This window comes from Oncorhynchus mykiss, chromosome 11 (genome assembly GCF_013265735.2).
Source record: "Oncorhynchus mykiss isolate Arlee chromosome 11, USDA_OmykA_1.1, whole genome shotgun sequence".
In the NCBI taxonomy this organism is placed as follows: Eukaryota; Metazoa; Chordata; class Actinopteri; order Salmoniformes; family Salmonidae; genus Oncorhynchus; species Oncorhynchus mykiss.
Window position 1 is genome coordinate 22,127,318 of NC_048575.1, and position 72,089 is coordinate 22,199,406.

The window sequence follows — 72,089 nt, forward strand, 5'->3', positions numbered from 1 at the left end:
GGTGGGGGGGCTATGATCCTCCCCCCAGGGCACGTCATGACACCTCTGACTGCATTCCTAATTAGTAAACAACACTTTCAAGAACTTTTTGCTTTGTCTGAAATTGTTATTCTTTTGTCTGTGAACTTGAGTGTGGGGTCGTAGAGGGGAGATGCTGCACAAGCACAAGAAAGTTGTAGTTTTGTCTGAGTTCAATCAGTAGCACACATAATCTCAATTTCTTATTGTGTGTGTGTGTTTGTTGTGTCTTTGTGGTTTTTCTGGTGTATAAATTATTTTATAACTGCCGGATCAAAAATGATCCTAAGACAATTGTTGTACCCTGGCGGTGTACAGCATTCATGAAAATATGAACAAAGGTGATGTCTCACTTTTCCTAATGTCGAGGTCACTCTAGGAAAAGCAATACAATTTTAAGTTGAAAAAATCTAATTTAAGGGGGTTTCTCTGCTGTTAAACATAGTGGCAGGTAATTTTTTACCCTTAAGACAACACAAGGGTTAAGACATCTGTGGCATTGTGTTGTGTGACAAAACTGCACATTCTAGAGTGGTCTTTTATTGTCCCCAGCACAAGGTTCACCTGTGTAAGGATCATGCTGGTTAATCAGCTTCTTGATATGCCACACCTGTCAGGTGGATGGATTATCTTGGCAAAGGAAAAATGCTCACTAACAGGGATATAAAACTTCTTTTTTTTGTTTCCATGGACCCATTGATATGGTAGTGTTGATTGTTTTTCTCACAGTATTTATTCCCTGATAGACAGCACAGTGTTTGGACCCAGAGGAAAGGGTTGTTGTGACAGGAAGACAGATCTACAGTTCTGGGTAGCCTGGTTACATCCGTCAGATGAGACCACATCCACTTTGGGGGCCCCAACTGTTTTAGTACTGAACATCTCAGACAGGTGTCAAGACTGAAGAGGATGAAGATACTTTGAGTCACCCGGTAACAGTGCCCCATGTTCCACTTCAGACTGTAAGGGTTGTCATACTCTTCAACAATTACATGGTGCTGTTGTGTGTCATCAATGCTGGGGAGATGACCAAACTCCTTCTCTTCACTCTCCTTCTTTCTCGCTGTGTCTCTCTCCGTCACGGTCTCTTTCTCCATCTTGATCTATCATCTTTGTACCTCTTCCTCACTTTCCCCTTCTCTCTCTGTCCATTGCTTTACCTCCCTCACTCTCTTTTCTCACCCCCTCTCTCTCCCTTCTCTCTCGTTCTCCCTCTTATTCCTCTCTCTCCTCTCGCAGTCTCAATTATTTGCATAATCCCTGTGACACTCAGATTAATAACTCCACAGTAATTTGCATATCTATGCCTGGAACTGAGAACAGACATTAACACCATAAACACAGTCCATCTTGAAATAAACTGTTTGCTGATGTAGGAATAGATGTGTTGAGTTATACTGGCAGAGTAGTAAGGGAAAGAAAGACAGCCGATGGTTCCCAGGCCCCCAGTACACACACACACTCCCTCACACTGTCCTTGCTTCTGCTCTCTTCAAGCCCTTCACCCCGACCAAACAAATGCAGGCCTGGGAAAAGGGAGACCTCGCCACTCTAATGGTTCTCAGTAACAAACTGCAGTTTAAGAAAGTGTAACCCCAAATTACAAACCCAGAGCTTTGGTTAAAACCATTGCCTTCTCCTGTTGGGGGCGAGGAACCACCAAGATCATATCTGCATCAACACTGTCCCCCAGTGGAGATAAGATGGTCAGCTCTATCACAGATGGTTGCCTGGGAAGCAATGGACTTTTAGTTCTAGGAAAAGAGATGGTCTTTCCTAGTATGAATAGGAGATCCAGGACTTGAGCTTCTAGGAAGGGATTCTCCCGTGTGTACAAAGCAATCCGGCGTCAAATATGAAATATGAATGAGACAGTTGAGAATTGAGAAGACTATAACGCAGTACCAAACCGTCAAACCCACGCGGGCCAAGCTGGTTCGAGTGATGTCATTACATCTCCTGCCTGGAAGAGATTGAGATTGTCTTCTCTAATAAAGGAATTGAGGGTGGAACTCTGTGAACGAGACATAATATGCAAGTTCTGTCTCCATACAGATGAACAGCAATGTATGTACAGCTTCCATAAGAGCTTTGAGCATCTATTATAGTTTATTTACCCTTGTAGCCATCAATAGACGAAACAACAAGAGTTTTCTGACATTTCAATCTCATATGTCAAGTCCTTTCAAATCAGTGGTCAGAAAGGAAAGGAAACATAGAAAGGAGGCCGATCGAGCCAGAGAGAGTGTGTGTGTGTGTGTGTGTGCGACTGTTAGTTACTGACAGAGAGTGGCAGGGTGATCTCACCCCAGGATCTGGTGATAAGAGTCTGTTTATACCTCAGAGTTTGTGAACGGGGTGCTCCTGCTCTGCGCAGTGGGGCCTAATGCAATGTTACTGTGCACTTAAACTACACACACACACACACACACACACACACACACACACACACACACACACACACACACACACACACACACACACACACACACACACACAGAGAGAGAGTGAGAGAGAGATGCACCACTGCGGAAATGACATGTGTACAATGAGGTAATGACATTTCCCCCATAATGTGGCCGAAGGCATCTTTCAGCAGAATGGCAGGTCTAAGAGTCTGACCTGCTCCAGTGACAAGCCAGGCTCTAATCGGTAGGTACAGCTTTCACTGTGGCTCAGGACCCAGCCACAGAGTGGCCGTTCAATTATTGAACAGGTGCAATATGTTCAGGCAGAGAGAGAGAGAGGTACTTCTCTAAAATGGCTGCAGTGTCCTTCCTCTGCTTGCTTGGTAGGAGTCATCAAATGTTAGACGGGAGAAAATGTCCAACTACTTTCCCCCTCGTTCCTTCGGTCCGGAAACATATTCCTCTCAATTCCCCGAAGGTGCAACGTCTTCGTCGGTTGTCAGCCGCGGCACTGATTTATTTTCTTCCTCTCCTATCTCCCTTTCAGACCTTTATTTTTTTATTTTTCTCCTAAGGATGTTTTATTGTTTTTCAGCTTTTCATCAGGGCCGGGGTTGCCATGACGACAAAGTGGAATGTCATGCTGAATTTCACCTTTGCTGTTTCACCTCATATGCAGCACAGCATCGTTGTGTGTGTGTGTGTGCACGCGTCTCATATGGAGCTTGCCACTCAGAGCAAACACTGCGGAACGACTCGGCCATACAGATGCCTGATTTCACGGCGACGGGCGATGAGAGAAGGAGGCGGAGGGGAGGAGGAAGAGGAGGTGGCATGGGAGAGTGACCTTGGGAGAGTGTCCCTCTTGAGGTTTGGGGGGGGGGGGGGGGGGGGGGGGGGGGGGTGTTTCACTCAGCAATCTGCTGGTTGTGAGCCCCAACACGGGGCCCAAATGGTGAGTGCCACAACTGCACTCAGGTGAAACCGACATGGCCTCCCACTGAAGGCTAAAGACTGGAGGAAAAGTTTAAATTAAAAAACAATAACACTACACCGTTACTGTAGGAGACCTACAGTAATATCTGAGGGGCTGTGTTATGGGACGGTAATTATACCGTTACTGTAGGAGACCTACAGTAATATCTGAGGGGCTGTGTTATGGGACGTTATTATACCGTTACTGTAGGAGACCTACAGTAATATCTGAGGGGCTGTGTTATGGGACGGTAATTATACCGTTACTGTAGGAGACCTACAGTAATATCTGAGGGGCTGTGTTATGGGACGGTATTATACCGTTAATGTAGGAGACCTACAGTAATATCTGAGGGGCTGTGTTATGGGACGGTATTATACCGTTAATGTAGGAGACCTACAGTAATATCTGAGGGGCTGTGTTATGGGACGTTATTATACCGTTACTGTAGGAGACCTACAGTAATACCTGAGGGGCTGTGTTATGGGACGGTAATTATACCGTTAATGTAGGAGACCTACAGTAATATCTGAGGGGCTGTGTTATGGGACGGTATTATACCGTTACTGTAGGAGACCTACAATATATTCAGAAAGTACTAAGACCCCTTGACTTCTTCCACATTCTGTTACGTTACAGCGTTATCCTAAAATTGATTAAATTGTTTTTTCCCCACATCAATCTACACACAATACCCCATACTGACAAAGCAAAAAATGTTTTTACACATTATTGCAAAAATATCAAATGAAATATTACATTTACATAAGTATTCAGACCCTTTACTTAGTACTTTGTTGAAGCACCTTTAGCATGGATTACAGCATTGAGTCTTCTTATGTGTGACGCTACAAGCTTGGCACACCTGTATTTGGGGAATTTCTCGCATTCCTCTCTGCAGATCCTTTCAAGCTCTGTCAGGTTGGATGGGGAGCATCACTGCACAGCTATTTTCAGGTCTCTCCAGAGATGTTCGATTGGGTTCAAGTCCGGGGCTCCGGCTGGGCCACTCAAGGAAACTTGTCTCGAAGCCACTCCTGCGTTGTCTTGGATGTGTGCTTAGGGTTATTGTCGTGATGGAAGGTGAACCTTCGCCCCAGTCTGAGGTCCTGAGCAGGTTTTCATCAAGGATCTCTCTGTACTTTGCTCTGTTCAGCTTTCCCTTTATCCTGACAAGTCTCCCAGTCCCTGCCACTGAACAACATCCCCACAGCATGATGCTGCCACCACTATGCTTCACCGTAGGTTTCCTCCAGACGTGGCGCTTGGCATTCAGGCCAAAGAGTTAAATATTGGTTTAATCCGACCACAGAATTTTGTTTTCATGGTCTAAGAGTCCTTTGGGTGCCTATTAGCAAACTCCAACTGGGCTGTCATTTACTGAGAAGTGGCTTCCGTCTGGCCACTCTTCCATAAAGGCCTGATTGGTGGAGTGCTGCAGAGATAGTTGTCCTTCTGGAAGGTTCTCCCATCTCCACAGAGGAACTCTGGAGCTCTGTGTGACCATCGGGTTCTTGGTCACCTCCCTGACTATATATATATATATATATATATATATATATATATATATATATATATATATATATATATATATAATCCATTTTAGAATAAGGCTGTAACAGTACAGAATGTGGAAAAGGGGAAGAGGTCTGAATACCTTCCAAATGCACTGTATATCTGAGGGGCTGTGTTATTGAACTTACAAGGCAGTATCACAGTAAACCGTATACATTATGTGATGTTTAATATTCGTAAACATCAGCTGTTTCTGAGATCGCACAGTAAAGTTTAGAGTATGGCCTACAAATAATAACTGTAAACTCCTACAACCAAAACCATCTATTGTAATGACAGATCATGCAGTGTGTTTTCAGGAGTCTAGTGTGTTTTCAGTGTGTTTTCAGGTCCCTATTAGACGAGTCATTGTTGTGAGAAGTGGCACGGTGCCACACAGGTGCCACAGCAAGCAGATGCTGTCGTAGACTGTCACCGTTGAGTGGTAGACCGCAGGAAGAATACTCCCCCCCCCCCCCCCCCCCCGAGAGAGAGAAAGAGAGAGGGGAGGGAAAGAGAGGGACATACAGAGATGGAGAGAGGGAGACTGAGAGATGGAGAGAGGGAGACAGAGAGATGGAGAGAGGGAGACTGAGAGATGGAGCGAGGGAGACAGCGACAAAGACAGGATTGGGCTCGGTTTCGACATTGTTGTGTATCATGGGACCTCCTGTCAATCCTCCAGACAATGCCTCTCCTCTCCATTCATTCTGGGGTTTAACTGACAATAATGGCTCTAACTGTCATGGCTGACGGCTATATTATTCACCATGACAAATGGGGTTGAGTGAAGAGAGGTGCGGATGCCAGAGATCACCTCCCCCCTCTCTAATCCATACGTGTCTCTTTAATCCCCCCTCCCGACACACACACACACACACATCCCACACCCCCTTACGTATGCTCGCCTCTAAAAAGTGACAACTTCATTATTGGACTGTAGAGGAATATTGAGAAATAATAGCTTTTCTGTGGTCGTCAGTGTGTGTGTGTGTGTGTGTGTGTTAGTGGTGTGTGAAAAGGCTTCTGACATGTCTGAGAGCTATTGTTAAACCGTATGACAGATGTCATTATGAAGACTTAGGAAAAAGGCACATAAAGCCATCAATGAGATTGACTGTCATCTGCCAAGAGTCAAACACTGTGACCAAGTCCTGAGTTATTACAGCGTAAGACTAGAGTGGAAAATTAAAATAGCTATGGTGTCATACTCTGCCCATACCGAAATGCATTACTTCCACAAACTGTTCCACAAACACCAACAACTATCACAGAATATTGTCAAAAAGCTGCATGTTCAAGGTGGGTCTTTTAGTGGGCCTATATTCCTGTCAGTTATGATACGAGAAGGGAGAATAGATTATAAGGCTGCTATCAGGGGCCTTGGGCCGTATAGTACTGTCTGCTGTTACAATTCATTAAGTGAGGATAGGCCCTATAGGATTATCTCTGTTCAGAGGCTGAGTTTAGACGCTGGCATCAGGCAGCCTTTCTGACAGGTCATTATGGCGCATCACACTGGGACCCACTGCAGAAAGAGGAGGCCCACCATGCCACTGTGTGTGTGTGTGTGTGTGTGTGTGTGTGCGTGCGTGCGTGCGTGCGTGCGTGTGTGTGTACCCCAACAGAGATGTGAGATGTGTGTGTGTGGGGGGGGGGGGGGGGGTGTTCCCTGCTACACTAATGACTTATAGTTGTACACACTAGGCTCTGGAAGGCTTCACAGCAGTAGAGATGCAGAGATGCATCAGGCATGCTTCAGACTGGGAGGGGAGGTCTGATACATCGTCTTAATGCAGATGTTTAACTAGTAGGGGGCACAATGTTAGAATCATAGGAGAGTGAGCCAATGTGTACTGGATAGCATAGATGAATACACACACACACACACACACACATATACATACATACAGTAGCATTCAAAAGTTTGGACACACCTACTCATTCAATGTTTTTTCTTTATTTGTACTATTTTCCCAATGTAGAATAATACTATGAAATAACACACATGGAATCACGTAGTTACCAAAAAATTGTTAATGAAATCAAAATAGATTTTATATTTGAGATTCTTCAAAGTAGCCATCCTTTGCCTTGACGACAGCTTTGCACACTCTTGGCATTCTCTCAATCTAGCGTCATGAGTTAGTCACCTGGAATGCATTTCAATTAACAGTTGTGCCTTGTTAATGTTAATTTGTGGAATTTCTTTCATTCTTAATGTGTTTGAGCCAATCAGTTCTGTTGTGACAAGGTAGGGGTGGTAAGCACAATACAAGCACGTAGCTGACAATTGACTATTTTTGACTGCCGTCGTATCGACACATTAATTATAATGCAATTATTACATTTGTGCCGAGTTTCACTATTTATCAAGGCCACTTTGCACTTATAGGCTATGAAATATATAAATTACACTGTTAGAATTCTGCAGTCAGAATGAGTGCTCATTAGCTTGAAGGTGGTCCATCGAGGCCCAGCGGTTTTGAATTAATGTACAATTGTTGTAAAAAAATAAAAATAAACGTTTTATTTTTTTATTTCACCTTTATTTAACCAGGTAGGCTAGTTGAGAACAAGTTCTCATTTGCAACTGCGACCTGGCCAAGATAAAGCAAAGCAGTATGACACAGACAACAACACAGAGGCAATAAAAATGCATGAGGAGGTAGGCAATAAATAGACAATAGGAGCGAATAGTTACAATTTAGCAGATTAACACTGGAGTGATATATGAGCAGATGACGATGTGCAAGTAGAGATACTGGTGTGCAAAAGAGCAGAAAAGTAAATAAATAAAAACAGTATGGGGATGAGGTAGATAGATTGGGTGGGCTATGTACAGATGGACTATGTACAGCTGCAGCGATCGGTTAGCTGCTGAGATAGTTGATATTTAAAGTTGGTGAGGGAAATAAAAGTCTCCAACTTTTCAGGCCTTCTTGGTCAAATTGCTGCAAAGAAACCACTACTAAAGGATACCAATAATAAGAAGAGACTTGCTTGGGCCAAGAAACACGAGTAATGGACATTAGACTTGTATAAATCTGTCCTTTGGCCTGATGAGTCCAAATTTGAGATTTTTGGTTCCAACCGCCTTTGTGAGATGCAGGGTAGATGAACGGATTATCTCCATGTGTGGTTGCAACCGTGAAGCATGGAGAAGGAGGTGTGATGGTGTGGGGTTCTTTTTCTGGTGTGACGACACTCCCACTCTGTCTGACGAATTCTTTCTCTTTGCTCTTGTTTTCCTTAATAGGATGTCGGTGGGTGGAGCCGGGAGGGTCGTCAGCGAAATGGGGCATACCTGGGCTCGGGTGTGTCGCAGGATAAACGCACCTCTTCCCCATTCATTGAGGAGACTCTCTCCATGCAGACACTGATAGATTTTGGTTGTGGCATTTTTGTGGCTGTTTTTGTTTGTTTACGTTGACACCTTTCAACACCCCTCATTCACACTCACTTACACTACTGATTACTGAATACACACACGATTGTTAATTGAATTTAGTTTACTTTAGTTACTAAATATATTTTGTTATTCCTTATCTCCACGTCGTCTCTCTTTTTGTTACGAGCTTCGAGCCGGTTCGTGACATTGGTGACACTGTCAGTGATTTATTTAGAATTCAAGGCACACATAACCAGTATGGCTACCACAGCATTCTGCAGCGATATGCCATCCCATCTGGTTTGCTCTTAGTGGGACTATCATTTGGTTTTCAACAGGACAATGACCCAACACACCTTGAGGCTGTGTAAAGTCTATTTGACTAAGAGAGTGATGGAGTGCTGTATCAGATGACCTGGCCTCCACAATCACCCAACCTCAACCCAATTGAGATGGTTTGGGATGAGTTGGACCGCAGAGTGAAGGAAAAGCAGCCTCAGCATATGTGGAAACTCCTTCAAGACTGTTGGAAAATCATTTGAGGTGAAGCTGGTTGAGAGAATGCCAAGTGTGCAAAGCTGTCATCAAGGCAAAGGGTGGCTACTTTGAAGAATCTCAAATATAAAACGTTGTTTAACACTTTTTTGGTTACTACATGATTCCATATATGTTATTTCATAGATTTGATGTCTAGACTATTATTCTACAAAGTAGAAAATATTAAAAATAAAGAAACACATGAAAAAGTTGTTGTGTCCAAACTTTTGACTCGTACTGTACATACAGTAGAAGTCGGAATTGTACATACACTTAGGTTGGAGTCATTAAAACGTGTTTTTTTCAAACACTCCACAAATTTCTTGTTAACAAACTATAGTTTTGGCAAGGCGGTTAGGGCATCTACTTTGTGCATGACACAAGTCATTTTTCCAACAATTGTTTACAGACAGAATATTTCACTTAGAATTCACTGTATCACAATTCCAGTGGACCATACACTAAGTTGACTGTGCCTTTAAACAGCTAGGAAAATACCAGAAAATGATGTCATAGCTTTAGAAAATACTGATAGGCTTATTGACATAATTTGAGTGAATTGGAGGTGTACCTGTGTATGTATATCAAGGCCTATCTTCAAACTCAGTGCCTCTTTGCTTGACAATATGGGAAAATCAAAAGAAATCAGCCAAGACCTCGGGAAGAAAAAATTGTAGACCTCCACAAGTCTGCTTCATCCTTGGGAGCAATTTCCAAATGCCTGAAGGTACCACATTCATCTGTACAAACAATAGTAAGCCAGTTTAAACACCATGGGACCACGCAGCCATCATACCGCTCAGGAAGGAGACGCGTTCAGTCTCCTAGAGATGAACGTACTTTGGTGTGAAAAGTGCAAATCAATCCCAGAACAACAGCAAAGAACCTTGTGAAGATGCTGGAGGAAACGGGTACAAAAGTACCTATTGGGAAGAAGCCACAGCTCCAAAACCGCCATAAAAAACACAGGCTACGTTTTGCAACCGCACATGGGGACAAAGATTGTACTTTTTGGAGAAATGTCCTCTGGTCCGATGAAACAAAAATAGAACTGTTTGGCCATAATGACCATTGTTGTGTTTGGAGGAAAAAGGGGGAGGCTTGCAAACCAAAGAACCTCATCCCAACCGTGAAGCACGGGGGTGGCAGCATCATGTTTTGGAAGTGGCAGCATCATGTTGTGGGGGTGCTTTGCTGCAGGAGGGATCTGGTGCACTTCACAAAATAGATGGCATCATGAGGAAAGGACAATGATGTGGATATTTTGAAGCAACATCTCCAGACATCAGTCAGGAAGTTAAAGCTTGGTCACCAATGGGTCTTCCAAATGGACAATGACCCCAACCATACTTCCAAAGTTGTGGCAAAATGGCTTATTAAGGACAACAATCCCATCAAAACTTTGTGGGCAGAACTGAAAAAACGTGTGTGAGCGAGGAGGCCTACAAACATGACTCAGTTACATCAGCTCTGTCAGGAGAAATGGGCCAAAATTCACCCAAGTTATTGTGGGAAGCTTGTGGAAGGCTACCCAAAACATTTGACCCAAGTTACAATGTAAAAGCAATGCTAACAAATACTAATTGAGTAAATGTAAACTTCTTACCCACTGGGAATGTGAAGAAATAAATAAAAGCTGAAATAAATCATTCTCTCTACTATTATTCTGATATTTCACATTCTTAAAATAAAGTGGTAATCCTAACTGATTTAAGACAGGGAATTGTTGCTAGGATTAAATGTCAGGAATTGTGAAAAACTGAGTTTAAATGTATTTGGCTGTGTATGCAAACTTCCGACATTAACTGTGCATACAGGCATGCACACACACGAACAAATACGCATGCATACAAACCCAGTAGTAATAACTCCTCTATGAGAATCCTTTCTTGATGGACATAATGTGTATGAGTTGTTCATATTGGCAGCAGAACAATTATCTACTGTGTCATGCTTGAGCTTAATACCCACTCATGTTTGATGTCAGTGACTCCCAGTTCAGCTAAATGTCTGCCTGATGCTATCTTCCCTTTCACAGAGAGTAGAGAGAGAGCGAGAGAGAGCGGGAGAGAGAGAAAGGAAGAGAAGCAGAGAGAGAGAGAGAGAGAGAGAGAGGAAGAGAAGCAGAGAGGGAGGGAGAGAGAAGGAGAGAGAGAGAGAACAAAAAAGAGAGAGTGACGGACAGAGAGAGAGAGAGAGAGAGAGAGATGGAGATGCTACAGTGGGATGTTCCATATGTGCAGCAGACCTGGATCAATACGCCTGGTTGCTATGGCAGACCAGAGAGAGAGAGAGAGACGGTCGGGATATCTGAAGGTAGATGGTATCGATTTGCTCCCGTTTAAACAAACCCCCGTAATGCAATTCTGAGGGTAACTGACACACACACTGACGACCACGGAAAAGCTATTATTTCTCAATATTGCAAAACAAATTGTACGTCTGTGACTTTGAGGCCACAGACGATTGAGAAACACAAGAGAGTGGAGCCCTTTAAATTGATCTGCCATTTTATTTAACTTGACCTCGAATAAACAGGGAAGATTATTAGAGGCTTAGATGATAAACCTGTTTGGCTGGGAAACTGCCTGACTTACAGACATGGACAGACAAACAGACAGGAAGGGGATACTAGATCTCATCAAAATGAAAGGGACAGCTCAGCTACCCGTCTCATATAAAGCTAAGAGCAGCTCAACTAGCCCTAATGTAATGTGTGATTGACTTCTCCCCTTCATATGTCTGAGGCCGAGTCTGGCCCAGCCAGCTCCTAAATAATAACAGAGCAAAGACCTAGGATTTATGGGGGTCTCATTGGAAGTGGGAGTGTGCACACACACACACGCGCACGCACACACACACACACACACACACACACACACACACACACACACACACACACAGTATACACAAAGCACACACACATACACTACACACACACACATATACAAAGTATGCACACACACACACACACACACACACACACACACACACACACAGCTTTCTCAATCACACAGTGGTAAATTAACAGGAATATGTAAATGCATTAGATGAGCATTAGATGAAATTACCCAAGCTGGGCTGCTCCCTCCCAGCTAATATTCATGGCTAATTACCAGGTGCTGGTCGACTGTCTATCAACATGGTTGGTGAGGCGAGCAGACTTTACAAAGACCTGTTGGCCTAGGAGATGAGTGCAGAGACTGGAGTAATGTTCATGACTGAGAAAACAGTGTTGAACTTCATACGGGTGCTGAGGTTAACACCATCAGGCTTGACAATGTAATGCACAGAAATGAAGTTGTGAGTTTGTAGGAACTCGATAGGATTTTTTTATACTTTGAGTGTTAACTGTAGCCTTTGCAACAGGCAAGCTCAATCAACAGCTAAAGAATTTGAAATAATTAAATATAGTATTTGAACCCATGTCCGAATCCTGTACATGCATTACGCGTAGAAACTTTACTCCCTCCAGAGAAATGAGTAGGACTTTCCTCAAACATCTCACTCTTCAAGGTCATTTCTCTCTCTGCGTTCCTGTTGCTTTAATTCATCTTTATTTAAGGATTCATATCTAATTCTACCAGTGGGCCTAGATTACCCTTTTGTTATTGACTCTGGCACGGTGAAAGAAAACCTGTTGGATTATTTCAATTGACATTTTAATTTTTTTAGGCTCACAGCCGATTGCACACTGTGCAGCGAAGGTTTACTCACCACATCGATCTCCTGGACAATATTGAGGGTGGAAATCCCAGGATACATCATCACCCTGCGATGGCTCCTACCCAACTTCTATAAGAAACCAGGCCGTACGGCTGCTCTCTCTACACATGCTGCGAGAGAGCCGAGCACAATGTTAAAAGTTTACCAAAGTTCTGTTGAGGTTTGAGGCCCCAAAGTAATTCATACCTGTCTGGAGCTTTGCATGCTGGGAGCTAGAAAGCTAGAAATCCCTCGCTTAAAGGTCCAATGCAGCCGTTTTTATCTCAATATCAAATCATCTCTGGGTAAAAAATTAAGTACCTTACTGTGATTGTTTTCAATTAAAATGGTCCAAAACAAAAATAGCTTCTTGGCAAAGAGCCATTTCTCAAGAAAGAATCGTCCTCCTCTCTTACGCGGTCTCCCTCTCCTTCTCCCATCCTCTCCCTCCCTTTCTCTCTTCATCAGTATGCTGTCAGGTCATCTTCATACATCCCCTATGAGGAATCCCCCTTTAGGTGGGAGATAAAGATAAACATTATGTTCCATAATTCATCCCATTAATAAAGGAAGCATTTGCTTCTCAGATGTGGGAAAACATTATTCTCTGTGCTCTGAAGGGAATCGCTGGAGACACTATCTCATTGATTACAATATTCAATGGCGACATGTTGCACTACGGTAGTTGGTGCTACATATGGTTTAGTAGATAGCAAATAGTGGGTTGTATAATGTCAGAGGAAATAGCAATATTTTTTATTCATGCAATACCTTCAGTTGCACTCCCTATCAGTTTGATCGTTCTCGTTTGAACAGGCTCGACAGAAATGACTGGACTATTTTGGTGAATTGTATTTCTATGTTGTTATGCCTGTATTACAGAGCCAGTGGGTGGTAACTCCCATTCCCAAGAGTGTTATCATGCCTGTAAGACATTCAAAACACAGTCAGGCCTGGGACTCAGTCTGTTCTTCAGGTCAAACTGAACATCTTGTAAAACAAATGGCTATGTTAACCCCTGACACAAATACACACACACTTGAATAACTTGCACGTAAACAGATATGTATCTATGATAGATGTGGATGAATGCGGGCCGAGAACATAGATCTTCCTGCTTTCTCAGTGTTACTACGGGACCTTTTTCATTTCTATATTTTTATTTTGGGGCGGCAGGTAACCTAGCGGTTAGAGCGTTGGTCTACGAACCGAAATGGTTGCTGGATCGAATCCCTGAGCTGACAAGGTAGAAATTGGTCGTTCTGCCCCTGAACAAGACAGTTAACACATTGTTTTCCGGCAAGCAGTCATTGTAAATAAGAATTTGTTCTTAACTGACATGCCTAGTTAAATAAAAATATATATATATATTTTAAATGTGTTTAGTGCTGTTCTTGTCTATTATTGTTCTGTATCAGGTTGAGTAGCTGATGCATTTTCAACAGCTAATGGAGATCCTAATAAGATAACAATAACACACACACACACAGCTGAGTCAGGCCCACTAGGCCTGGGCTAATGATACACACTCATAGATGGATACCGGCCCGCCTTACTGGCTGTCTTGGAGCCGAAGGCCACCTGAGCCATATTAAAACCATGGTGTCACAGCGGGCACACACACACACACACTGCCGTGCTGTTTGGCATGCTGCTCTGTCGCCTTACGTTAGTACTGAAGAGTTACCCAGGGAATAGTTATATCCATACTGATCACTGCCCACACCCTTCTGGCCCTGAGAAATCAACAGGCAGGACATATATATTTGCCTTATATTGCCTCTTCCACATTTGTCCCCCCATAAATGCTTTTACAGCTCTACTAATGCCACTACGGGGAATAAGCAAGGCTACAGTGGATAAGATGAGGCCGAGATTTAGTTGGCGGTTCAGACAGCGCCGGACGAGTGATGAGGAAGGGACTGGTGTTGGGCCGTGTAGCGTTAGCATCGTTAGCATGCTGTGTGTGTGTGTGTGTGAAGGCATCACAGATGCTGCCTGTGTGTGCTCCCAAGCTGGGTCTAGTGAGAATATTCCTCAGCCTAATGTGACAACACCACCCCATTATACTCTCAACACATGCATTGAGTATACTGTAGAGAGTGTGACATGTCTGTTCCATGTGTTGTTGTTTTGCTGGTGAAGGATTGCATAATTCAAGCCCTGTACTGTACCACAGCTATGGTGTTATGTCTATACCAAGCCCTCTGAATACATAAGAAGCATGTTTGGTTGAATGAGGAAGCTCCCTCTGTGACTCTCTCTCTGTCTCTCTCTCACTCTCACTCTCTCGGTATTTCTGTCTGTCTCTCTCCCTCCGTCTCCCTCTCTTTCTGTGTGTCTCTCTCACTCTCTCTCCTCTGTTACTTACTATCGCTCTGTATCTCGCTCTCTCTCTGTGTCTCTCACGCTCTCTCTACCTGTGACTATCTCTCTGTGTCTCTCTCCATCTGTCTGTGTCTCTGTGTGTCTCTCTCTTTCCATGACTACAAAGTTGTTTATCAATGGGCAGCATTATTGAAAAGCACCTCCTGGCTGAAGCAAAAACAGATGACCATGGTGCTAATGCTTATCAGAGACATCCACTATAAATGATTCAAATGAATGACTTCATTTCAGTTTTAAATGCTACTCATTTGGACAACTTCATGAAACTTGCAGGGTTTAAAGCCATAAAATATGCATAGTAAAGCCATCACTCGTTGGATACTGAATAAGCACACCTTGGAATTGACAGATTTGCTCCAGGAAAGTCTTGTTAAACTGATTACAAGAGTACTCTCCAGAGTTGGCTGGGTTCTCTTTACACACTATGTGAAGCCACATCAGCAATATTAGGAGGGGTTGTAAAACAGGTTGTCATCATTGGGCCATGGCCAGGTAGCTGTAGAAAAACTACATGACAGTTGTCAGTAAAAATAAAAACGGAACTTGATATATTTCCAACTGGACATTTAATTGTATTTGACAAATGAGAACACATACATACAGTATATAATTAATGTAAATGTATGTATATTAGCGCTACATTTGAAGAGTCATGCAGAATATATAGTGCATGATCACATCTGACATGAAATTAACATTGATGATGTTTTTACACAGCTGTTGTTTGCATTTCACGACCCAAATTGATATGAGCCATAATAACACATGACATTTCTGTATCTCAGTACACAACTGTAGTATAATCTGGGCGGTTTGAGCCTTGAATACTGATTGGCTGACAGCCGTGGTATATCAGACCGTATACCATGGGTATGACAACATTGTATTTTTATTGCTCTAATTACATTGGTAACCAGTTTACAATAGCAATAAGGCACCTTGGGGGTTTGTGGTATACGGCCAATATACCACGTTGGCCATATACCACACCCCTTCGTGCCTTATTTCTTAATCATCATCTTTCCAAACCTCGATAGAAAGACCACTTGAAATACAGTAATGATACACAAACTATAATATCACAGTGTGGTATAAAGTGCAGTGTTATTAGCTCCTACTCTAGCTTAGAGTGTGTGTGAATGGCTATGACAGGGTCCGGGTCAGAGGCGCTGATGGTGAAGTGTGCTCTCCCATCCCCTCCAACGGTCACCTGTTTCCCCGAGCAACGCCCCCCTGACCTCTGACCGGAGATGACATCACAGTAGGTTCCTCTATGAAGGCCGGTGTACAGCGTCACATCCAGGGAACTGAATAATAGGAAATAGCTCAAAGTGTTACAAACAAGTACTGTAGGATGACTAATAGGTTATGGAATTGATTTCCGTACCCATTCAGAGATCATCTTATTAGTATTTGTCAATTCCATCAAACAGTGCTTCTCTTCCGATCAAAAATGGACCATCAAAATGTCCTCTAACAAATTAATTAATGGCATTCATTTAAATATATGCTAATGTGTTATCTACAACTTCTTCCATAAGGTGAAACGTACCAGATATCATTGTTGATAACTATGAAGCCTTGGTTGCCTCGTCCAAAAGCTATCTGGTTACCCCCATTGTCCCACCAGTTAGACAAGGGCTCTCCATCGACAACATTACGGAACATCACCATATTTCTACAAGGAGAGAGAGCAGTTCAGCAAAATAATAATCACCATCAAGCACACATAGAAAATAACTGTACATTGACCAGGCCAAAATACTCACATTACTGGATGGACAACGCTTTGTTCGAAGGGGACCTACATTAAAACTTCTTATAACACTTTCATAAGATGCTAATGTCAACATCCACATTTTTGAGACGCTTTCACACTTTTTTAAGAATGCTTTACACATTGCTTACGAACGTGTTATGAAGTCCTTGCTAAAGTACCCTTCAAATAAAGTGTTACCCTTTACAGTAGGTCAACACAATACTATTCAACATGATTGACTGACTGAGATCTGGAGGTGTAAACTGTCACCTGATTGTGGGCCATCTGTGTTCACACACCCAGCCCTCCCCACAGCTGCCGTCTGGCTGTATGGGGACAGGCTTGGTGGAGCCGTCAGGGAAGCTGGGAGGACCTATCCAATCATTCTGGTCCTGACAGACAGACAGGTAGCAAGACGAACAGCCCAACCGTGAGGCGAGCGGTCACATTGACCATAGTCATACACAATGTGAGAGGTTTAAGATCTAAAGTGTTGCGGTTTAACAGTTTAAGTCACCAGAACCTGTCTTTAAATAGTTTTAGACTGTCAGAAGCATACCTTTCCATCCACAACATGTTGATCCCACCGGTAGCTTGACATCACTCTCGTAACTCCATAAGGATGGGCCAGCATGAAAGCCACGGCCATTTTATACATTCTGAGGATATATGATAGAAATAATTTGTCTATACTTATACAACATCTATAATCAGATTCTACAGTATTTGTCCCAACCTGGGCTCCCAGAAGGTGAGGATGGAGGCCCCTCCTGCACCGTGCCCTCTCTGGTTGTCATGGTTATCCACAAACACCAATGCCTCGCCTGAGGGCAGCAGATCCCAGCTCTCACCACACGTTCTGAAACAACAGACTAGAAGCTAATTTTCACCTCAGAATAGTCTGAATTCTCACAGTATCACAAGTTGGTTCTCTTTCAGAGATGTTTTGTTCTCTCCATCAGAAAACCAGGGTTACGTAGTAACCTAGACAATATACTTTAGTCATTAATGCTGAGGGTTCAACATATATTTGAGAATTTGCTGATATACAATCTGCCATATTTATATACTTAGACCATGGCAATATGTTGTACTGTGTTATCCCCTCAAATGGCACCATTTTCCATTCATAATACACTAGATTTGACCAGCAGGGAACATAGGGCACTATATAGCGAATATGGTGCCATTTGGGAGGCATGCTAGATCATACTTGAGGTCAGAGAGTTTCCCTTGGTTCCACTTGCGGATGACAGAGCCCAGCATAGTACCATACTTGAACTCTGTGACAAGGCCCAGTCCACAGTATTCTGTCGCTTTTATCGGCTCGCCACCGAGGTCGATAACCTTGAAGAGAAAATGGGAATGTGTTGCTGTTGGATATGTAGTGTTTTTGCTAAATCCCACAAGTAAACGTGGTGCCCCCAGTAGACCTACAGCTTCAGTGTCAGAAGCTGATCGATAAATCCCTAAATCTGCAGCATTAATGTTTAATTGACACTTACAGGAAACGCATGACAAAAAGTATGTATGTATATATATATATATATATATATACAGTGCCTTGCGAAAGTATTCGGCCCCCTTGAACTTTGCGACCTTTTGCCACATTTCAGGCTTCAAACATAAAGATATAAAACTGTATTTTTTTGTGAAGAATCAACAACAAGTGGGACACAATCATGAAGTGGAACGACATTTATTGGATATTTCAAACTTTTTTAACAAATCAAAAACTGAAAAATTGGGCATGCAAAATTATTCAGCCCCTTTTCTGGAGAGAGTTTGCTGCACTGAAAGTAGTTTAGTGAGGATCTCTGAATGATCCAATGTTGACCTAAATGACTAATGATGATAAATACAATCCACCTGTGTGTAATCAAGTCTCCGTATAAATGCACCTGCACTGTGATAGTCTCAGAGGTCCGTTAAAAGCGCAGAGAGCATCATGAAGAACAAGGAACACACCAGACAGGTCCGAGATACTGTTGTGAAGAAGTTTAAAGCCGGATTTGGATACAAAGATTTCCCAAGCTTTAAACATCCCAAGGAGCACTGTGCAAGCGATAATATTGAAATGGAAGGAGTATCAGACCACCGCAAATCTACCAAGACCTGGCCGTCCCTCTAAACTTTCAGCTCATACAAGGAGAAGACTGATCAGAGATGCAGCCAAGAGGCCCATGATCACTCTGGATGAACTGCAGAGATCTACAGCTGAGGTGGGAGACTCTGTCCATAGGACAACAATCAGTCGTATATTGCACAAATCTGGCCTTTATGGAAGAGTGGCAAGAAGAAAGCCATTTCTTAAAGATATCCATAAAAAGTGTTGTTTAAAGTTTGCCACAAGCCACCTGGGAGACACACCAAACATGTGGAAGAAGGTGCTCTGGTCAGATGAAACCAAAATTGAACTTTTTGCAACAATGCCAAACATTATGTTTGGCGTAAAAGCAACACAGCTGAACACACCATCCCCACTGTCAAACATGGTGGTGGCAGCATCATGGTTTGGGCCTGCTTTTCTTCAGCAGGGACAGGGAAGATGGTTAAAATTGATGGGAAGATGAATGGAGCCAAATACAGGACCATTCTGGAAGAAAACCTGATGGAGTCTGCAAAAGACCTGAGACTGGGACGGAGATTTGTCTTCCAACAAGACAATGATCCAAAACATAAAGCAAAATCTACAATGGAATGGTTCAAAAATAAACATATCCAGGTGTTAGAATGGCCAAGTCAAAGTCCAGACCTGAATCCAATCGAGAATCTGTGGAAAGAACTGAAAACTGCTGTTCACAAATGCTCTCCATCCAACCTCACTGAGCTCGAGCTGTATTGCAAGGAGGAATGGGAAAAAATTTCAGTCTCTCGATGTGCAAAACTGATAGACATACCCCAAGCGACTTACAGCTGTAATCGCAGCAAAAGTTGGCGCTACAAAGTATTAACTTAAGGGGGCTGAATAATTTTGCACGCCCAATTTTTCAGTTTTTGATTTGTTAAAAAAGTTTGAGATATCCAATAAATGTCGTTCCACTTCATGATTGTGTCCCACTTGTTGTTGATTCTTCACAAAAAAATACAGTTTTATATCTTTATGTTTGAAGCCTGAAATGTGGCAAAAGGTCGCAAAGTTCAAGGGGGCCGAATACTTTCGCAAGGCACTGTATATAAAATATTTGCTAGACTAGCCTGCATGTTGGACAAATCACAGTACATAAAACATATGGGAAGCAATCAAAATTGATCCCATTCAGGCCAAAACAACAGAATACATAGCCATAGAAGTTGAGGACCAAAGCGCAGCGTGGTAAATGTTAATCTTAATTAATGAAAAAACTGAACACTGAATAACAAACAACAAAGAAACAACCGAAACAGTTCTGTCTGGTGCAGACACACAAAGACTGAAAATAACCACCCACAAACACAATGGAAAACAGGCTACCTAAATATGGTTCTCCATCAGGAACAACAATTGACAGCTGCCTCTGATTGAGAACCATACCAGGCCACACACAGAAATAGAACTAAAATAAGACAAACTAACATAGACAACCCACCCAACTCACGCCCTGACCATACTAAAACAAAAGACAAAACAAAGGAACTAAGGTCAGAACGTGACAACAATAAGTCAACATATGGACATTTCTCATTCCCACCTCTTGGTAAATGAGTGGTCTGGATCCTTGTGTGAACCAGGTGGTGTTGAGGTTGTGAAGTCTGCTGTAGATGTTCTTCAGGTCCTCAGGCCACATGTGTTTACCTGCGTCCACCCTGAAACCTGCTATACCCATATCCACCAGTCTGTTCATGTAGTCCACTATCCTTTCCCTCACATGCTCCTTGTCCTGAGCCAGATCCAGAAGACCTAGCAGACGACAGTTACGCACCTGGTGGGTTGAAATGCCAAAGCAATACAGTGTATGATCTCTGGGTTTATATTACATTACATTATTTTTTTAAAGAGGTTTGCAGAGAGAGAGAACATAATACGTCTCCATCAGTGTCTAGTGGTATTTACAAGGAGTTATGCTTCTTATTTTCTCTCTGAAATAATACCTGATAAATGTCTTGGTAAGTCTCAATATTTCTGCTGCTGGTGGTGCATTTGTCATCGTTGAAGTGGGAAGCAGAGTAGGGCACAGATGGGAACTCCCTCTTGCTGGCATTGAAGTATGAGCCACAGGTCGAACGGTGTCTGCCCTCCCCCTCGCCCGCGCCAGACATACACATGTGATTAATGACCACGTCTGCATAGATCTTCACCTGCAGAGGGAGATGTGTTCATAACTACACTAATACTGATGCACAAATGTTTTTCACTATTCAAACGGATATCACATCCATTCATGGCTGTAGTTCATGCTATTTTAAATGGACCTACAATGGAGAGACCTAAAGGCATTTAGTACAGTGCAGCCGTGCTCCCACCTGCAAGTGTTCACATCCACATGCATACCTGAAATTCACACCCGAACTTTATATTTAAATATTATTCATATCTTATACAGTGCCTTCAGTATTCCACACCCAATGACGTATTCCACATTTTCTTGTGTTACAGTCTGAATTCAAAATGGATTAAATATACTGAACAAAAATAGAAACATGTAAAGTGTTGGTCCCATGTTTCATGAGCTGAAATAAGATTGCAGAAATGTTCCATACGCACAAAATGCACAAATTGGTTTAGATCCCTTTTAGTGAGAATTTCTCATTTTCCAAGATAATCCATCCACCTGACAAGTGTGGCATATCAAGAAGCTGATAAAACAGCATGATCACTATAACAGATGCACCTTCTGCTGGGGGCAATAGAAGGCCACTCTAAAATGCACAGTTTAGCCACACAACACAATCCCACAGACATGTCGCATTTTGAGGGAGCGTACAATTGGTTGACTGCAGGAAAGGAAAAATGTTGACTGCAGGAATGTCCACCAGAGCTGTTGCCAGATAATGTATTGTTAATTTCTCTACCATAAGCCGCCTCCGATGTTGCTTTAGAGAATTTGGCAGTACGCTCAACCGGCCTCACAAACGCAGACTACATGCAACCAAGCCAGCCCAGGACCTCCACATCCAGCTTCTTCACCTGCGGGATCATCTGAGACCAGCCACCCGGACAGCTGATGAAACTGAGTTTGCACAACCGAATAATTTCTACACATAAATACTCAGCATACTCGTCATCCTCACCAGGGTCTTGACCTGACTGCAGTTCTGCTTCGTAACCGATGTCAGTGGGCAAATGCTCACCTTCGCCACTGGCATGCTGGATGAATTCCGGTTTCAACTGTACCGGGCAGATGGCAGACAGTGTGTACGGCGTTGTGTGGGCAAGCGGTATGTCAACGTTGTGAACAGAGTGCCCCATGGTGGCGGTGGGGTTATGATATGCGCCTTACGGATTGTGGTTGTTGTGGCTGGCTGTTCATAAATGTAAATGTGTATTTAAACCCAATAATGGTTGAATTCAAGAAATGTAAAGTGCCTATCACTCATTGTTTTTGAAACCAGTGGACAGCTGTTGAAAAAATGCACTCTTGCAACAGATGATATGCGGATCCCAGACTACGAAATAAAAGTAGGGCTTTTATTACGCAATCTAATTCATGCTGATTAAACAAATACACCCATAGACGTAATGGACACATGCTCGAACTCACACTTTTGATAGACTTAAAAAGGGCCATCGGTAGTTGCTACATCCATTTTTGGAATTATAAATTATATATATAAACACACAGTACCAGTCAAAAGTTTGGACATACCTACTCATACCAGGGTTTTTCTTTATTTGTACTATTTTGTACATTGTGAACAATAGCGAAGACATCTAAACTATGAAATAACACACATGGAATTATGTAGTAACCAAAAAAGTGTTAAACACATTCAAATATATTTTATATTTGAGATTCTTCAAAGTAGCCATCCTTTGCTTTGATGACAGCTTTGCACACTCTTGGCATTCTCTCAATCTAGCGTCATGAGGTAGTCACCTAGAATGCATTTCAATTAACAGGTGTGCCTTGTTAAAAGTCCATTTGTGAAATTTCTTTCATTCTTAATGCGTTTGAGCTAATCAGTTGTGTTGTGACAAGGTATGGGTGGTGTACAGAAGATATCCCTATTTGGTAAAAGACCAAGTCCATATTAGGGCAAGAACAGCTCAAATAAGCAAGGCGAAATGACAGTCCATCATTACTTGAAGACATGAAGGTCAGTCAATCCAGTGCAGTCGCAAAAACCATCAAGCACTACGATGAAACTGGCTCTCATGAGGACCGCCACAGGAAAGGAAGAGCCAGAGTTACCTCTTCTGCAGAGGATAAGTTCATTAGAGTTAACTGCACCTCTGATTGCAAATAAATTATTCAGAGAGTTCAAGAAACAGACTCATCTCAACATCAACTGTTCAGAGGAGACTTGGTTCCAACCACCGTGTCTTTGTGAGACCGAGAATAGGTGAACGAATGATCTCTGCATGTGTGGTTCCAACCGTGAAGCATGGAGGTGGTGGTGTGATGGTGCTTTACACGTTTGTATATTACACAAATATTGTATATTACATAAATAAATATATATATATATATATATATATATATATATATATTACACATGTTTGTAAACATTGTAAATGTAAACAAACAATGTATAGCCTCATAACTTGGTTAAAACCATAATTTTGATATAATGAAAGGTCAGTCCTTGCATCCATAGCTCTGTCTATTCATCTGAGAGTGGTTACATTTCGCCAGGACCATTCCTCAGCGTTTTACGAAAACAGATGCGGGTCGACCGTTTGTTATTGTTTCATCTGTAAATTTGCCCTTTAAATAGGTGCATTATCAAGATATCAAAGTATCACCAACAAAAAGGTAAATAATAAGCCTATAGCAAATACAGCATATGGCATTCATTTTTAACATGTAAATAGCCCTTTGCAGTTGTGCTCAAAGCATGCCATTCCATGAGCACAACAATTATTTTTCAACTCAAATCGATGAGCCCAATCAGTCCTTCATAACGGCAAAATCATAAACAGAGTAGGCCTGGCTAATAAGTCCTTAGCTCTGGGGTTATGCTCAGGTAAAACAATTTGGCTAATGTATACTTCCATATTTCCAAGTCCTATTTTTGAAGATCAAGGGGTACAACATTTATTGGAACGACTGGAATTCTGAGAGACGTTGGTTTTTAATGTAAAGACATAATTGAATCGTATTGTTATATGTAGTAGAAAGCGATGGGTTACAAGAAGCCTACATAACCAACCCATAAAGTAAAATGTAACATCCATATATGGCCTGCTATATGAACTTTAACATGAATGTATCCTGCAATAGATGTTGTTTAATTGGTGACATACATTTGTCTTCTTCTAATGCCTCTTAAGGGGAAAGTAATCTAAAAGTTACTGAATGTAATCAGATTACATTAATGAGTTTGGGTAATCCAAAGGTTACATTACTGATTATAATTTTGGACAGGTAACTAGTAACTGTAACAGATTACATTTAGAAAGTAACCCACCCAACCCTGGATATGGGCAGGCATAAGCTAGGGACAACGAACACAATTGTGTTTTATCGATGGCAATTTGAATGCACAGAGATAACGTGATGAGATCCTGAGGTCCAATGTCGTGCCATTCATTCAACGCCATCACCTCATGTTTCACCATGTCGCAAGGATTTGTACACAATTCCTGGAAGCTAAAAATGTCCCAGTTCTTCCATGGTCTGCATACTCACCAGAAATGTCACCCGTTGAGCAGGTTTGGGAGGCTTTGAATTTACGTGTATTCCAGTTCCTGCCAATATCCAGCAACTTCGCACGGCCATTGGAGAGGATCGGGACAACATTCCACAGGCCACAATCAACAGCCTGATCAACTCTATATGAAAGGAGATGTGTCACACTGCATGAGGCAAATGGTGGTCACACCTGATACTGACTGGTTTTCAGGTATCTGTTGGTATCTGTTGCCAACAGATGCATATCAGTATTCCGAGTCATGTGAAATCTATAGATTAGGGCATAATGAATATATTTCAATTGACCGATTTCCTTTTATGAACTGTAACTCAATAAAATCATTGAAATTGTTGCATTTATATTATTACTCAGTGTAAATACAAATTCTCACCTAGCTACACAGAATACCCCATAATGACAGAGTGAAAACATGTTTTAGACATTTTTGCAAATGTTTGGAAAAATGAATATACAGAAATAGCTAATTTACATAAGTATTCACACCCCGGAGTCTATACATGTTTAAATAACCTTTGGCAGCGATTATAGCTGTCAGTCTTTCTGGGTAAGTCTGGGTAAATCATTTCCACATAATTTTTTCAAATTCTTCAAGCACTGTCAAGTTGGTTGTTGATCATTGTTAGGCAGTCATTTCCAAGTCTTGCCATATATTTTCAAGCCGATTTCAATCAAAACTGTAACTAGACCACTCAGGAAAAATGTATGACGTTTTGGTAAGCAACTCCAGTGTATTTAGTTGAAGTTGGAAGTTTACATAAACTTAGGTTGGAGTCATTAAAACTCGTTTTTCAACCACTCCACAAATGTCTTGTTAGCGAACTACAGTTTTGGCAAGTTGGTTAGGACATCTATTTTGTGCATGACACAAGTAATTTCTTCAACAATTGTTTACAGACAGAATATTTCACTTAGAATTCACTGTATCACAATTCCAGTGGGACAGAACTTTACATACACTAAGTTGACTGTGCCTTTAAACAGCTTGGAAAATTCTAGAAAATGATGTCATGGCTTTAGAAGCTTCTGATAGGCTTATTGACAACATTTGAGTCAATTGGAGGTGTACCTGTGGATGTATTTCAAGGCCTACCTTCAAACGCAGTGCCTCTTTGCTTGACATCATGGGAAAATTAAAAGAAATCAGCCAAGACTTCAGAAAAATAATTGTAGACCTCCACAAGTCTGGTTCATCCTTGGGAGCAATTACCAAATGCCTGAAGATACCAAGTCCATCTGTACAAACAATAGTAAGCCAGTTTAAACACCATGGGACCACGTAGCCGTCATACCACTCAGGAAGGAGACGCGTTCTGTCTCCTAGGGATGAACGTACTTTGGTGCGAAAAGTACAAATCAATCACAGAACAACAACAAAGTACCTCGTGAAGATGCTGGAGGAAACAGGTACAAAAGTATCTATATCCACAGTAAAACGAGTCCTATATCGACATAACCTGAAACGCTGCTTAGCAAGGAAGAAGCCAATGCTCCAAAACCGCCATAAAAAAGCTGCACATGGGGACAAAGATCGTACTTTTTGGAGAAATGTCCTCTGGTCTGATGGAACAAAAAAATAACTGTTTGGACATAATGAACTTTGTTATGTTTGGCGTAAAAAGGGGGAGGCTTGCAAGCTGAAGAACACCATCCCAATTGTGAAGCACCCCCTCATGTTGAGGGGGTGCTTTGCAGCAGGGGGGACTGGTGCACTTCACAAAGTAGATGGCATCATGAGGTAGGAAAACTATGTGGATATATTGAAGCAACATCTCAAGACATCAGTCAGGAAGTTAAAGCTTGGTTGCAAATGGGTCTTCCAAATGGACAATGACCCCAAGCATACCTCCAAAGTTGTGGCAAATTGGCTTAAGGACAACAAAGTCAAAGTATTAGGGAGGCCATCACAAAGCCCTGACCTCAATCCTATAGAAAATGTGTGGGCAGAGCTGAAAAAGGAGGCCAATACACCTGACTCAGTTACACCAGCTCTGTCAGGAGGAATGGGCCAAAATTCACCCAACTTATTGTGGGAAGCTTGTGGAAAGCTACCGAAATGTTTGACCCAAGTTAAACAATTTAAAGGCAATGCTACCAAATACTAATTGTGTGTATGTAAAGTTCTGACGCACTGGGAATGTAATGAAATAAATAAAAGCTGAAATAAATCACTCTCTATACTATTATCCTAACATTTCACATTCTTAAAATAAAGTGGTGATCCTAACTGACCTAAGACATGGAATTTTTACAAGGATTAAATGTCAGGAATTGTGAAAAAATGAGTTTAAATGTATTTGGCTAAGGTGTATGTAAACTTCTGACTTCAACTGTATACGGCCTTGTGTTTTAGGTTATTGTCCTGCTGAACGGTGAATTTGTCTTCTAGTGTCTTCTAGCACACAAAACCAGGTTTTCCTCTATGATTTTGCCTGTGCTTAGCTCTATTCTGTTTCTTTTTATCCTAAAAAAAACTTCCTATTCCTTGCTAATGAAAAGCATACCCATAAAATGATGCAGCCACCACCAAACTTGAAAATATGAAGAATGGTACTCAGTAATGTGTTGGATTTTCCCCAAACATAACTCTTTGTATTGAGGATAAAGTTAATTTCTTTGCCACATTTTTTGCGGGTTTACTTTAGTGCCTTATTGCAAAAAATATTGAAGTTTTGGAATATTTTGTATTCTGTACAGGCTTCCTTTTTTTCACTCCGTCATTTAGTTAGTATTGTGGAGTAACTACAATGTTGTTGATCCATCCTCAGTTCTCTCTTATCACAACCTCTTGAAGCTTTTTATTTATGGAAAAATAACGTTCCCAAAGTAAACGGCCTATTTCTCAGGACCAGATGCTAGAATATGCTTAGGATAGAAGACACTCTAAAGTTTCCAAAACTGTAAAAATATTGTCTGTGAGTATAACAGAACTGATATTGCAGGCGAAAGCCTGAGAAAAATCCAATCAGGAAGTGACTCTTATTTTGAAACCTCTGTGTTCCTATGCATCCCTATTGACCATTGAAAGGATATCAACCAGATTCCTTTTTCTGTGGCTTCCCTAAGGTTTTTCCTACAGCCTTTAGCCGTAGTTTCAGGCCTTTATTTTAAAGAATGAGTGTAAACGTCCACATTGCGTAAGTGGTCAGTTGTTGGCTCTCAGTGTGATTTTTGCGCAAAACAGAGAGGTAGCCATTTTTCCTCCCGGTCCTAGTGAAAAGCCAACTGTCCCGGTTGATATATTATCGAATAGATATTTGAAAAACACCTTGAGGATTGATTATAAAAAACGTTTGACATGTTTCTGTCGATATTATGGATATAATTTTGAATTTTTGTCTGCGTTGTCGTGACCGCTATTTCCGGTGGATTCCTGGGCATAACGCATCAAACTAACGGAGGTATTTGGATATAAAAAAATATCTTTATGGAACAAAAGGAACATTTGCTGTCTAACTGGGAGTCTCGTGAGTGAAAACATCCGAAGATCAAAGGTAAACAATTAATTTGATTGCTTTTCTGATTTTCGTGACCAAGTTACCTGTCGCTAGGTGTACATAATGTTTTGTTGGTATATCGATAAACTTACACAAACGCTTGGATTGTTTTCGCTGTAAAGTATCATTTCAAAATCTGAGACGACAGGGTGATTAACAAAAGGCTAAACTGTGTTTCGCTATATTTCACTTGTGATTTCATGAATATGAACATTTTCTAGTAAGATTATTTGACCGTTGCGCTATGCTATTTAGCGTAGTTGATGACAATTATCCCGGATCCGGGATGGGTGGTTCCAATAGTTAAACTCTGTAACTGTTTTCAAATCACCATTGGCCTCATGGTGAAATCCCTGAGCGGTTTCCTTCCTCTCCGACAACGGAGTTCGGAAGGGCACCTGTGTCTTTGTATTGACTGGGTGTATTGATATACCATCCAAAGTGTAAATAATAAGGTCACCATCCTCAAAGGGATATTCAATGTCTGTTTTTTTATTTTATCCATCTACTGTACCAATGGGTGCCCTTCTTTCCAATAGGTGCCCTTCCTTGCGAGGCATTGGAAAACCTCCCTGGCCATTGTGGTTGAATCTGTGTTTCCAATTCACTGCTCGACTGAGGGACCTTACAGATAGTTGTATGTGTGAAGTACAGAGATGAGGTAGCCATTCAAATATCCTGTTAAGTACTATTATTGCAGTCCATGCAACTTACTTTACTTGTTAAGCAAATTTTTACTCCTGAACTTATTTAGGCTTGCCATAACAAATGGGATGAATACCTATTGACTAATTTCTGCTTTTTATTTTTAATTAATTTGTAAAAGAAAATCTAAAAACATAATTCAATTTTGACATTATGGGGTATTGTGTGTAGGTTAGTGACACAAAATCTCAATTGAATCCATTTTAAATTCAGGCCTTAACAGAACAACATGTGGAAAAAGTCAGAGGGTGTGAATACTACATGTTGTGTCTTAATTTAAGGCTCTCGTTCACACTATTCAAATATATTTACACAATGAGGTCAAAACGCATGCAGTATCTGTAGGCAGTCCTGTTCCTTCCTTAACATTTAAAACAGAAATTTGGTACATCCCTCTCGTACAAATGAGTTAAATTATGTCTCCTCTCAAGCAATCCATTGCATAACCCATTATGCAATAACCCATTGCATAACCAATGAGATGATAACAAATGAGATGAGAAATGATTGAGCCAAGACATCTTTCTCAAAATGTATATAACCATGTCCATTTTTCCTTCTATAAATTAATTCAAAGGAATCCTGTTCCATCATCATTACCCCGACATTGTTGCACCTGCAGACCATGTCTCGGAGCTCCTGTTGGGTTCCAGAGCGGGAACAGAGGTTGTAGCTGACTGGCTGGTACCTCTCCCACCACGGTCTCCATGGTTTAGTCACCACCACGTTCTCACTGGGAGGGGAGATCTAGTACAAGACATTTCTATGAAGAATATAGTCTGTAAAATGTATCACTTATCAGTCAGTTTCTATGAGGAATACCTACTGTGCATGTGCATCAGTGGAGGCTGGTGAGAGGAGCTATTGGAGGGCGGGCTCACTGTTATGGCTGGAATGGAATAAATGGAACAGAGTCAAATGTGGTTTCCATATGTTTGATGTGTTCGATACTGTTCCATTTATTCCATTTCAGCGGTGGAGGCTACTGAAGGGAGGACGGCTTATCATAATGTTTGGAATGGAGTTAATGGAATGGTACCAAACACAAGTGGTTGATACTATTGACTCCATTCCAGCCATTATTATGAGCAGTCCTCCCCTCAGCTGCCTCCATTGATGTGCATCTATACTGTATGTACATATTATCTATATTATAGTGTTAACAGTAGTGTTAACAGTGGAGGCTGGGTCATCAGATCTTATACCTAAATGGTGTAATAGACTTTAAAAGTAGAAGCGGTCTTCCAACAGAAATACAATGTGATTTTACTGTACTGTTGCCTGGTAGAAAAACACATGAGCCTACCTGCACTCCATCAAATCCATTGGGTCCCAGATATCGCTCACACTCTTCAGCTATGTCATTCCAGCGCCACTCAAACAGGTGGACTATGGTTGACCTGCCCTGCTGGATGTGATGCTTTGTGTGACTTTTAGACTGGTACTGGGAGAGGCCTACTCCAAGACCCAGAGCCAACAGGCAGCCACATAGTTTAGCTTTTACCTGGTGGAAGCAATGACACCAGTGAATGATTGTGAATGATTAATTGATTACAATACCTAGGTTTCCATCCAACTGGCGAAAGAGATTTTCATGTGAATATTCTAAAATCTGTATAAAAATGATATGCAAATGTTCCCTCCAGAGGTGTGTTCATCAACACTGACTTGTTGTGTATAAAAGGCCGTGAGTGATAATGCAGTATACATTAAAAAAAAAACTTTTGGTCCTGGGTAGAGCAGCGGTCAAAAGCACTGCACTGCACAACCGGCTGTGACCGGGAGCCCCATTGGTCTGCGAACAATTGGCCCATTGCCGTCCGGGGTAGTGAATGGTTTGACCGGTGGGGCTTTTGTTGGCTCATCATGCTCTAGCGACTCCTTGTGACAGGGCCGGCGCCTGCAAGCTGACTCCGGTCGTCAGTTGAACTGTGTTTCCTCCGACACATTGGTGCGGCTGACATCCTGGTCAAGCGAGCAGAGTGATAAGAAGTAGGCGACCAGGTGGGTCATGTTTCGATGGACACATGGCTCGACCTTCGCCTCTCCCGAGCCCATTGAGGAGTTGCAGAGATGAGCCAAGGGATCAAATTCGGGGAGAAAACGGGTTAAAAAAAATATGATAGTACTGGTACGATGACCACATGGGAATACCAGGTGCAGTAAGAGCAATTTTAAAAAATGTTTTATTATAATAATTACAAAAAAACATAAAAATAAATACATACACATGGTTAAGTTCCCATGTATGCAATAAAAAAAATCTAAGTTAAATTGATTTCCATCACATTTTCAACTCTACCAATGGTTTTGTCACAAAAACTGATATGGATAAAACGGCTGGCAGATAGCGATATTAAGTTGTTTTATCTTACTGTACAAAGGGAATGCATGCATATGAGCTATACATTCGTTTCCCCTGTGGACCGGTTTGTACATAAACCATTCTCTATTCAGGCTGCAAAGATGACGATTACCTCCTTAACTCGATTTAATGGCAAGAAAACAAAAATATATAAAAAAAGGGAAATATGCATACGTTCTTTATAAAGCACCATTTTCCATCACCATGCTATGGCTAATGCTTCCCTAGTTCAGCCAGGGGTAAACAACAGACTTCAGCAACCTGATTGACTGAACGTAATATCCGGGACTAGGCATTCGCCACATGCTGGTGGAAAATGTTGTATCACCAAGTAGTCATATTTTCCGTATTTTTCCGCCTTTTCATTCAATCAAATTTAGGAGGAAATATATGTCTTTGGAGCCTGAATGAAAACGGTTTATTCACGAACCGATCCACAGCGGATACAAGTGTATAGCCATCTGCATGCATTCACTTGGACAATCAAATGAAACGACTCAATATCGCCATCAGCCGGCTAGATACACGCCAGATCACTTCTATTTTATTATTGGTAGCCAAGCACCGATGTCACCAGCATAATTCAAATAGCCCACCCTCGATATTTAGTGGACATGTGCATGAAGCTCACCGCCGAGCACCTAACCACCATAAATTAAGTCACGAAATAAGTTATAAAGTTCATAATGTATTCCATTTGTCTATAAACGCTGCATGTTTTTCCACGTGGTAACATGAAACATCGCGTGATGGTTTTTATATGATCAAATCCGCACAAAAGCGTTGCCACCGCAATTGTCGCATAATCCATTTCAGCGACAAAAAAGATCCCACCTTGTCTTGCAAGTATTACGTTTAGTCAAAATAGGGACATTTTACAGACAAAGTTGCTGCAGCCATAAGGCCTGTAGTGAAACCTCAACGTGAGATAAGGAAACCCCACGAACACGAATACAAGTCCTACAACCAATTACATGGGAATGATTGAACAAACGTGTCAATGCAATAGAAAACATCAAATCTAGAAGAAAAAAACATTCATTTGCAAAGGATACTAGTTTGTCTGTTCACAATTTTTGGCAGTGATAAAGGCCTGTCACACCAGATATTTCTAACTAGTGTGTTAGTATCTCATTCAATACCACATCTGCAGTAGCCCTATTGTTCTAAATGGCTCACCTTCATGTTTGCTCATCAGATCCATGCAGTCCAGTTGCAAGCTGCTTCTCAGACAACACAGCCAGTCTGTGCAGCATTTGAAGGGGGTTGTTTATAACAGGCCCTTAAAGCAGGGAGCTGTTCCTCTTCTGAAGCCCACAGATCAGGCACCCTCGTTGGGCAGGGCAGTAACCAAGATACCCAGGTCAGTATGTCTACCAGTAGTTGCAAGTCATGCAAACGCTACCATACATTGCGAATACCATATATAGGTGCTTAAGATATGAATGGGTGACTGATTATCTTCATGAATCGAGGCATGGAACACCGAGGTAAAGACAGTTTCAGGTGGGATATTCGCCTGTAGTTTTCCTCACGTCCACCAACAGCAGTTAGGGACCGTCAAATTAGTGACAAATTACATTTTTAAAATTTCAATAGCTTTTTAACCATTTCTCCCAAACACTTTCAAAACTGGTTGTAGCTAACCCGATGGCACACTATTTAGTTTGTCCATTTTCATCTCACGTGGTTTTACATGAATTTTTCAACATTTAGAATTTCAATAGCTCCTTGGTCATGTGACCTAATGTCCGCTGACTACCCTTCTATATTGCACACACTTGTTTGTGTACTGTAAAATCATACAGTGTAACGTACATTTTTCATAGTTTCAAATTTGCAATAGCTCCTTGGTCATGTCAATTACACACCTAAGAAGCATCCAGTGGATATACACCCATATTGCATAACCTCTGGTCATGTATCTTCTATATTGTTGTACATTATTATTTGTTTGACAATTAGGGGGTTCAGTCCAGTGTTGTGTTTGCCCTTTTCTTTAATATTTATCTACAATAATTGGTAGTTCTAAGTACTTATTTTCCCTATTTTTTTGTATTTTTCCACAGTATTTAACAATAGGAGAGAGACAGATAATATCTCATTTCGTCGTTAATATCAACCATAAAGGAAAAGGGCAAAGTACGAGAGTCATGCTATTAATTGTCCAAAGCAGGGATGGAGAGAGTGAGCTGGTGAGGTAGGCTGCAGTGGGTTTGCCGGTCAATACATATACTGAACATGTAACCACAGTAATGGTGGCCAGTAAATCAATTAATACAAACATAATATTGACAAATTAAACAAATTGTAGACCTTTAATCTTTTCCAAAATGCCAACAGACACTTAACTTCAATTAAGTATGAAACATTTCACCGTGTTAACTTTCTCTTTATCCCTGGTTGATGTACATGTCAGCCTCTTCAGTGTGGATGGGGTATAGCATACATTTTCAACAACAAAGACTGCACTTCCAGTTTGTGTTCTTTACTCTGTTGAGCTCTTTTGTCTTCATTCCTAGTTACAGCACATGGAACCTCAGTTGGCATGCAAAACATTCAATCAAAACAAAACAAAGTGTAACACGTTATAAATAATATCAAATATCAATGCAGTATGACAAATTAGCCATCCATTGTGTTATATCATAAATTGTCTTACATGCCGTCACTGTTGTCAAAATATTATAAGCATGTTAAATAAAGTTACTAACCCAGTCAGTCTTTGGGCCACATCCAGGTTCTTTATCAGTGGCACACATGAAGCAGTTGTTGGCTTTGTTGAACTCTGAAATCATAGTCATGAAGTGAACATATGGCTGTCCCACACAACTACATAAAAATAAAGAATTGACATTTACTTTGAATTAAATATCATTACATACCAGACATTTTTAGTATATCCTCAGCCATTTCTTTTCGCAGTTGCTCCATGTGTTTTTGAAGGTTCCATATCAATTTGGCAGGGGATGTTGGAGAATTTCAGAGCAATAGAGTTTTTGACCTAATTGTCACATAACAGCTAACCATTCATTATTGAAAATATAACTATCAAACCTGCATTACAAAGACCACACAGCTGAAGGTGTCCTGCTGCAAGGTGGGAGTTATTTTCCCTCCTTTACACTTTATGTCCGCCCAGTCGTCTTTTCCATGGCAGGATCTTCTCATTTTGAAGTATTCTCTTTTTTATGAAAAAATAATGGCATTTTGATTAGTTATAAGCAAATTAATACACAAGCCGAATTTGTATGCTGTTTTCCATATCACTATAATCTAGTAGTAATTTATAAGTAGAGGTCATTTCCTGTATGCCCCATTCCACACACAGCCTAAATTATTGGCACTGAACCATTTACAGGACAATAAAAGTAGCATATAGGATCCAACCCTATCACAGAGTGAATAAATGTACAGTCGTGGCCAAAAGTTTTGAAAATGACACAAATATTAATTTTCACAAAGTCTGCTGCCTCAGTTTGTATGATGGCAATTTATATATACTCCAGAATGTTAGGAAGAGTGATCGGATAAATTGCAAATAATTGCAAAGTCCCTCTTTGCCATGCAAATGAACTGAATCCCAAAAAACATTTCCACTGCATTTCAGCCCTGCCACAAAAGGACCAGCTGACATCATGTCAGTGATTCTCGTTAACACAGGTGTGAGTTTTGACGAGGACAAGGCTGGAGATCACTCTGCCATGCTGATTGAGTTCGAATAACAGACTGCAAGCTTCAAAAGGAGGATGGTGCTTGGAATTATTGTTCTTCCTCTGTCAATCATGGTTACCTGCAAGGAAACACGTGCAATCATCATTGCTTTGCACAAAAAGGACTTCAGGCAAGGATATTGCTGCCAGTAAGATTGCACCTAAATCAACCATTTATCGGATCATCAAGAACTTCAGGGAGAGCGGTTCAATTGTTGTGAAGAAGGCTTCAAGGCGCCCAAGAAAGTCCAGCAAGCGCCAGGACCGTCTCCTAAAGTTGATTCAGCTGTGGGATCGGGGCACCACCAGTACAGAGCTTGCTCAGGAATGGCAGCAGGCAGATGTGAGTGCATCTGCACGCACAGTGAGGCAAAGACTTTTAGAGGATGGCCTGGTGTCAAGAAGGGCAGCAAAGAAGCCACTTCTCTCCAGGAAAAACATTAGGGACAGACTGATATTCTGCAAAAGGTACGGGGATTGGACTGCTGAAGACCGGGGTACTGTCATTTTCTCTGATGAATCCCCTTTCCGATTGTTTGGGTCATCCGGAAAAAAGCTTGTCCGGAGAAGACAAGGTGAGCGCTACCATCAGTCCTGTGTCATGTCAACAGTAAAGCATCCTGAGACCATTCATGTGTGGGGTTGCTTCTCAGCCAAGGGAGTGAGCTCACTCATAATTTTGCCTAAGAACACAGCTATGAATAAAGAATGGACCAACATGTCCCCCGAGAGCAACTTCTCCCAACCATCCAGGAACAGTTTGGTGACGAACAATGTCTTTTCCAGCATGATGGAGCACCTTGCCATAAGGCAAAAGTGATAACTAAGTGGCTCGGGGAACAAAATATCGATATTTTGGGTCTGTGGCCAGGAAACTCCCCAGACCTTAATCCCATTGAGAATGTGTGGTCAATCCTCAAGAGGCTGGTGGACAAACAAAAACCCACAAATTCTGACAAACTCCAAGCATTGATTATGCAAGAATGGGCTGCCATCAATCAGGACATGGCCCAGAAGTTAATTGACAGCATGCCAGAGTGGATTGCAGAGGTCTTGAAAAAAAGAAGGGTCAACACTGCAAATATTGACTCTTTGCATCAACTTCATGTAATTGTCAATAAAAGCCTTTGACACTTATGAAATGCTTGTAATTATACTTCAGTAATATCTGACAAAATATCTAAAGACACTGAAGCAGCAAATTAATATTTGTGTCATTCTCAAAACGTTTGGCCACGTCTGTAGAGCGTTTGTAGATTTTAAGAAAAAAATATTAAGTGACAGTTTCATGTATGTACGTGCTTAAAGAAAGTCATATCACAAAGATCACAGATGACAGTGCCCACCAAATCTACGAAAATAGAGAACAAATTGTAAGCACCAAAGTGTTTGTCAAAATAATATCTGAAAATGTCAGTTGTTGAACATAATAGTTCTATTTACAATAGAAATTTATGATATATGCAGTTGAGGAATATTCCATGTACCAACACTACATGTAGGATGGACATAAGACATTCCCACATAGTATTTTTTTATTTCACCTTTATTTAACCAGGTCAGCCAGTTGAGAACAAGCTCTCATTTACAACTGCGACCTGGCCAAGATAAAGCAAAGTGACAGAAACAACAACACAGAGTTACACATGCAATAATCAAATGTACAGTCAATAACACAATACAAAAGTCTATATACAGTGTGCGAAAATTAAGTAAGATTAGGGAGGTAAGGCAATAAATAGGCCGTAGTGGCAAAATAATTACAATTTCGTAAATAAACACTGGAGTGAGATGTGCAGAAGAGGAATGTGCAAGTAGAGATATTGTGGTGCAAAGGGGATAATATATATATATATATATACAGTGCCTTGCGAAAGTATTCGGCCCCCTTGAACTTTGCGACCTTTTGCCACATTTCAGGCTTCAAACATAAAGATATAAAACTGTATTTTTTTGTGAAGAATCAACAACAAGTGGGACACAATCATGAAGTGGAACGACATTTATTGGATATTTCAAACTTTTTTAACAAATCAAAAACTGAAAAATTGGGCGTGCAAAATTATTCAGCCCCCTTAAGTTAATACTTTGTAGCGCCACCTTTTGCTGCAATTACAGCTGTAAGTCGCTTGGGGTATGTCTCTATCAGTTTTGCACATCGAGAGACCGACATTTTTTCCCATTCCTCCTTGCAAAACAGCTCGAGCTCAGTGAGGTTGGATGGAGAGCATTTGTGAACAGCAGTTTTCAGTTCTTTCCACAGATTCTCGATTGGATTCAGGTCTGGACTTTGACTTGGCCATTCTAACACCTGGATATGTTTATTTTTGAACCATTCCATTGTAGATTTTGCTTTATGTTTTGGATCATTGTCTTGTTGGAAGACAAATCTCCGTCCCAGTCTCAGGTCTTTTGCAGACTCCATCAGATTTTCTTCCAGAATGGTCCTGTATTTGGCTCCATCCATCTTCCCATCAATTTTAACCATCTTCCCTGTCCCTGCTGAAGAAAAGCAGGCCCAAACCATGATGCTGCCACCACCATGTTTGACACCATGTTTGCTGCACTGGTGTGTTCAGCTGTGTTGCTTTTACGCCAAACATAACGTTTTGCATTGTTGCCAAAAACTTCAATTTTGGTTTCATCTGACCAGAGCACCTTCTTCCGCATGTTTGGTGTGTCTCCCAGGTGGCTTGTGGCAAACTTTAAACAACACTTTTTATGGATATCTTTAAGAAATGGCTTTCTTTTTGCCACTCTTCCATAAAGGCCAGATTTGTGCAATATACGACTGATTGTTGTCCTGTGGACAGAGTCCCCCACCTCAGCTGTAGATCTCTGCAGTTCATCCAGAGTGATCATGGGCCTCTTGGCTGCATCTCTGATCAGTCTTCTCCTTGTATGAGCTGAAAGTTTAGAGGGACGGCCAGGTCTTGGTAGATTTGCAGTGGTCTGATACTCCTTCCATTTCAATATTATCGCTTGCACAGTGCTCCTTGGGATGTTTAAAGCTTGGGAAATCTTTTTGTATCCAAATCCGGCTTTAAACTTCTTCACAACAGTATCTCGGACCTGCCTGGTGTGTTCCTTGTTCTTCATGATGCTCTCTGCGCTTTTAACGGACCTCTGAGACTATCACAGTGCAGGTGCATTTATACGGAGACTTGATTACACACAGGTGGATTGTATTTATTATCATTAGTCATTTAGGTCAACATTGGATCATTCAGAGATCCTCACTGAACTTCTGGAGAGAGTTTGCTGCACTGAAAGTAAAGGGGCTGAATAATTTTGCACGCCAATTTTTCAGTTTTTGATTTGTTAAAAAAGTTTGAAATATCCAATAAATGTCGTTCCACTTCATGATTGTGTCCCACTTGTTGTTGATTCTTCACAAAAAAATACAGTTTTATATCTTTATGTTTGAAGCCTGAAATGTGGCAAAAGGTCGCAAAGTTCATAAAGGCATTTTTCAGCTCTGATTTTACCACTCAGAATCCAGAATGGATATGACAATGGGGCCAGCACAGGATGTAATACACCCTTACAACAATCTACTTTTTGTTCTTGACTTATCTGGTAAACTGCTACTGTGTGTCAAGAAAAGAGCCCCAATTAGGGGTTAGTGTAGTCCAGTAAAAAAGGTCTGGTTTAGATTAAAAACTATTGCCCTGAGTCCCCGTTCATAGGGGCATGAGAATGGTAGAATTGAGTTGGCACTTTATTGGCCCAAACACCCACAGACCCACAAGGTTGAGGTTACTCATGGACAGTAATTAGTAATACATTTTTTTTTGCATTGATGCATTTTGTCTTCTAACTGTCCAAGAATAGGATCCCAAAAATATTTTTTCCCATAAATACAAAGGAGGATGTCTCTCCTCATACCTCTGGCACTTTAGTCAGACTGCCAGACTGTGCACCACAGAGCCAATCAGGAGAGAATACATACAGGTCAACTGTGCCAATTGAAAATCAAGGGGTGTGTCTGTGCCTTTTGGATTACTCTCTCTTTACAGAGAACCCCTGTGGTTCAAGTCTGCTCTGTGCATGTCTGAAAGTGACAGAACCAACAGCCAATAGTTTTTCACAGTATGTCATAAAAAAGTATTACACTTATGAATGTAAATGCAAATATGTATTAGATCCAGTACAATGGAATAACTAAGACTTGAATTTGAATGCAGCGTGTTCCGATTGCTCCTCCTCTTTCTGTCCAGCAAGGTCAACCAAAAACACTTGGCCTGATGGTTCATGCAGATACTGGGGAGGCAATATAGAAATGTATTGATCCCTTAAATGATATTACTATTAAATGACCCATATCACAACCCTCATACCTCTTTACAAAAATGTACCTAAATCAATTTTGGAAAAAGGATTTTACTCACAAAAGACGTAGGAATTTATTTTCCCAGTTAGAAATAGTAGGCCATGCATCAAATAACTATTTCCATCAGAAAAACGAACCCTCAAATGCAATATTGCATTTTGTAAGTTGTCTGCAGGTGGCTTGTGAATGCACTCAAATATCAAGTCATTATCAGTTTGTAAACTGCGTTCTAATACTCAAGTAGAAGGATTTGTCTTAATGTACAGTATATGAAAGTGATGCTATAAAAAGGTTATTTCACGTTATCAAGCTCACTGTGACTGACAAATCACTGCCTATTACTGTGATTAAAAAGAGCATATGAAAGTGTTTCATGAGGCCTTCCTTTAAGCACCTCTGAACACCTCTCCTGTCCTTGATCCATTCCACATACAGGCATTTGTGTATGTTTTTAGTGTCCATGTGAAAGATAGTTATTGCGAGGATGGAACATTTGTTGACTTAAGTTTGTTTTTAAACACCCATGTAAAATGAAGGCCTGCAAAGCTTACAGATTTAAGTCTAATAGCATGAGATGAACCCACTGAGTGGACATTCTGAACCTTGTTTGAAGTCACACGACCTAGGAGCTATTGAAATTTGAATGTAAAAAAAGTTTGTTCACACGCCCTAACTAATTCAACTAGGAATACAAGACGCTGCTCACATTTCCACATGTTTATTAGCTTTGGAAAAGCAAATTAAATGTCTAAATCGTGAAAATAAGACCTGTGCAATGTTGTGCGCAATTTTCCAAAATCATGACACTTATTTGGAGTCTGTGGCTCAAGTGGTTTGAAAGCTATTGAGGTTTGAAAGAGCAAATATCCGTTGAATATCGAAATCAGTCAGTTCTTTACCTCGGTGCATGGAACTGACAACACAAGAAACGTGATTTTAATAATAAACAATGTCTGTTTTAATTGCAATGCTCACCTTCCTCCAGTGTGCACTTTGCTCCATCCCCAATAAAAATCTAGCAATCATCATGAATCCAGAGTACAGCCAGCAGGGTACAGCCACGTTGACGGACTCAGTCTCTGCCTACCAGCATCTTTCACAGTCCGTGTTTGTTTGCTTGTTTGTTTGTCTCGTCAGGAGTGTGTTACTCTAGTCTACAGCGTTGACACCACCATCTGTTGCTGAGGCTCACAGCCAATTCAGATTTCAAATTGCTTTCACTGTCTATATTTACCTACTCTCTCCTGTTCAGTTCTCACTTTCTCTGAGATAAAAAATTCCTGTGACCCTACAGATAGTTCACCAATGACACAAAATTGTGTAAATTCATATCTATATTTTCTAATTAGGCAACTTTGACATTGTGTGATTATGTAACATGTACCAAAAAAAGTATTAAAGAAAACTAATAAAGACCTTACAGTGGACTAGAAGGCATTTATAGACAGACAATACATATATAAAAAATATTTTATGAAAAAAAAAAAAACCTGAAGAAATTATATTCCTAACGTGTTGTCTTCAGTTTGCAGAGGATTCCATCACCTGTAGTTCAGAACCAAACAGGGGAGATGTCAAATATTGAATATTGATTTTCACAGATTAAAAATACTACATCTCACAGCAACATATATGTATATATATTTATTATCAGGGGAGAAGAACATTTCAGATAAATAACACTGGACTCCAGGCGCTACAATTTATGCAAGAATCAGTGTGTGTGCATGTTGGAAGGATACAAACAGGTGTGTATTATGTCCCTCATCAGAAAATAAAAACCCATAAGCCTGTATACTGTGATTTCTTTAAAAAAAAAAAAGTATGTTAGGCAGTTAGGTTGTAACCTATCATTATAAAACTACTTGATTTCACTGGATATTAGAGATATGCTTAATGTTTGGCGTTTTAACTACAAGATCATTTCCGAACGGCATGGTTGTCTATGGGTCTAATGTGCACCAAAGAGGAGGAAAACACAGGTATTGTGATGGTATGATGTGCTTTGGAAAGGATATGACAGAATCAGAAGGATACGAATGGTACTGACTGCTGGGCCACACTATCACCATGTAACTTCAACTTGACATCAATATCTTCAACAAAAAATTTAAAGATACAGATAGTGTTTTAGATACAGAACTATTATAATTTCACAAATAAATAGGCCTAATCTGAGAAGTTCAAGCTATCTTTGAATCAACACAGGAGTTATATTTCAAGAGTTCCATTTCTCTTTTTCAAAAGTCAGGGAGACAACATAATTTGGACCTAGAAGAGCAGAAGAACCCTTCTCACCTGTTCATCGGGTTCGTTTGGGTCCTTTCTTGGGGTCCGGGGTGTCCGCTTTAGGTCTGGCAGACCTGGCAAACGACTGGAAGGTCTGAGTTAAGGTCTGAAAGAGTTCAAATATTATACAGGAAGCATCACACAAACTGTGATCCACTAAGCGTAATATGCATCTCTGAAGAATTTCAAAACCAACCTAGCTTTATAACTGTTAAAACCGTTGTGATTACATTTTTTAAATGAACTAAACAAGTATATTCCTAGTGATTGTTGAAAGTTCATATTTGTCTGTTTTATAAGTGATTAGAAGTAAAGGATACGACGACGAGGGGCTTGTCATAGAGGACGTAACCGTTGGTGTCTCTCAGGGCCTTCTCTGCACTCCTCTCACTTGGGAGACCAACGAATGCCTGGCCCTTCATACGACCCTCCCTCATCAGCACTATGTCAAACCTTAGGCAGAGACAAGGGAGAGGTTATTCTCACTGATACCTAGTCTACACATTCCCTATGTCAAACCTGGGGGAGAGAAGTGACGCAGATCACTCATGAAGATATCCTAAATATTTGATTGTGATTTGAAGCACCGTACACTGCAAGAAATGTCTTCATACATACATATTTCTCTCTGCCTCAGATGAAACGTCGATGTATCGCCCATAGATGTATTTCAGATCCTGCAATACAGAGAACAAACAGCTACCATCAACATAAATCATGTCCAATGTGGTGTTAAGATGACTGATGCAATTAGACGGTAGAAGCAGAAGACGAGAAGCAAATGTGTGTAAACTAAACATACATATTGAAAGTTTGTCAACTCTATAGTATAAAAAGGTACCTACTTTCTCTTCTACTGACTTGGCGATATTCTTCACGTAAAGTCTGCTGGTCGGCTCTCCAGGTTCATAATTTTTATACACGGACATCCTTTTTATCTCTGGTTTAAAAGAGGTAAGAGAAGAACCCAGTCAACCCCAGTCCTACTTCAATAAACACAGCTACAGAAGACCACGGGGGTGCCTCTGCCAATCTGATGGCAATTCAAACCTTATTTCAATTCAAGGCCAAACATTGAGTCACTCCCTACAGTCAGAACACATTGCTACATTAAAAAGGCATGTTTGATCTCAACACCCCCATTTTCTTTTCCATTTGATCTTTATAAACAAGTGAGCTGGAACCAAACAGCCAGCCTGGCAGACCCATTGCCAACAACGCTTCACAACAGTGACAAATCCAGACACTACGCATTTCTCTCAAGACTTTTCAAGTAATGGTGCCCTTTCAAACTTTGAAATGCTTAGAGAGTGGCGTCTGAGCTACCCAGACAGAGTGGTGTAGTGGTCTGGGTAAAGTGAGAAGTGTACTGTCTCTGTCTGTTGATCAAAGGCTGTAGTAACAGACTAGTGATCTGGTAGGTAAGTGTACCGTCTCTGGACAGCCGTCCCTTATCCAGTTCCTTCCTGGAGATGACATCAGAGGGGACATCCTCATCCTCATCACTGTCCTCCTCCAGTTGGGAGGCCTGGGCGGCAGGGTAGATCTTCCCAAAGCCCTCCCCTGGATCCTCCTCTGTAGTAGTGGTGGCCTGCATCTCCTCAGCTGCTACTGGGACAAATAGGGGATTATTAGTCTCAAATGTCATGTTAAATTTGGCTTATGTAATAAATACATTGGAAATCGTATGTGTTTAGGCTGAACCAGTCTACTGTAATGAGTGGACAAGCTGCAATAAATGATACGTTTGTTAAAGCACTGGTTGACTGCTACTGCTATGCGGACAGTTTTAAAACAGAGCATTCAGCAGGCACTGCTCCATGGAACTTTCACTTGAGGCTGAGGAAAAAAAGTATTTTGGAACTGTAGCCTGGAGGTTAACTCGGAGGTGCGCGTGCGCACACACACACACACACACAAAATGATGAAGAGCAGCGAGCTTATACAAATCCTCTGGAAACTTGTCACACACATCCAGCTTGTGCGTGCTCGCCCACCGCGGCGGAACGCCAGGGCTGTTCTGATACGTTCTCAGTAGAGAACTAGATCCTTTTTTCAAATGATCCTCCTCATCACACCCCAACCCCCTTCACATAATTTAAAACGGGTTGTTTATCAGCGCCCCAAAACAAGACTAATCCAAAAACCAACCTGCCACAGTTTGTCTTCTATGCGTTAGACAATCTTTTTCCCTGGATTTTTTTAGATACGTTTTATTTCTCGGGAGTTGGGACGAGAGTGGATTCATGGGAAGAGGGTGGCTTATAAGAGACAGAAGATAAGACAAGATGAGACAGCCAGTCAGGGTGGCAGGTGACGACAACAGTGCCAAAAGATGACATTTCTCTAATCCTGATAGTGAAACACCTTCCTGCTTTGATAATTCTATAGTGCATTCTATAGAAGCCTTGAAATACAATACAGCATATCCTGTGATTCCTCTAGGGGTGCGGCAACTGATTGAAATTAATCCATGTATTGTAAACATGGAATCACAGATGTTCCAATTAAAATTCCTTTTACATAATTCTATGAGTACTCATTATTACCATTCAAAATGTGCTAAAATATGCTAAAGCTGTATTATAACCTGTGTGGCCTATAATATTATCTTCTCAATTTTTTAAGTTGACATGTTAAATTCCCCCTTCGAATTGTTCTTCCAAGTCTCAAGGAATAGAAGCTTCATCTAGGGGTAGCAGGTAGCCTAGCGGTTAAGAGCATTGGGGCAGTAACCGAAAGGTTGCTGGTTCCAATCCCCCAGCTGACTAGATGAAGAATCTGTCAATGTGCCCTTGAGCAAGGCACTTAACCCTAATTGCTCCTGTAAGACGCTCTGGATAAGAGTGTCTGCTAAATGATGCGCAAATTAACTTTTAACAAGGCACACCTGTTAATTTAAATGAATACCTCGTGAAGCTGGTTGAGAGAATGCCAAGAGTATTCAAAGCTGTCATCAAGGCAAAGGGTGGCTACATTTACTACTATTATTCTACAATAAAGAATATAGAAAAACTCTTGAGTAGGTGTCCACATTTTTGACTGGTACTGTGTGTTTCCCAGAGCTGTGCCGCCTGGCCCTGTGGCGAGTCCGAGTCGAAGGCCCTACCTTCAGCCTCCTCAGTGGGCTCCTGTGGCTGGGTGGAGTTGCCTCCTCCACCTTCCAGTATGGCTGACACATCTGCTGAAATGTGGAACTCAATCTTCTTCTGTCCGCAAGGCTGGGGCTGCTCAAACACATCTGATGGCTGCAAGATGGGCCCTGGAGCACTGAGACCACAAGAAAGCTAAAATACACACTAAACACCAGGGTCTGGTACAAGAAAGCTAAAATACCCCACTAAACACCAGGGTCTGGTACAAGAAAGCTAAAATACCCCACTAAACATCAGGGTCTGGTACAAGAAAGCTAAAATACCCCACTAAACACCAGGGTCTGGTACAAGAAAGCTAAAATACCCCACTAAACACCCAGGTCTGGTACAAGAAAGCTAAAATACCCCACTAAACACCCAGGTCTGGTACAAGAAAGCTAACATACCCCACTAAACACCAGGGTCTGGCACTGGGCACAGTAAACTGTATTTATCTGTGAATCTAGCTAGTTTATGTTTTTTTCTGGTCAGCTTGATATTTCCCAGGCCACTGAGTAGACTTAGGGAACATTTTAGGGTGCGTTTGTTGTATTTCTACTCTCTTCAAACTGAGTTTGTGGTCTGATCTATTTTGGGGTTACACAAGGTGCAGGCAGATATCCAATATGCAGTCAAAGCCACATTGGCGGACTATTACGAGAGAGAAATGTCTGGAAGGAGGATAAATCCTTCACAGCTAGTTGTGTTGTCTGGCCCTTCAGACAGACAACCCTGTACCTTTCAAACAGAAAACGGCATATTTTAAAGTTGAGAATAGATTAAGAAGAAAAGGGAGAGGGTTGATGTGCATGAGCGGCTGGGTACCTCTGAGATTCGGGCTTGGGGACAAAGAGAAGATCCTTGAACTTGGGTTTCTTTCTCTTGGAGGACACTTTAGTTCTCAGAGGTCTCTTGCATGCTTGGTTGACCAGACCCATCAGGCGAATCATCCTGGAGAAGAAATCAACAAAAGAAAATAAAGGCAGCCTAGACATTCATGCCACTGTGCAAATGATGACTGCTCTAGAAATGGCACAGGGGAAATAGTGGTATACTGTGAAATATTGTCAGAATAATGTGACTCAACATTCACTGCAACAACCCATTTGGATATGCTCGAGCAAATTCCTAGCGGTGAAGAAAAAAACCACAGGTACAACACAAAAACGTCAAAATCTCATCTCTCTTGTAATCATTTGGCTTGAGACCAAAATACATTGACGGGGGCAGCCTCTAAACTGACTATTGGTTGAAATTTCAATCAATCGCCAATAAAGTAGTGTGATTGGTCCCTCACCTCTCTTTGTCCTCGTCATCTCCACTCTCATACTCAGACCCCTCCTCGCTGGAGAGGTCCATCTCATCTGCTGGTAAGGGGGGGTAGTGGGGAGGATAGGGGGGCGGCATTGGTGGAGGGGGGGCAGGATGCATCTCATACTAAGGGTAGAAAGAGAGAGTATATTCATTGAGGCCTGCATTTACAAGACCTGCTACAGTACACAATCTTTCATACAATCACACACAAAATTGTAACACTAGTCTACATCCACAGATGGGATTGAAATCTAACTAGTGTATAATATACAGATATTGGACAATCTAGTCTAGTTGTGACAATAATCTGGGTCTTTCAGAGTATGGTTCCCGTAATCTAGCTATTGAACAATCTATAGATTATTAATCTGTGTTCTAGAATATGAAATGAAGCTAGTATATAATCTACTAATCTGTGTGTTGGAGTGTGATCCGGTAATCTCACCATCGGAGGTCTTGCTGTGATGGGGCCGAACGGAGACGGTAGGTTCATCTTGTTCATCAGGTGAAGGACCTGTTGGATGACAACACACTGTACTGTAGCACCCAGACTACAATGCTCCACTTCTTAAAGGCTTAGCTAGCTGAAGCTCTGAATCAAATGATTTATTGTAAAACGTCTGGGCGGATTGGCGTGACTGTGCTAATATCACAAACACACACTAGCAACCAGGCCCCCAGTGTCCGGTTTGGAGCGCGAAGTCACAAGCTCTGCTAGGCGGCTAATGCGTAAATTATGGTCGCCAGATCGGCCCCCCAAAAATTTAGGCTGCCGTTTTGGATTTTAAAGTTTGTTTATTATGATCAAGTTCAATCCCCACACTGAATTATTTGAACGTTCGGTACAAATGTAAATATTTTATGAAACAGTGATCCATTGCATCATACATGCTGACACAAACAAATCACGGGTGAGTAGGCTTCGAGGAGGCTACAGTTGACCCTCTGTCAGGATGAAACAATTACATCGACCATGATCCTTTGCTAGTTATGACCACTTTCACCATGATCCTTAGAGATTTTTTGCTGCCATTCAGCAATATGGCACAATTCAAATTGAAATACTTCTGGCTTCATGCGGCAACGGGAGTTTTCAATAGGAATACGTGGATGACATCAGCACTAGAGATCGACCGATTAAATCGGCATGGCCAATTAATTAGGGTCGAATTCAAGTTTTCATAACAATCGGTAATCTGCCTTTTTGGAATGCCGATTATGGCCGATTACATTGCAATCCACGAGGAGACTGCGTGGGCAGGCTGACCACCGGTTGGTTACGCGAGTGCAGCATCAAAAGAACCTTGTGGCAGCAAGGAGCCAAGGTAAGTTGCTAGCTAGCATTAAACTTACCTTATAAAAAACAATCTTCACATAATCACTAGTTAACTACACATGGTTGATGATATTACTAGGTTAACTAGCTTGTTCTGTGTTGCATATAATCAATACAGTGCCTGTTAATTTATCATCGAATCGCAGCCTACTTCAACTACGCCAAACGGGTGATGATTTAACGAAAGCGTATTCGCGAAAAAAAGCACATTCGTTGCAATAATGTACCCAACCATAAACATCAATGCCTTTCTTAAAATCAATACACACGTATAATCTTTAAACCTGCATATGTAGTTAAAAGAAATTCAAGTTAGCAGGCAATATTAACTAGGGAAATGGTGTCACTTCTCATACGTTCAGTGCAAGCAGAGTCAGGGTATATGCAGCAGTTTGGGCCGCCTGGCTTGTTGCGAACTGTTGAACGGCCATTTATTCCTAACAAAGACTGTAATTAATTTGCCAGAATTTTACATAATTATGACATAACATTGAAGGTTGTGCAATGTAACAGCAAAATGTAGACTTAGGGCTGCCACCTGTTCAATAAAATACGTAACGGTTCCGTATTTCACTGAAAGAATAAACGTTTTGTTTTCAAAATGAAAGTTTCCGGATTTGACCATATTAATGACCAAAGGCTCATTTTTCTGTGTGTTTATTATCCTATAATTAAGTATATGATTTGATATAGCAGTCTGACTGAGTGGTGGAAGGCAGCAGCAGGCTCGCAAGCATTAATTCAAACAGCACCTCTTAACAATGCTTGAAGCACAGCCCTGTTTATGACTTCAAGCCTATCAACTCCCGAGATTAGGCTGGCAATACTAAAGTGCCTATAAGAACATCCAATAGTCAAAGGTATATGAAATAGAAATGGTATAGAGAGAAATGGTCCTATAATAACTACAACCTAAAACGTCTTAACTGGGAATATTGAAGACTCATGTTCTGAGCAAGGAACTTAAACGTTAGTTTTTTTACATGACAGATATTGCACTAACTTTTTTTTACTGTTTACTTTTTTCTTTTTTTTTACTGTTTTTGCATTATTTAAACCAAATTGAATATGTTTCACTATTTATTTGAGACTAAATTGATTTTATTTATGTATTATATTAAGTTAAAATAAAAGTGTTCATTCAGTATTATTGTAATTGTCATTATTACATATGCAAACATACATATATATATTTAAAAAATTGTCAGATTAATCGGTATCTGCATTTTTTGGTCCTCCAATAATCGGTACTGGCATTGAAAAATCATAAATCGGTCGACCTCTAATCAGCATTATCACCATCTACTGGTTTTGACATCTATGCTAGCAACACAAACACACTGTCATTGTGACCTCAGCTCCATATGCAACACAGATTGCAAGGAGAGCATATGTCTGCAACATTTACCCATGGAACTATACAGTGGGTGAGGTACTGATTGAGGAGAGTGCCTGCATTGTTAGGACAATGGCCTGCTCTTCCACAACACACTAGCGCCACCAAGAGACCATTATGAGCTACTGCAAATGTGAATAGTTCCCACAGAGTAAGAAGGGCAGCCCAGCAGCATGGAGGCAAATGTTAAACCCTTTACTCATGCCTCCCACTTAGTCTTAATATTAAAATTTGCAAAGCACACTCAATTGTAATTTCCAAGGCAAATGTTTTCTGTTTGATCTTTAAAGTGTGTTGGATATGGTCAAAAGAAAACACCAGGGATAACATTTTTTATGTTCTAAGTCAATTTGGACCTCTTATAACAATATGTAAATGTTATTTTGGTAACACAATTGTTTTTCTCTAAGGTTAAAAGAAGGACATCTAACTGTGGAATAAATAAAAGCAGAGATGAGGAATAATATATATTTGAATAAATACATTTCCCAGCATGATCCGAAATAAACCAACACAGAAGGAAATATCACTTTGCATGATGTACTCACCTGAACGTAAAAGTTTGGTACGCTCAGAAGGGCATGTGTTATGTTTGTCAGAATCCCATTCGAAGGAGGTGGATATAAATATTTCAGACTGGGATTTGATGGAAATTTCAACCTGCAGCAAATGAGGGACAGAAAAAGCAACAGGAAAGAGAATAATTAGCACATAAAACATGTCAAGCGCTACCTACAAACGTACGGTCTCCCAACACACAAAAATAATACCAGAAACAATATGTCTAAATAATGGGGCCGCATAAATACGTAAGCAGGCAACCAAGGTTTAGTAGCGGGCTTTGGCTGCCTTTCTCCTTAACAACCTGCACAGCATGCGCCTGAAATACACTCAATATCACACTTCCTCTTCAGGGACGTTGGGAACAGTATGCCATCTCAGCATCTATTCAAGGTCTGTTCTCGTGTAATGACTAAGGTCCGAGCTTAGGCTAGGCCCTGTTCTGTGCTGGGCCAGCTATAGAGGCTGAAACTCATTCAATTCAAAGCCTATTTACACTCAGGGTATGGGGGGCTTTTAATTTAAAAAAGCCATTACCTGCATTAAAAATTATACTTTGTAACCGAATGTGCAGGGAACATGAACTCAATGGGCCGCTTTCCTGGAATAAGCCTATTCCTGGACTAAAAAACACTTTCAGTACAGGACTGAGAAACCGTCCCTAAAGCACAACTTGCTGCAAGTCTTGCTGTAGGCTTACTGGAGCTTCAAAGCCAAGTAATTACAAAAAATGACTGTACACATGCATTTCATCCAACAACGATTATGCACATACCCTCAAATAACTGACAGACAAATCAACCTCCAATGTGTGTGATGTGTAGGATAGGGGACTTCTCATAGTGGCATGACACCTTACACCTCAGCCCTGAGTGTCTTTATCAAAGGCCACCTGGTGCCACCAACTGGCAGTGGCAGATGGCCTGCCACTGCTGATGTCACTGCTGAGCACCAAGCCACAGACCTGACCTGCCATTGCTGATGTGCTCAGCCACAGACCTGAGACCTGGGGTTATAATTGGACATGAGAATGCTGACAGCTCCTCATTGGAGATTCCGGCCGAGTCTTAGTCAGTCTCCCCCCAGGCAGCACACAGACAGCATCAGTCTCAAGACACACACATGCACGCACACAATTACCCGAGTTTGGGTGCAGTGCCAGTCTCTATTAGTGGTATACTCGGTTGTGTCACTTCCTTTTTCTTCTTCACATCTTTGCCATCTGTTGCACTGAGAAAAATAAAGGCTTTAATACACACTAGACAAGTTTTGCTTTACAATTGAACATATTTGACTGCCTCACCTAGTTGAAGTAAATTACCTGTCTGACACAGGTGGGTCTTTCAGCACTGTCACATGTTCCTGGTCTTTGGCAAACTCCACCACCAGGGTATGGTTGAGGATCTGTAGCTGGTGAAGCCTGCTCAGAGCCTGCAGGACAGGGGAGAGAATACAGGTTTTACTAGAACACTAATTTACATCATGTAATATAATAATGAACTGCTACTGAAGGCAGAAACAATTAGCCTACCTTTGCTGCAGACTTTTCACTCGCAAATGTTGCAAAGGCTGTGTGTCTCTGGAGGTATAAGGATTGAATTGCATTAGCACGGGAACCGCTAAAGCAGTCATTGTGACTGTTCATGATTTTGTAGTTATTTATTACTCTGCCATTTAAGTCAATATCCACCCTTGACTTTTCCTAAATAAGTCTAAACAACACACCGTTGGTGCTAAAATCTTAATATCGTAGAAAGAAATGGAGCCAGAACCAGTTTGAGGAGGACAAGTCATTTTTTTGTATTGTTTTCCCCACTGCCTCTCCTTCTCTGATAATCACACCAATAATTGCCTCAAAACTGAATAACATCGAGCACACAGCCATGCAATCTCCATAGACAAACACTGGCAGTAGAATAGCCTTACGGAAGAGCTCAGTGACTTTCAATGTGGCACATCATAGGTTGCCACCTTTCCAGCAAGTCAGTTCATCAAATGTCTGCCCTTCTAGAGCTGCTCCTGTCAACTGTTAGCGCTGTTATTGTCAAGTGGAAACGTCTAGGAGCAACAACAGCTCAGCCGCGTAGTGGTAGGCCACACAAGCTCACAGAACGGGATCGCCAAGTGCTGAAGTGCGTAAAAATTGTTTGTCCTCGGTTGCAACACTCACTACAGAGTTCCAAACTGCCTCTGGAAGCAATGTCAGGACAAGAACTGTTCGTCGGGAGCCTAAGATCACCATGCACAATGCCAACAGTCAGCTGGAGTAGTGTAAGCTCGCCGCCATTGGACTCTGGAGAAGTGGAAATGCATTCTCCAGTATGATGGGGAGAAAGGGGGAGAATGGGTGAGTTGATGAGCGAGGGGAAGCGAACGATGCATAATTATGTAATCACCAATTATTGTACTGATCCATTCTAATCTTAAAATGGTATGTACCCTAATTCAGTCCACTAAATAAAAGCAGTCTTATCAGTCTACTCTGGCCATACTTGGAGTAGGCTACACAGTTATAGTAGGCGTAATTGTACATGCTGAACGGCTTTCAATATCTGTGAAAATATCTACATCGGGCAGCAGGTGAGCGAATGTCGGAGACCTTATGAGAAATGTCACCATGGACAATTTCTTAACTTCACTGTCATTGGCGAACAAGTTGCTTGCAGAGGAAACAAGTATGGCTGGCACCATGAACAAAGTGAGAGGCAAGCTCCTTCCCGCTGCGCATAATAAGGCACCCCGGCACAGCCGTACAACGGGAACACAAAGAGAAAACCGGAGACTATTATGCACTACAACCAAACAAAAGTATGTCAAAGTGTGTCAAGGAAGTGAAAGTTACAACATTTGTGTCAACTGTTAGGACAAGGGATAACAGCTAAACAGCTAGTTGAAATCCAACTGATGCCATTGCCTGAAGATGTACACAATACAAGCACATAGCTGACAATTGACTATTTTTGACTGCCGTCATATCGACACATTAATTATAATGCAATTATTACATTTGTGCCGAGTTTCACTATTTATCAAGGCCACTTTGCACTTATAGGCTATGAAATATATAAATTACACTGTTAGAATTCTGCAGTCAGAATGAGTGCTCATTAGCTTGAAGGTGGTCCATCGAGGCCCAGCGGTTTTGAATTAATGTACAATTGTTGTAAAAAAATAAATAAAAAATAAAGGTTTTTTTTCACCTTTATTTAACCAGGTAGGCTAGTTGAGAACAAGTTCTCATTTGCAACTGCGACCTGGCCAAGATAAAGCAAAGCAGTGCGACACAAAGAACAACACAGTTACACATGGGATAAACAAACATGCAGTCAATAATACAATAGAAAAGGCCTATATACAGTGTGTGCAAATGAGGTAAGGGAGTTAAGGCAATAAATAGGCCATAGTGGTGAGATAATTACAATATAGCAATTAAACCCTAGAGTGATAGATGTGCAGAAGATGAGTGTGCAAGTAGAGATACTGGGGTGCAAAGGAGCCAAATAAATAAAATATATAACAGTATGGGGGATGAGGCAGTTGGATGGGCTATGTACAGGTGCAGTGATCTGTGAGCTGCTGACAGCTGGTGCTTAAAGTTAGTGAGGGAGATATGAGTCTCCAGCTTCAGTGATGTATTAAATGTGCTATTGGATTGTGTTTTTTGATGTCATGTTGTTTTGTTGTCATGATGGTGTTGTTTATGGTGAAAAATCGACTGTTTTAAGACAGTAGCCACCTAAGACTGAAGATACGGCAACATGGTCTGACCTACCAGTACTCCTTTATCAGAGAACACTCTGACTCCCACGGCACCAAAGTACTTGAGTAGATCCTGCTTCTCATCCCTGGACAGGTCAGCAGGGAGATGGCGGATGATCAGAGTTCTACTTTTCCTCAACTGGACCAACTCCTCGTCCTCACCCGCCATAGCGCTGTCAGAGACAGATCAGAATATGTTTTGACTAACCCGGTAACATTACCTGGGGATAGAAAAGAAAGCTAACGAGCTACGAGACTTAATGTTACTGTTGAGGGAGGGATGAATGCAACATGGTGGCTTGCAAGTATGCATCTGCAATGGTGTGAACCTCTTGTCTCCATTACTTTATCTGTAGTGATTTATAGGAACTGGGCTTTTACCTACCCTGTGTTCTCAGATCAGAGTGCAGATAAAGGAGAATCAATGACAAGGATGGGAAATAACCCACATTATTGAGAGACCAACCTGTGCTGGCTAGCTAGTTGCTGTAGTGTACAGTTAACTGTCAAAATAGAGGAAACGCCAACATAAAGTGTGTTATTAATATGGTGTTGGGCCACGAGCCAGAAAAGATTCAATGCGCCTAGGCATAAACTCTACAAATGTCTGGGACTCTATTGGAGGGATGTGACACCATTCTTCCACAAGAAATTCCATCATTTGGTGTTTTGTTGATGGTGGTGGAAAACTCCGTCTCGGGCACATCTCAAGAATCTCCCAGAAGTGTTCATTTGGGTTGAGATTTGGTGACTGAGATGGTCATGGCATATGGTTTACATCGTTTTCATGCTAATCAAACCATTCAGTGACCTGTGGATGGGTGCATAGCCATGGTAACAAAAACTAATGACCAAAATAATGAACTGTAGAGCATTTTAATACATGACCCTAAGCATGATGTATGTTAATTGCTTAAAGGAAAACTCCACCCATAAACTACCGTTTGGTATTCGTTCATTAGTCCATTGTTGATATAGTCCCAAAATGTTTTGCATGTCAGCATTCAAGAGATATAGCTTTCAAAAACAGAAATACAGCTGGTATGACGTTTCAGCATAATATGACGCAAAACGCAGCATCATGTGTATGCGACCAATACAAATGTATTTGAAAACGCAGCATCATATGATGCAAAATGCATCATATCAACTGTATTCTTAAAAGTTCTAGATCTTAAATATAATTTTCCTTTAAACAACTCAATACCCACACCTGTGTGGAAGAACCTGCTTTCAATAGACCTTGTATTCCTCATTTACTCAAGCGTTAACATTATCTTGGCAGGGTATAATTTGTGGAACGTTCCAACGGGAATCTGTTCCAAAAACTTCGTAAAGTACAAGGTTGCCAACAAACAACGCATACAAAGTAGCATGACCAATTCACCTAGCTAACTAGCTGCAGAATAGGCATAAACTAACCACGTCGCTTATTCTTAACGTTTGTCCATAGACTACCAGAGTGAGGACAATTTTTTTTCGGAATATCCGTTGGGAGTTAAAAACGTAATTAAAAATCCCACGGCCTACGTTACCGGGTATCTTATTCTGCCGCTATACAACTTTGTATGCGTTGTTTGTTGGCAGCCTTGTTATTTACGACGTTTTTGCAACAGATTCCTGTTCGAGCGTTCCACAAAGTATCCCCACCCGTTAACGTTACCTATACATTGATCAGCGAAATGAAACCAGCTAGTTCATCCTCTGAAATCCTCCCGGCCTGCCAAACAAAACCCACACCGATTATGATATCCAACATATCAAAGATTTATTTGGTTATTCCTTTCTGATAGCTAATATCCCACAGCGTCCAGACACAGACCTAACATTTTGTCGATTAACTCAATTCAGACTCCGAGGCAAGTACAGTAGGTAGCTAGCTAGAGGACCTGCATCAACTAGACAAGCTGATATTTGTAACTAGCGTTTAATTCACATTCTCCACCATTTAATGTAGTACATGTTGCTATAACATTACACCACGTCATTCAATGAGTAGCTCATTGTAATTAAATACATTTATGAATTTAAAGAACTGTTTTTTGCCACATACCTGCTAGCTAATATAGGTTTTCTTGCAGCCAGGAGCGCATGCGAACCACTTCCGCCCAAAATGATCGATGATTGGATGTTTACATATTTGACCGCCTACCAAGCGTTCAAAGTCTGTTGGTTAAGCAGGATGTCCATCACTAGGATTATTTACTTGAGTGTATCGCTTTCCTTTCACCAGTAGAGGTCAACATTATCAATAAAATAGTCAGGTCCCTAAAGTTGATGAACTATGAGAAATTAGAGGTTTTAGTTTGAAACCCATTGCACAAAGCACATCACAGTATTGTAGGTATACTCACCGTTTTATTTGTCTTTGATTGTCTAGAGATACTACTAAGAAGACACAGACAACTGAAAGTAAATGTTATTACTTAGTTGGTCTGAGTAATGAGGAACAACAACCCCTGAAACTATTGTAGACAAGACAATGAATCCAGTATTAATATATATTTCCTCAACTACCCCAGTTGTCCTAACCACAGTGTATTGTCCGCAGTGGCTCTCTCTCTCAGGGGCCTGTATAGTTGGCATTTGGCCAAGCAAAATTGCCAACTTCTGTCACTCATTCATTCCAGGCCAAACTAGTTTCCTGTGTCACACTTCATCTTTGATAGAGGCAAGCTTCTAGAGACAGTTTTGAAAATACTTCTCAAACAGTTGGCTACTATCTGGGATGTTATAATGTATGATAATGTAATCTGAAATATGAAGAAAAATAACTCATCAGATAACATCATCACAGAAGTTCCTTACTGTCACATACTCATATCTCATTGCAAATTAGGGCATATAAATCTACAGTTACACAACCCACTGACCAGTTAGTGACCAGTCCCACCAGAGGACATTAATCCAAGATCTCCTCTATGTTCTCAAGTCTCAAGGAGCTTCCAAATTCCTGTGCAAATGAAGCCTTTATTTGAGGACAACACGGGGCATTCCTCTAGGGGGGAAACAATGCCCCCTTTCACCCTGGCTCCCTCTGAAATTTCACAGGTGAGGGGAGGAACGGTATACTTTTTTCCCATCCCAGGACTATGCACTCAGCCCAAGCCCCTGGTAGAGGTTGGGTGGAATTTTATGGGAGAGGGAGATAGAGAAGGAGACATAGATAGAGAGTGAGGGAGAGGAGAGAGAGAGATAGCATGACCAAGAGATAAAGCCATTGAATTGAATTGAATTGAGAGAGAGACATTCTCTTAGTGACCATCAAGGATTTATTTGTAAAATATATTTTACAGTGATTAGAGCAATATCACTTTACAGTAGAAAATTAAAATGCATTTTGTCTCAAATCATACATGAAACTGACAGATGGATAGCCCTGAGATTTGGGATTTGTGTTCGGTGCAGTGTAAATGTACAGCTGAAGTTGGAAGTTTACATACACTTAGGTTGGAGTCGTTAAAAATGTTTTTTCAACCACTCCACAAATTTATTGTTAACAAACTATAGTTTTGGCAAGTCGGTTAGGACATCTACTTTGTGCATGACACAAGTAATTTTTCCAACAATTGTTTACAGACAATTCACTGTATCACAATTCCAGTGGGTCAGAAGTTTACATACTCAAAGTTGACTGTGCCTTTAAACAGCTTGGAAAATTCCAGAAAATTATGTCATGGCTTTAGAAGCTTCTGGTGGGCTATTTGACATAATGTGAGTCAATTGGAGGTGTACCTGTGAATGTATTTCAAGGCCTACCTTCAAACTCAGTGCCTCTTTGCTTGACATCATGGGAAAATCAAAAGAAATCAGCCAAGCCCTCAGAAAATAAATTGTAGACTTCCATAAGTCTGGTTCATCATTGGGAGCAATTTCCAAATGCCTGAAGGTACCACGTTCATCTGTACAAACAATAGTACACAAGTATAAACACCATGGGACCACGCAGCCGTCATACCGCTCAGGAAGGAGACGCGTTTTGTCTCCTAGAGATGAATGTACTTAGGTGCAAAAAGTGCAAATCAATCCCAGAACAACAACAAAGGACCTTGTGAAGATGCTGGAGGAAACAGGTACAAAAGTATCTATATCCACAGTAAAACGAGTCCTATATCGACATAACCTGAAGGGCTGCTCCAAAACCACCATTAAAAAAGCCAGACTACAGGTTGCATTGGGACAAAGATCGTACTTTTTGGAGAAATGTCCTCTGGTCTGATGAAACAAAAATAGAACCTTTTGGCCATAATGACGATGATTATGCTTGGAGGAAAAAGGGGGAGGCTTGCAAGCCGAAGAACACCATCTACAACCGTGAAGCACGGGGGTGGCAGCATCATGTTGTGGGGGTGCTTTGCTGCAGGAGGGACTCGTGCTCTTCACAAAATAGATGGCATCATGAGGTAGGAAAACTATGTGGATATTTTGAAGCAACATCTCAAGATATTAGTTTGATCGCAAATGAGTCTTCCAAATGGACAATGACCCCAAGCATACTCCCAAAGTTGTGGCAAAATGGCTTAACGACAAGAAAGTCAAGGTCTGGTAGTGGTCATCACAAAGCCGTAACCTCAATCCCATAGAAAATTTGTGCGCTGAACTGAAAAAGCGTGTGCGAGCAAGGAGGTCTACAAACCTGACTCGGTTACACCCGCTCTGTCAGGAGGAATGGTCCAAAATTCACCCAATTTATTGTGAGAAGCATGTAGAAGGCTACCCGAAATGTTTGACCCAAGTTAAACAATTTAAAGGCAATGCTACCAAATACTAATTGAGTGTATGTAAACTTCTGACCTACTAGTAATGTGAAGAAAGAAATAAAAGCTGAAATAAATCATTCCCTCTTCTATTATTCTGACATTTCACATTCTTGAAATAAAGTGGTGATCCTAACTGACCTAAGACTACGATTAAATGTCAGGAATTGTGAAAAACTGAGTTTAAATGTATTTGGCTAAGGTGTATGCCAACTTCCAACTTCAACTCTATTAGTAAGCTGGTCACGTTGAGAAATACTTTCTTAGCTGTATATGACAGTAGCCAACAGTAAAGATTTGGGCCTGCTGTCTAGGACCTAAGTAGAAAAGCCATGTTCTTCAGTATTTGGCAAGGTCTTGGTGTGTTCAATGACACCGGTTCATCCTCTTCTTCCTCTCCCCAAAGAGACAGACCATGGTTTCTCAACGTTCTCCACAGGGAGACCAGACACAGTTGAAGATGTAATAAACATCCATTGGAGTGTGGGGGACAAGAGATTGGGAATCAGCGTATTAGCCAGGATGCAGTTAATGTGTAAGTCTGAATCAACACAACGTTTAAGGAGCACATTCCACATGCAGTAATATATAGGACAGCTCTAAACCAAGACTCCTGTTTCTGGTTGAAGGAAAACCTCAAATCCCAAAACATTCAACGTCTTCTAACATGACTGCTGGTCATTATATACAATACATGTTTTAAAAGCCATCAAGGCTTCAGCTCTGGGTCCTCAGATATATGTACACGGAAATACATGTCCACCTGCATCATTATTTCAGAAAATGTCACATTGTTTCTTCTTTGAGGGGTGAACTGTAGTTGCCCACTTTTAAGTTTTAGAGCTATGTGGAGCAGATGTTTCAAATCAGACATCTCTCAGTCACTTTCTTAACAGTGGGTGGGAACTTCAGCAGAGATCCACAAGCCTGCTGGTTGCAGATCTGTTTGTGCTGTAATACTCACACAGCGACCTTAGGAGTTGGTAAGACAGCTCAAACTGATCTGGGACCAGCAGGTTAGAAGTCCTCTGAGAAGGTTCCTGATTCAAGTTTCAAGTTTTATTGTCATGTGCATAAGTACACTGAAATGCTTTTCTTGCAAGCTCTCTTTCTCAACAATGCTGTAATCAGTATCAGTAGTAAAAAATATTATACTGTAAAATAAAGTAAAGTAGAACAAAAACACACAAGAAAGTATGTAAGCTAGTTCCAGGATCAGTGCCAGGACCATATTTACAATGTGCAGGGATACTGGAGTGGTACACTCTTAGAAAGGGTTCTCCTATGGGGAGAGACGAAGAACACTTTATGGTTTTAGATAGAACATTTTCTAAGATAGCACCTTTACTGTAGTAGGAGTAGATACAGTATGTATAGGGGTAGGGTGACTAGGCATCGGGAGATATGATAAACAGAGTAGCAGCAGCGTATATATATATGTTATGATTATGCCTGAGTGTGTGTGCGAGTGTGGAGAGTCAGTATGAATGTGTGTGCTTGTTATGTTTGTGTGAGCAAATTAAGTGTGTGTGTGTAGAGTCTAAAATAAAAATATAAGGGTCAATGCATATAGTCCATGTAGCCATTTTGTTAGCTATTTAGCAGTCATATGGCTTGGCAATAGAAGCTGTTCAGGAGCATGTTGGTGTCAGACTTGACACTCCGGTACCGCTTGCCTTTCGGAAACAGAGAGGACAGTCTATGGCTTGGGTGGTTGAAGTCTTTTCTGAGCCTTCCATTCACACTGCCTGTTATAGAGGTCCTGGATGGCAGGGAGCTCGGCCCCAGTGATATACTGGGCTGAACGCACCACCCTAAGTAGTGCCATGCCAGATCACTGTCCTCCCTGTAGGCTCATCCTCACCGGTGATCAGGCCTACCACCACCATGTCGTCAGGAAACTTGATGATGGTGTTGGAGTCGTGCTTGGCCACACAGTCGTGGGTGAACAGAGGTAGTACAAGAGGGGACTAAACGCACACCCCTGTGGGGCCCCCGCGTTGAGAGTCAGCGTGGGGGAAGTAATGTTGCCCACCCTCACCACCTGGGGAGTCAGGAAGTTCAATATCCAGTTGCAGAGAGAGAGAGAGATATTAAAATAGGTTCCATATTCCAAAGGTTCAAGGTTCCATATTTCTGAGCTTGACCTGGGTCATACTGTTTGTTCAAGCTCCCTGAGTGCTCCTTCAGCAGGTCGTTGGTGCAGCAACCTCAGCCCAGACCCAAACAGTAAACCAGGTCATCCCCAGCCTCAGAGTGAGGTCTTTCATTATGGGAGAACTGGATCTAGGTAGGGGAGAGAGTACCCTCAGGTAAGTAGTGGCCAGACAGTGTGTTTATAATGGCCTTTATGGAAACTGAAGTTTCTATCCATGATACATTGTCCTTTCATTAGCCTGGACAGGAAGTGGCGAACTGGGAGTGCAGTTTCCATGGTGTTCACAGGGTGGGTTTGTATTTGTGTTGTTTTAACACGATAATACCTTTTTTAGGTAATTTAAGATTTAAAGAATTTTTTCAGCTTATCCTGCTGGTCAAAAGTGCACTCTATAGGAAATAGGGTGCTTACAAGATGCAGCCTAGCTGAGTTATCCACACACAATGAAGGTATTTGTAGGATCACAACCAATATTTAATAATGACATACTATTACATGGGTTGCTTGTTATTAAATGGGGCAAAGCAGGGCCATATCTGTGTTTTCACACATTTAGTTAATCTCAGAGAGCATAATGAGAAGCATGTCCAGAGGATATGAACTCTCCTTCTCCAATGGTTTTCCACAGTAATGTGCCATGCAGATGTGCTTCACTTCTTTTGATGGAAAAAAAAATCTACGCCAGGCAGGACTCTTTTAAAAGGGTTTCTTTTTTTCATCCCTTCTTTGCTCTCTTCAATCTGCTTTCAACAACAGAACTGAACCGGGAAAGGTGTCCTACACTGCTTCGACCAGGAAGAGGATTAAGAAATGTTGTACTGAGGTCAACAGTCATATACAAATTGATATTTTCCCGTTATTCATTTCATCTTCATTTATTTGAATTAGATTGTGGATTCTGTGCTGGAATCTCTGTTTTCCTGATTTCATGTCTCTTAGCCTGGCTACACGCACTAACTACCAGTATAGATGACTGACTGCAGACAGACAAAGTCCAGTCCTAGATGTTATCCATGTTAGGCCTTGTGTATCCATCCTCCTTGTGTTTCAAGGGGCCTTAGTGATAATCAATGATGAAGGAACTAAATCCTGTATTATTCCGGTATATACTCCCTTCGGAGAAATATTCAAGGCAATTTATGTGTTCATTTATCGGCTTCCCTTTCCTGTCCATATGGGAGTGGGTGAGCATGGCCGGCCCTAGACTTTTTGGGGCACTGACCATCATTTTGGGACGCAGAGAAAAGATTGCAAATTCAAAGCAAATTTGCTGCAATTCTACACAATTTACGATGACTTATGACATGTTTGTATACACTACATGACCGAAAGTATGTAGACACCTGCTCGTCGAACATCTCATTCCAAAATCATGGGCATTAATATGGAGTCCACTCTTCTGGGAAGGCTTTCCACTAGATATTTGAACATTGCTTCCATTCAGCCACAAGAGCATTAGTGAGGTCGGAACTGATGTTGGGCGTTTAGGCACAAAGTTGGCATTCCAATGTATCCCAAAGGTGTTTGATGCGGTTGAGGTCAGGGCTCTGAGCAGGCCAGTCAAGATCTTCCACACCAATCTCAACAAACCATTTCTGTATGGACCTCGCTTTGTACACAAGGCAATTTGTCATGTTGAAACAGGAAAGGTCCTTCCCCAAATTGTTGCCATAAAGTTGGAAGCACAGAATCGTATAGAATGTCATTGTGTGTTTTAGCATAAACATTTTTCTTCACTGGAACCTAGGAGCCGAGCCCAAACCATGAAAAACAGCCCCAGACCATTATTCGTTCTTCACCAAACTTTACAGTTGGCACTATGGATTCGGGCAGGTAGCGTTCTGCTGGCATTCGCCAAACCCAGATTTGTCCGTTGGACGGCCAGATGGTGAAGCGTGATTCATCAGTCCAGAAAACGGATTTCCACTGCTCCAGAGTCCCAGTGGCAGTGAGCTTTACACCACTCCAGCCGACGCTTAGCATTACGAATGGTGATTTTTGTTTTGTGTGCGACTGCTCGGCCATGGAAACCCATTTCATGAAACTCCAGATGAACAGTTATTGTGCTGATGTTGCTTCCAGAGGCAGATTGGAACTCAGTAGTGAAGGACAGAGAATTTTTACGCGCTACGCGCTTCAGAGATCGGCAGTCCCATTCTGTGAGCTTGTGTGGCCTACCACTTTGCAGCTGAGCCGTTGTTGCTCCTATACTTTTACACTTCACAATAACAGCACAGTTGACTGGGGCAGCTCTAGCAGGGCAGAAAGTAGACAATCTGACTTGTTGGAAAGGTGGCATCCTATGACGGTGCCATGTTAAAAGTCACTGAGTTCTTCAGTAAGCCCATTCTACTGCCAATGTGTGTCTATAGAGATTGCATGGCAGTGTGCTCGATTTTATACACCTGTCAGCAACAGGTGTGGCTGAAATTGCCGAATCCACTAATTTGAAGGGGTGTCAACATACATTTGTATATATAGCGTATCTGAGTAAGAGTCACTAACAAAATCAATGGAGGCCCCCTGGGGATCAGGGCCCCTGGGCACAAGTTTAGATAGCTGGCACCTTGTTTATTCTACTATTCTAACTCTCAACAGTAAGTTTAGACCCCAACTGAGTTCCTAAAATCTCAGACTGAGTTCCTTTTATTTGGTCACTAATCGAGTGAGTGAGGGTGAGGTATAAAGTAGTGCCCACCAGGTGTCATTCCTGGTGACATTCTACATGGCCATGGTATTGACAAGGAAGGATAGGAAGAAAAATATATATATTTGTTAGGAATGGCCAAAATTCACTCCCTAATGTTTTGAGTTAACATGTTAATACATAAATGGGTAGTTAGATCCAATTATGTCATCCAAGAATATAAACAAATCTAAACTAATTTCGGACCACACCCTCTTGATAGTAAAGCTCTATATGAGGCCCCCAATAGTACGGACTAAATACGTCACAACATTGTGAGATGACAAGCGTAGGCCTTCGTGCCAGACATTGACATTTTCAGACACTGCCACTCTAATCAACTCATGAAGTCCTTGTTTGACACATGTTGGCTCAGTCTGGGGAGACCACAGAGAGCTGAGACATGGAGTTATGGTTTCACACTGACAATTACTTCTCGGTGACACTGAGATCATACCAACAAATTACAGTAGAAAAAAGACCCAGGATTTGTCCAAGGGATCTTGCTGCGTTGTATCAGAGTTTATCATTGCCTGTAAGAAGAGAAGTTTGAAACAAACATAAGGTACTTTTTGAAAACACCAAATAGATGTTCAGGCTATCAAATAGTTTCAGCATGTTGAAGCACGACAGTAAAATATGTCTCCCAATAGCAACATAGACATAGTTTAAAGGGTCTAACATCGCTAATCTAACTAGGTCTAACTTAGCTACCTCAACAAGAAACAAGAAAAAAACAATTTATAATCATGATCATTTGTATCCAGCAGCCTACCACCAGAAGAATACCATCCTGCATCCCACTGCTGGCTCGCTTCTGACGCTAAAACAGGGTTGGTTCTGTTTGGTCCCTGGATGGGAGAACAGATGTTGCTGGAAGTGGTGTTGCAGAGACAGTAGGAGGCGCTCTTTCCTCTGGTCTAAAAAATAATATAATTGTATGTCCCAGGGCAGTGATTTAGGACATTATCCTGTGTTGGGTGCTGTCTTTTGGATGGGATGTTAAACGAGTGTTCTGACTCTCTGTGGTCACCAAAGGTCCCATGGCACTTGGCGTAAGTGTAGGGAAAGGGGGATGCTTTGTCAGTTATTCAACTGAAATCTATCTTCTGCATTTAACCCAACCCCTCTGAATCAGAGAGGTGTTAGGTGCTGTCATAATTGACATCAATGTCTTCGGTGCCTGGGGAACAGGGCTGTTAACCCTGGTGTCCTGGCTAAATTCCCAATCTTGCCCTCATACCATCATGGCGACCTAATCATCGTTTCCAATTGGCTCATTCATTGCCTCTCCCCTGTAACTATTCCCCAGGTGGTTGCTGTAAATGAGAATGTGTTCTCATTCAACTTACCTGGTTAACAAAAAAAGGATACTTTCTATTGCCAATTTTTCTCAGTGAATCTCAGTTGAAAGGTAGCCTAATCACTCATCGGCCAAGTCTGGCCTTTAAGGTTTATCTTATCAGGCATGTACGGTACATTATGTCGTTTTTCGTTTGAGTGTGTGCATAGAGAAAGGCAGCCTTCTTGGCATGGTGGGGGTAAGGTTGGGACATGGTATAGAGCCTCTCCACGGACCTCTATTTTGAGGTGCATTTTCGGCCCTCACATGGAATCAGTATTTTCTCTTACAACAAGGACCCAGTCATGAAGGCTGCTCCTGACACGGGCTACAATGGACTCTCTGTACTGCTCACCTAGAGTCTCCATCTGCCACATAGGCATGAACGATAATGAGTGACATTTACTCAGAGGTTGCTGTAATGCACTGTAAAACACTATTCTTTAGCACAGGTGAACCCCCTGAGAAAGAGGATCTTGCCCTCTCCAAATGCGACACGATAAGCAAACTGCTGTAGTTGTATCATGATGCTAGTCTACCTGTGATTTAGTTGTTATATGATACAGGGTTTTTCCCAAGAAAAGTGGCCATCATTGTTAAGTGTCATTGAGATTGTACTTGGGGAAGCCCTGAATTGTATGTCTAGGAGCCAATTGCCAGAACAGTATTTTCATGTATAGTAGCCTATATGCCTAATGTATAGCAAGAATCCTCCAAGGTACTTTTTTTACAAAGGCTATCAGAAGTAGGCTGATCTCAACACAAATAAATGTCTCCATTATTTGGAAAAGTTGTTTTCAGTATCAGAGAAGAAGATGAAGATGAAGAAGAAGAGAACCCATCTCCACTGAGCGCAGAGGAGAACGGCAGCAGTCTCAGTGGGCTTGTTGAACTAATCTGCTCAGGCCATTTAGTCTCTCCCCTTGAGGAAGAAAAACATTAACACTGTTTTTTCTTCCTGCATGCTGCTCTGCTATGGGATTATGCCACCCAACCCTATTTTACCAAGAGGATCAATTCACTCCATCCTTCATACTGGCAAGTGTACCCAAACACCTGAAACAGAAATAAACAGTGAAAGGACTGCTGCTAATCAATTGTTTTATTTGACATGCAGTGTTAGAGGTGAGTGGAATAGTGGTGAGAGTGGCTGTCCTGGCTGAGTCATACCAAAGACTGTACAAATGGGACCTGATGGGTCTCTAAGGAGCTAGATTGGAGGTAAAGCGCTGGGATCGACTAGCGTCCTGTCCAGGTGGTGTACTTCAAGCTGCCTCATGTTACAGTAGATAGACTCCTATTAGCCATTCTGGTTGGCACAAGCTAAGGCTCTTGCGAGGCTACTGACTTACATACCTGGTACCTAAGCTTCAAAGGAGGGTGTTTTTGGCCTTGAGCTGCTAAATCTTACCTCATAGTGCATTGTCAAATTGAGTGATGTAGCCTGTACACCTCTCTCTCTCTCAGCATGTCAAGGCAATGGCTAGGCGCAGTTCAGACACAAACCAACATGCCCAAGTTGTCTTAGTTGAGTGAAATCTGAGGTTTACTCACATTGTGAGTGAAACGAATCAAAGTATTGATGGTGTCTGGCAAACACGGAAAATGTGGAGAATAGGAGTAGCTTAAATATGAACAGTGTCACTGGGAGATTGTTTATGTCCTTGTTTGGAATGCCTGGAAGAAAGACACAGCTCTTTAACAGCAGTAATAGGGAGGTACTCTCTCTGTGCAGCATAATCACATCGTTGCCCTCCAAACGCTCCCAAAATTAAACCAAATCTCACACGTTGATAGCCAAGTGCAATCATGGTTTTCAGAAATCACAATCTTGTCTAAACATGGTCACTATAATTGCATAGTCACCAGGATTGTTTTAATGATTGTGCATAGTCACCAGGAGTCACCAGGATTGTTTTAATGATTGTGCATAGTCACCAGGATTGTTTTAATGATTGTGCATAGTCAGCAGGAGTCACCAGGATTGTTTTAATGATTGTGCATAGTCACCAGGATTGTTTTAATGATTGTGCATAGTCACCAGGAGTCACCAGGATTGTTCTTTCACTCTTAAGGGGGTTGTTAGAGCTACAGTGCCTTGCGAAAGTATTCGGCCCCCTTGAACTTCAATCATAAAGATATAAAACTGTATTTTTTTGTGAAGAGTCAACAACAAGTGGGACACAATCATGAAGTGGAACGACATTTATTGGATATTTCAAACTTTTTTAACAAATCAAAAACTGAAAAATTGGGCGTGCAAAATTATTCAGCCCCCTTAAGTTAATACTTTGTAGCGCCACCTTTTGCTGCGATTACAGCTGTAAGTCGCTTGGGGTATGTCTCTATCAGTTTTGCACATCGAGAGACTGAAATGTTTTCCCATTCCTCCTTGCAAAACAGCTCGAGCTCAGTGAGGTTGGATGGAGTGCATTTGTGAACAGCAGTTTTCAGTTCTTTCCACAGATTCTCGATTGGATTCAGGTCTGGACTTTGACTTGGCCATTCTAACACCTGGATATGTTTATTTTTGAACCATTCCATTGTAGATTTTGCTTTATGTTTTGGATCATTGTCTTGTTGGAAGACAAATCTCCGACCCAGTCTCAGGTCTTTTGCAGACTCCATCAGGTTTTCTTCCAGAATGGTCCTGTATTTGGCTCCATCCATCTTCCCATCAATTTTAACCATCTTCCCTGTCCCTGCTGAAGAAAAGCAGGCCCAAACCATGATGCTGCCACCATCATGTTTGACAGTGGGGATGGTGTGTTCAGCTGTGTTGCTTTTACGCCAAACATAACGTTTTGCATTGTTGCCAAAAAGTTCAATTTTGGTTTCATCTGACCAGAGCACCTTCTTCCACATGTTTGGTGTGTCTCCCAGGTGGCTTGTGGCAAACTTTAAACAACGCTTTATATGGATATATTTAAGAAATGGCTTTCTTCTTGCCACTCTTCCATAAAGGCCAGATTTGTGCAATATACGACTGATTGTTGTCCTATGGACAGAGTCTCCCACCTCAGCTGTAGATCTCTGCAGTTCATCCAGAGTGATTATGGGCCTCTTGGCTGCATCTCTGATCAGTCTTCTCCTTGTATGAGCTGAAAGTTTAGAGGGACAGCCAGGTCTTGGTAGATTTGCAGTGGTCTGATACTCCTTCCATTTCAATATTATCGCTTGCACAGTGCTCCTTGGGATGTTTAAAGCTTGGGAAATCTTTTTGTATCCAAATCCGGCTTTAAACTTCTTCACAACAGTATCTCGGACCTGCCTGGTGTGTTCCTTGTTCTTCATGATGCTCTCTGCGCTTTTAACGGACCTCTGAGACTATCACAGTGCAGGTGCATTTATACGGAGACTTGATTACACACAAGTGGATTGTATTTATCATCATTAGTCATTTAGGTCAACATTGGATCTTTCAGAGATCCTCACTGAACTTCTGGAGAGAGTTTGCTGCACAGAAAGTAAAGGGGCTGAATAATTTTGCACGCCCAATTTTTCAGTTTTTGATTTGTTAAAAAAGTTTGAAATATCCAATAAATGTCGTTCCACTTCATGATTATGTCCCACTTGTTGTTGATTCTTCACAAACAAATACAGTTTTATATCTTTATGTTTGAAGCCTGAAATGTGGCAAAAGGTCGCAAAGTTCAAGGGGGCCGAATACTTTCGCAAGGCACTGTACATCTATGCTGCAGGGACTACATTATTTCAACCCGCGTAGTGTTATCATGGTGCTGCAGCGTCTCTGTTGGTGTGCAGCTGTCTCTAGGGCCTTTGACCTCTCAGCCTGTAGGTGAAACATGTTGGGGTCAAGGATCAAGGCTTCCACTTCGTGTTGGTTGGTTCACTACCTCCAGCGTCGGACTGCTGCCTGTCTCTGTATTGCCCAGACCTGCTCTGCCATGTCTGGGCTGTGTCATCCCAGCAATGCCCCCCTCGTTGCCTCCAGCACCAGCGCCAGGGCTCACTTCCACCTTCCACCACAAGCCCCGTGTTGTGATTGAGTGTGCTGCCAAAAAGCAAATGGACAGAAAAATTATTATTTACAAAAAAAGAGTCCTTCACTTCTGCAGGTGTATGGTTAGATAAGACACATGTTTCAGCTTGCCCTGCGTGTCTTTTCCTCTTAGCTTCCATGTGACTATTTGCCCCTAGTCTTCCCTGTTTTTAATCGCCATCAAATTCTACCTCCCACTGCAGTGAACAGTTGTCATTACATAAATGTCAGCGTGAGATTTAAAAAGTGTTAGAATACCCCGCAGGAATAAGGTTTATTGTGTCATCATTACGCAATATGTCTGTAATGTAACACAGTATGCTGTATACAATGAAGTGTATGACAGTGTATCACCTGCCTTCCATGTGTAGCCACAAGCCTACCTGGCATGGTCAGGCACTCTGCCAGTCAGATAATGGCTGGTTGCACTCTGAGGCACCCTCATATTACCTCTAGATCTGTAATCAACAATTAGTGGCAAAGAGAAACTTCTGATCAGAACCGAGTTTTAATAAAGAAAGAGAAGTAGGTGTATGTTTATTCCGCTTTTTTCCCCCTCCAACTGTTTTCTGCCTGAGGCGGGATCCAATAACATTGGTGTTCAACCTGTAGATACAGTCAATCAATCGGTCAATTGCTATTTTTTTTTTTTTTTACCTCAACAGTTGTCATAACGTGCTTTACATTAACCTGGCCTAGACCGCAAACAGCAAGCAGGAGCACAGTGTCTCTCTGAAATGTATTCAACTGTCTGCGTAGTTAAAGTACTTCCGTACATGTTTCTCTCATTCCCTTCAGTATATCCCTCCTAAAACGAAGCTCCTGTTGGCTCTGACTGACTGAGTCTTGTACAGTGAAGGGAGATTAAAAATATGTGACCGATCGTTAGGCTTCTTGTTCTACTGTTACCCCAAGAAAGACAAGCTTATGCTGAAAGAGAACACATGAAGGTTCCAACACAGTAGCGACGTAATACTCTGTTCATTTGTATTTTTTTATTTTATCCATACTGATTGCTGTAACAGAGAATAGTCAATAGGAAAGTAACTATTTCGTCAAGATGGATCGGTCATCCCATACCTCACCTCCTCGCTCCAGGAAAGAGAAACTTCACTGAAATCTACATCAACTGTGATGTCATCTGTTTTCAGCCCCGTAGCAGGAGAAAAGTGGAATTGTAGGGTACTCTACTCTCAAAGTTCATGAAATATGTGAGCGTCAAGCCTCTGCATGTCCAACTCCTGTCCACATTAGATATCATTTACAAAGAGGACCAGCTTCAAACTGTCAAATACAGTGTCTGGAAGTCAACTTTTCACCCAAGATGATGGCAATATTTATTTTGACAGTACAGAGAAATATGTTTAAGTTAACATGTTCTCCACGTCTAACCAATCCTATTAAAACAAAACAGTTCTGTTTTTGGGACATGATGTGGCCTATAGGTAATAGATGTCAGAAAATGGCCTGTCACCGATACTTAAATATTCCAGAATATGTTCTAGATAAGCATGGTTATGGGAAGTTGTGTAAAGCTGGGAACTGGTGTAAAGAATAATTTAGTGAGTTGAATGGTCTGCTTATGTGGAGTCCTTTTTTTTACTGATACCATCTCATGGTATGGTGATGCATTTAGTATGCTTACATGACGTTGCAGGGTTTTGGTTGTTTTAACACCAGATATTTTTCTCTTTTTGAACTTGTTGAGTTCCCTGCCGAGCGTCTGTAAATGTTAGCAGATTGACGGCAGAGCTGACTAGACAAAGTTTACCATAGAGATCTAATATATCTGCTCAGAAAAGGAGGGGTGAAGATGGAATCCAATGAGGGTTCAGTCTGTGTATAATCTAATGGGAAAGGGTAGAGAGGGGTTACATTAACATTTAATTTTAGGAAAACAGTCCATGTCACCCAACACAACCCAGGAGTCATATGCCTTGACCCCTGCCAAGTGTTGGAGGAGACACCTGTTGTGGTCCAGATGTATGGTTCCAGGGCCAGCCCTAGCATTTTGTGGACTTGCTGCGCCTCTCAGGAGGCCCGTAATCTACCTATCAACAGTAAATTGAGACCCCATGGTTTATGAATTGATACACAAAACAACTGCAAATTCAAACTTTACGTTTTTCAATTTAAATTATTATTTAAAAAATCTTGCACCCAATAGAATGTTATATATATATAGGGGATACAACCATCCCAATTTTGTAGATTTTTCTGCAAAGAGACAGAATCATTAGATCATTTGTTTTGGTACTGGTTCAGAAATGGCTGAGGAATTGCAACGTTTACCTAGAATTAAATCTGCAAATAGCACAGCTGGGTGATCTGAAAAGTCATAGTCAATTGATCAATATTGTATAATAATACTCTTAGCAAAAATGTTCATCTTTAATTTACAATCTGTTGAAACAATCTGGTCAACCGTAAGTGCTGTTATTGTAAAGTGGAAACATCTAGGAGCAAGTGGTAGGCCACACAAGCTCACAGAATGTGCTGAAGTGCATAGTGTGTCAAAATCATCTGTCCTCGGTTGCAACACTCACTACCGAGTTCCAAACTGCCTCTGGAAGCAATGTCAGAACAAGAACTGTTCGTCGGGAGCTTCATGAAATGGGTTTCCATGGCCGAGCAGCCGCACACAAGCCTAAGATCACCATGTGCAATACCAAGAGTCAGGTGGAGTGGTGTGAAGCTCACTGCCATTGGACTCAGGAACAGTTTAAATGCGCTCTCTGAAGTGATTAATCACACTTCACCATCTGGCAGTCTGACGGACGAATCTGGGTTTGGCGGATGCCAGGAGAACGTTACCTACCCCAATGCATAGTACCAACTGTAAAGTTTGGTGGACGAGGAATAAAGGTCTGAGGCTGTTTTTCATGGTTCGGGCTCGGCCCCTTAGTTCCGGTGAAGGGAAATCATAACGCAACAGCATACAATGACATGCCTGACGATCCTGTGCTTCCAAATTTGTAGCAACAGTTTGGGGAAGGCCCTTTCCTGTTTCAGCATGGCACAATGCGAGGTCCATACAGAAATGGTTTGTCGAGATCGGTGTGGAAGAACTTTAGTGGCCTGCACAGAGCCCTGACCTCAATCCCATCGAGCACCTTTGGGATGAATTGGAATGCCGACTGTGAGCCAGGCCTAATCACCCAACATCAGTGCCCTTCCTCACTAATGCTCTTGTGGCTGAATGGAAGTCCCCGCAGCAATGTTCCAACATCTAGTGGAAAGCCTTCCCAGAAGAGTGGAGGATGATATAGCAGCAAAGGGGGACCAACTCCATATTAATGCCCATGATTTTGGAATGAGATGTTTGATGAGCAGGTTTCCACATACTTTTGGTCATGTACTGTATAGAGATAGATATGTGTTATTGGTCGGGGACCCCCTAGAGGCCTAGGGCCCTAGGCAACCGCCTATGTCGCTTATGACTGTGGCCGGCTCTGTATGGTTCCATGGTTCCATATGATCCCCACATATTTCTGGGAGGGGCCCAGTATTAGACAGAGATAATTGGTACTTGAGAAAGGGCAGCATGGCTTTAACCAGTGGATTGGGCGAGGTGGAAAAAATAAACATCAAAAGCGTCTGCAAGCGAGAAGACAGGGCAGAGAGTACTGCAGCCAAAGCAGGATTACCAGTACTTTAGCTGAAATAGAAATGTGTGTGGAAGCATATATATTATGGTTTCTCTGAAGAAATGAGAGCGCTTACTTGCTAAAGGGGGTTTGGACAGGGCTGAAAGCAATGGGTGTTCCCATATGCACTTAAACGAAACAACACAAAAATACTAGCGATACAGAGGTGACCAAAAAACAATTACATCATTCTTCTGTGTGTAAATTCCTTCCCAATCAAGTGATTCATCGTTTGAAACGTCATTAACATTAATGGGATCTTGTGGTCTACCACAAACAAGACATATGACTAAGTCTACCCTTACATATTTCAAAAGTGTGAAAAAAGGGAGACGGGGCACCTCCCAGCCCCCAGGATGTATTTTAATTTACAAAGGGGTTTGGTACGCTAGCTAGCTGCAAGAAGGGAAGGCCGACCTAAGCTGGGGGGAATGTCAGCATTCCTATTCACAGTTGTTTAATCCCCACTCTAGGAGAATAACCAAGAGAGAAGAACCAAGAGCTAGGTCCAGTGCAGTGATACTGTTGAGACAACCAATTCATGAATCTAGATCATCCAGATCA

The 72,089-nt window shown here is 41.5% G+C and overlaps 2 protein-coding genes across 8 annotated transcripts; both read right to left on the reverse strand.

Moving 5' to 3' along the window:
* Nucleotides 1-15,520: 15,520 nt before the first annotated feature.
* LOC110535477 (alpha-amylase) lies at nt 15,521-34,680 on the reverse strand. Of its 4 annotated transcripts, XM_021620493.2 has the most exons (13): nt 33,983-34,680; nt 33,812-33,885; nt 32,277-33,615; nt 30,039-30,236; nt 29,333-29,479; nt 20,808-21,014; nt 20,408-20,638; nt 17,950-18,083; nt 17,473-17,595; nt 17,296-17,395; nt 17,007-17,128; nt 16,530-16,655; nt 15,837-16,284 (listed from the first exon to the last, which is right to left on the reverse strand). In XM_021620493.2, the coding sequence occupies exons 3-13, from the start codon at nt 32,280-32,282 to the stop codon at nt 16,092-16,094; spliced, it is 1,587 nt and encodes a 528-aa protein (XP_021476168.2). In that variant the 5' UTR covers nt 32,283-33,615; nt 33,812-33,885; nt 33,983-34,680; the 3' UTR covers nt 15,837-16,091. The 4 variants fall into 4 exon arrangements, with proteins under 4 accessions (XP_036791067.1, XP_021476168.2, XP_021476166.2 ...); XM_021620491.2 differs by having other exon boundaries at nt 32,277-33,885; XM_021620492.2 differs by having other exon boundaries at nt 33,812-34,680.
* A 5,165-nt stretch (nt 34,681-39,845) lies between these two features.
* On the reverse strand, nt 39,846-55,090 carry rnpc3 (RNA-binding region (RNP1, RRM) containing 3). Of its 4 annotated transcripts, XR_005034598.1 has the most exons (17): nt 54,986-55,090; nt 52,946-53,105; nt 50,705-50,752; nt 50,495-50,604; nt 50,314-50,403; nt 49,161-49,272; nt 46,326-46,394; nt 45,864-46,003; nt 45,392-45,517; nt 44,542-44,702; nt 42,864-43,043; nt 42,278-42,372; nt 42,051-42,109; nt 41,753-41,885; nt 41,442-41,517; nt 41,194-41,239; nt 39,846-40,688 (listed from the first exon to the last, which is right to left on the reverse strand). XR_005034598.1 is itself a non-coding variant. In XM_036935174.1 (16 exons), exons 2-15 carry the CDS (start codon nt 53,099-53,101, stop codon nt 41,446-41,448), a joined length of 1,548 nt encoding a protein of 515 aa, XP_036791069.1. In that variant the 5' UTR covers nt 53,102-53,105; nt 54,986-55,090; the 3' UTR covers nt 39,846-40,688; nt 41,442-41,445. The 4 variants fall into 4 exon arrangements, 3 of the variants coding, with proteins under 3 accessions (XP_036791069.1, XP_021476172.1, XP_021476171.1); XM_036935174.1 differs by lacking the exon at nt 41,194-41,239 and having other exon boundaries at nt 42,864-43,040; XM_021620497.2 differs by lacking the exon at nt 41,194-41,239.
* Nucleotides 55,091-72,089: the final 16,999 nt, after the last annotated feature.

Bases quoted from the DNA above. Each gene is read 5' to 3' on its own strand.
- LOC110535477 (XM_036935172.1), bottom strand. The intron at 16,656-17,006 runs GTGACAGTTTAC...CTCTCCTTGTAG, and splicing joins CACAGATGGCCCACAATCAG to AAATATGGTGATGTTCCGTA. The intron at 16,285-16,529 runs GTACGTTTCACC...CCTATTATTCAG, and splicing joins GTTATCAACAATGATATCTG to TTCCCTGGATGTGACGCTGT.
- rnpc3 (XM_021620497.2), bottom strand. From the start codon at position 53,101: ATGGCGGGTGAGGACGAGGAGTTGGTCCAGTTGAGGAAAAGTAGAACT. The intron at 50,605-50,704 runs GTAGGCTAATTG...CCTGTCCTGCAG, and splicing joins GTGAAAAGTCTGCAGCAAAG to GCTCTGAGCAGGCTTCACCA. The intron at 41,518-41,752 runs GTATCCTTTACT...CAGACCTTCCAG, and splicing joins ATGACAAGCCCCTCGTCGTC to TCGTTTGCCAGGTCTGCCAG.